This window comes from Schistocerca americana, chromosome 1 (genome assembly GCF_021461395.2).
Source record: "Schistocerca americana isolate TAMUIC-IGC-003095 chromosome 1, iqSchAmer2.1, whole genome shotgun sequence".
NCBI classification, from domain to species: Eukaryota; Metazoa; Arthropoda; class Insecta; order Orthoptera; family Acrididae; genus Schistocerca; species Schistocerca americana.
In genome coordinates, this window is record NC_060119.1 from 1,094,326,915 (window position 1) to 1,094,399,003 (window position 72,089).

Genomic DNA, 72,089 nt, shown 5'->3' on the forward strand with positions numbered 1-72,089 from the left:
TGAAGCTAATATTGTTAACAAAAAATGACAGTAAGGTATATATATATATATATATATATATATATATATACACTCCTGGAAATTGAAATAAGAACGCCGTGAATTCATTGTCCCAGGAAGGGGAAACTTTATTGACACATTCCTGGGGTCAGATACATCACATGATCACACTGACAGAACCACAGGCACCTAGACACAGGCAACAGAGCATGCACAATGTCGGCACTAGTACAGTGTATATCCACCTTTCGCAGCAATGCAGGCTGCTATTCTCCCATGGAGACGATCGTAGAGATGCTGGATGTAGTCCTGTGGAACGGCTTGCCATGCTATTTCCACCTGGCGCCTCAGTTGGACCAGCGTTCGTGCTGGACGTGCAGACCGCGTGAGACGATGCTTCATCCAGTCCCAAACATGCTCAATGGGGGACAGATCCGGAGATCTTGCTGGCCAGGGTAGTTGACTTACACCTTCTAGAGCACGTTGGGTGGCACTGGATACATGCGGACGTGCATTGTCCTGTTGGAACAGCAAGTTCCTTTCCGGTCTAGGAATGGTAGAACGATGGGTTCGATGACGGTTTGGATGTACCGTGCACTATTCAGTGTCCCCTCGACGATCACCAGTGGTGTACGGCCAGTGTAGGAGATCGCTCCCCACACCATGATGCCGGGTGTTGGCCCTGTGTGCCTCGGTCCTATGCAGTCCTGATTGTGGCGCTCACCAGCACGGCGCCAAACACGCATACGACCATCATTGGCACCAAGGCAGAAGCGACTCTCATCGCTGAAGACGACACGTCTCCATTCGCCCCTCCATTCACGCCTGTCGCGACACCACTGGAGGCGGGCTGCACGATGTTGGGGCGTGAGCGGAAGACGGCCTAACGGTGTTCGGGACCGTAGCCCAGCTTCATGGAGACGGTTGCGAATGGTCCTCGCCGATACCCCAGGAGCAACAGTGTCCCTAATTTGCTGGGAAGTGGCGGTGCGGTCCCCTACGGCACTGCGTAGGATCCTACGGTCTTGGCGTGCATCCGTGCGTCGCTGCGGTCCGGTCCCAGCTCGACGGGCACGTGCACCTTCCGCCGACCACTGGCGACAACATCGATGTACTGTGGAGACCTCACGCCCCACGTGTTGAGCAATTCGGCGGCACGTCCACCCGGCCTCCCGCATGCCCACTATACGCCCTCGCTCAAAGTCCGTCAACTGCACATACGGTTCACGTCCACGCTGTCGCGGCATGCTACCAGTGTTAAAGACTTCGATGGAGCTCCGTATGCCACGGCAAACTGGCTGACACTGACGGCGGCGGTGCACAAATGCTGTGCAGCTAGCGCCATTCGACGGCCAACACCGCGGTTCCTGGTGTGTCCGCTGTGCCGTGCGTGTGATCATTGCTTGTACAGCCCTCTCGCAGTGTCCAGAGCAAGTATGGTGGGTCTCACACACCCGTGTCAATGTGTTCTTTTTTCCATTTCCAGGAGTGTATATTGAGAAGCCAACGTCAAAATATACAGATTCTTGAACAGGGGTGACAAGAGGTTCGTGAACTTAGACCATTTATTGTCCGAACCACCCAAAAATATAATACCATATGACATTAGCGAATGAAAATAAACGAAGTAGACTAATATTCGTGCCGAATGATCAGTCACTTCAGATATCACTCGAATGGTAAAAATGGCAGCATTAAGTCTTTGAAGAAGATATTGAAAGTGGGCTTTCCACGACAGTTTACTATCTATCTGAACACCTAGAAACTTGAACTGTTCAGTTTCACTAATCATATGCCCATTCTGTGAAATTAAAACGTCAGGTGTTGTTGAATTGTGTGTTATGAACTATATAAACTGAGTCTTGCTGTGATTTAGAGTTAGTTTATTTTATACAAGGTATGAACGTACGTCATAAACTTCACTACTTGAAACAGAGCCGAGTCAATGTTGCATACAACATCCTCCACTACCAAGCTAGTATCATCAGCAAATAGAAATATTTTAGAGTTACCTGTAATACTAGAGAGCATATTATTTATATAAATAAGGAACAGGAGTGGCCCCAGTTCTGATCCCTGCGGAGCCCCCTATTTGACTGTACCTCACTCATACCACACATCACAGCCCTTCTCAACACTGAATAATGGCCTTTTGCTGTCTGTTGCTAAAGTAGGAGATGAACCAATTGTAAGTTACTCCTCGTATTCCGTAATGGTCCAACTTCTGGAGCAATATTTTGTGATCTACACAATCAAACGCCTTACTTAAATAAAAAAATATGCCTAGCGTTCGACACCTTTTGTTTAACCTATCCAGTACTTCACAGAGAAAAGAGTATATAACATTAACAGTTGTTAAACGACTTCTAAAGCTGAACTTTATATTTGGTAGCAAATTATGTGATATAAAATGATCAACACTGATGGCATAGAAACTGTATATTTGCTAGCAAATTATGTGATACAAAATGATCAACACTGATGGCATAGAAATAGGTCTCAAATTTTCTACATTATCCCTTTCTCCCTTTATATAAAGCGGCCCTACCACTGAGTACCTTAATCGTTCAGGAAACTGACCATTCCTAATGGAAAAATTACAAATACGACTAACGTGTGCAGCACAGTTCTTTAATATTTTGCTAGGCACTCGATCATATCCATGAGAGTCCTTAGTCTTCAGTGATTTAATTATTGACTCAATCTCCCCCTTGTCTCTATCAAGATTCCCTGTCGAAACTAAATTTTTATTTAATTCACCAGCAGTGGTCAAAAACTGATTGTTAAATACTGTACATACATCTGATTTATCAGAAGCAGAAATATTTTTACTATGAACTGACTTTACATCGTCAACCTTGTGCTGCTGACCAGATACTTCCTTCACAATTGAGAAGATGGTTTTAATTTTATCCTCTGAATTAGCTGTTCCATTTGCGTAGTACACCCTCTGTGCCTTCCTAATGACATTTTGAAGCACCTTAAATTACTGTTTGTAATGGGCTACTGTAGTTTGATTGTGACTACTTCTAACATTTTGATATAATTCCCACTTTGTTCTACATGATATCCTTATCGCACTAGTCAGCCACCTAGGCTGCCTTTTACTGCTAGTATCCAGTTTAGAACGCTCTAATGGAAAGTAGCTCTCAAAGAGCATGAGAAATGTGTTAAGAAAGCATTATATTTGTCATCAATGTTATTGTAACTGTAAACATCCTGCCCCTCTTGTTTCTTGACGAGGTTCAAAAAACCTATCACCGTTGGATTAATTTTTCTGCGTAGCTTGTAATGATATGTGATATTTGTTTGAGTACAAAAGCCTATTAGTGTCAAAATTTGTGCATTGCGGTCTCAAAGGCCATTCACCCCTTTACTAACAGAATGCCCATCTAGTACTGAAGCATGAATAAAAATATTTTCTACGACTGTGCTACTGTTCCCCTGCACCCTAGTTGGAAAAAACAGTCTGCATCAGATCATATGAATTTTCGAGATCTACCACCATCCTTTTTCTAGCGCCATCATATACAAAATTAAAACAGAAGTCACCACATATCATTAATTTCTGTTACTTCCTACAAACTGAATCAAGAACCCTCTCCAGCTTGAGTAGTAATTTTCTGAAGTCAGAGTTTGGGGATCTATTAACAACAACAATTAGAAGTTTAGTCTCACAAAATTCAGCTGCCCCTGCAGAACATTCAAATATCTGTTCAGTACAGTGCCGTGATACGTCTATGGACTCATATGGAATACTTTTTTTTTTTTTTACATACATGGCCAGTCCCGAACCCTGCGAGGAACTCCTTGAAAAACAGCCAGCTAGTCTGTATCCTGGTAAAGGCGGTCTCTGAATTGTCAAATTATTTAAGCGGTGCTCCCATATACCAATAATTTCAGAGTCAACATCTATAAGCTGTTCACTAACTTTACCTCCAATACATCTTACATTTTGATGAAATATGCTAATTCCTTTTCTACTTGGAAACATGACGTTCTCTGAAGGTGAGCCCATAGTCAGAGGGAATTCCTTTAAGCAGGTATACCTATGAGTTGACTTCAATCTCAAACAATGTGCAGTTCTAAGACCAACTACTATAAGAATTTTTACATGAGTGACCCCACCACATTCCACTACACTGTCGCCTATAAGCTTTACCAGCATCCCCTTCCCATATCTAACGAGGTGCAGGCCATGCCCTGAGAAACCAGATCTACTTATAGACTCAACTGGCACCATTGCAATGTGACCCATGCTCTCTGCCATCAGTGCCTTCTCCAGCCCCATGTTAATGGGTCTAACAGCTGCGCTAGATGAGGCCGATCATGACAGTTGCACGAGATGCACATTAGTGCCACCAGGTTGAGTAGATATCGTTACCAGGTCACCACCTACATCATACTCCCCGTCCCTATCAAGACTATTCCCTGCTCCACCCACTGTCACTAGCTGATCATCCTTCGTAAAATTCCCGCATAACTCCCCTATTCCGCTAGTCACCTGAGCCAACCCTGCACTAGGCTTCACAATGCTGGTCACCTAGCATTCACTCCCCAACACTACTTGCAACTGCTGGCCCACACCTCTACCGTGTGACCTACCTAGCGGCAGAACCTCCTTCTTTCTGTTAGACTTTGCAGCTGATCTAAGCCTCCCAACTGCTGAGGGCTGCTGAATGTTCCCTACACCTACAGCTACAAGAGGCTCCTTTCCACTTATCTCCGACAGTTGGTCAAATCTATTGCATATACGCAAAGCATAACTGTCTCAATACATCCTCCTCCTAGCTGCCTTCTTTCAAACAGCTAGTTCCCATTCCCCAGCACCCTTCAAAATCCTCAAACTATCTAGTTCCTCCTTTGCGTGTTGTAGCTGCACCTGAAGGGCACAGATATTACGCTCCTGCTCCTGTGTCCACTTATTTCTACTACAGATTCTACACTGCACTGGCTTACCCACTACATTCACACCAATTAAAATACTTTAAACAAATTCCTCACTGCAACCTACTACTCACAAACCTACGACAGAACCCACACTTCTCACTCATGGTAAAATTTTACAGTTACTGAAAAAAACTATACGTTACCTAAGTTCAGTTACACCAGTAGGACTATTTATAGAACTAACAATAGCGGTCTCGAAATTCTCTCTCTATTGACAATGCAATTACTTTTACTAATTAAGTGTAACAAAACTTTTTGACACATTACGCAAGAGAACTGCCGTCTCTACAAGTTAATAAGGCTCGAAAACAGGTAGTGTTCTTCATAAGCAGATGAAAGGCAGCCCATCTAGAAAACGCAGTGGAGGCGTTTTGATGTTGTCCGACAAAATCCGTGTATACGGCGGTCAGACATTTGGAAACGCCTCCATCAACAGTCCTCGAAGTCATGCATAATAGCTTACGTCTTCGTGCCTACAAGGTGCAGTTGCTCCAGACACTAAACCGAACGTAGCCGGCCAGGTTGGCCGTGCGGTCTAACGCACGGCTTTCCGGGCGGGAAGGAGCGCCTGGTCCCCGGCACGAATCCGCCTGGCGGATTTGTGTCGAGGTCCGGTGAACCGGCCTGTCTGTGGATGGTTTTTAGAAGGTTTTCCATCTGCCTCGGCGAATGCGGGCGGGTTCCCCTTATTCCGTCCCAGTTACACTATGTCGGCGATTGCTGCGCAAACAAGTTCTCCACGTACGCGTACAACACCATTACTCTACCACGCAAACATAGGGGTTACACTCGTCTGGTGAGAGACGTTCCCTGGGGGGTCCACCGGTGGCCTAACCGCACAATAACCCTGGGTTCGGTGTGGGGCGGTGGAGGGGTGAAATGGACTGCGGTAGTCGTCGTGGGGATGTGGACCACTGCGGCTGCGGCAGGGAAGGAGCCTCTCCGTCGTTTCTAGGTCCCTGGTTACGATACAATACAATACAATACAAACTGAACGTAAAAATCGCGGTGTGAATAGTTTCTAGTGGACAAGCTTTCCAAGATTGGCACATACAGTAGCTTCGGTAAATATTGGTTTCTCCGATGATTCAGCTTTACACGTTCCCAGCAAACTGAACTGTAATAATACTCACATAAAGGCATCAGATTGTCCTCAAGTTACACGTAAAATAAGACACAATTCCTAGGTCGATTTGTGATACGGACTTAAGCACAGGTGCGTCATTGATTCATTCTTTTTTAGCGAGTCTGCCAACAAAGCTGATGTTTACCTGGACATGCTGCAACTGTTTTCTCTTGCACAGTTGAAACTCCTACAACCTGACTTATTCTGTCAAGATGGGACACCACCCCAACAACCAATATATGTCAGTTGATTTGTGGTTGTAAAGTTTCTGGGAGGTGGATTGGACGAGATGATCCGATTCAATGGCCGCCACGATCACTTGACCTATGGCCACCATACTTCTTTGCAACGGGTTTTGATGAAGGGTCGTCTCTACCGAACATATCTTACTGAGCTGCTTGTGTTTTAACATGTTGCTTCGGAGTTTTTCGAGCGTGCCTGGAAAGAAACTATATGTGGATTGGACGTTATCCATACCACTAGCTGTACACATTTCGACTTGTATGAATGAGGAAACAAACATTATAAGTGGTTACATGTTACAAGACAGTTGTTATCATCTAGTTTATGCTTCAATGCTGAATAAAAATCATCAGAAATGGTGCCCAAAACTCTTGGAGTAAGGAGTCAGCCTCGTTCTGGCAAACGCGTTGTCAAAGAGAGCAGAGGAGCAGACATAGTTTCAGAGCAACCTGTTGTCCTTAGCATGGGAAGCTGCCCTCAAATGCCGAAAGAACTGGCGAGGATCAACGGCATGTGGATGCAGAAGCAATGGAAACCACTGAATCAGAGATACACAACGAGTATTCATGTAATTCAACAAGTATTATTGAGAAAAGACCTCGGACCTCTGGGAGAGGATTCACAGCCCATAACAAACGAAGGTATAACACAACATTCTCATGGACTACCACTTAACATGGTAAGCAGGTTTGTGTGTCTAAGTGATCCACAGATCAATGCTGGCCACAGCTGTGCTGTTGGAAAACCCATCTACGCCAGACTAATCAATATATAAGATACCAGACGAAGAGTGGACCCCGTGGGCCCTTAGCAAAGCCTCACATTGCTTCCAATTATTTTTGTCAGACTTCTTCTCTCTCTTTCCCTGTCAGCTTCTTTTGGAAACTATGGCATTTTCGACCCCGTTGGTACCTGTATTAGATTACGAGGTCCTGAGAGTGTCTTCCATTTTCATCCTCCAATCGTACCCGCCATGGCAGAGTAAGGCTTCCACAGGCGTGGTGAAATCAGCTTTCCTAGGCGAGAAAACTGTAAGATAGAGCCTGTTCCTCGATGTTGTGGTAAGGGGGGGGGAGGGGGGAGGTTACTTCATAAGCTCGGTAACTAATTCTCGTAAAAATATTTATAATCATAAACCGCAAAATAAGCCCGAGACAAAAACCAGAAATCATGGACGACGATGGATGCATTTCCAAATATCAGACTGCCGTATATACGGATTTTGTCGGACGCTATCCGAACGGCTCCATTGCGTTGTTCAGATGGGCTGCCCGTCCTCTGCTGATGAAGAACACTTCCTGTTTCCATAAACTACGTTTCTCGAGCCTGGTCAACTGGTACGGACGGCTATTCCCTTGCGTAATGTGTCAGAAACTTTCGTTGCATTTTGATTTCGAACTTCGTCTTCATGTACCGGGCTACGCACTGAGCACCCTGTGGCGTGCACAATTTTCATAAAAATTCTGACGTCAGGAAAATATGACAAAACTTGTAATTCACTTTGCCACATGCAGAAAACCAGTATTTATACCTCAAACAATTTTACATTATTTTAAATCAGAGTTTGTATAGATAGTTTATGACACCCTTCATTACTGAGCATGCAGCTCTGCTATATAATAACCAACACGTCGAAATACAAGACCTATGAAATCTTAGGAACTGTTTTCGGACACTACCGAACTTAAAGGATTGCAAGAAAACTTCAAGAAAAGTTTGCATGTTCATGAGATTTGTTTTTAAATGTTGCCAAAGTAATCGGGTTACAGAGAGTGATGGAGAATACATAGTTTCAACAAAGTCAAACTATGTTAACTTACGCGAAAGAATGATCAGAATTAAGATATGTAATGCATTCACATATACACTGGGAGACAAAAGTAATTTGCTGTAGTTTCACGTACACAATGTATAAAAGAGCAGTGTACTGGCGTAGCTGTCATTTTAGTTCAGATGATTCATGTGCAAAGTTTTCAGAAGTGATTATGGCCGCACCACACTAATTAACAGTCTTCGAACGCGTAATGGTGGTTGGAGCTAGGCGCATTTCATTTCGGAAATCGTTAGGCAATTCGATATTCCGATATCCATATGTCAAGAGTGTGCCGAGAATACTACATTTCAAGCAATACCTCTCAGCACGGTCAGGGCAGTGGTTGACGGTCTTCACTTAATGACCGAGAGCAGCGGCGTTTGCTTAGATCTGTCAGTGCTGACAAGCAACACTGCGTGATATAACAGCGGAAATCAATGTGGGATGAGAAATTTGGAGTTAATGGGCTGTAGTATCAGAAGACCGTCGCGCGCGCCTTTCCTGACCGCACGACATCGCCAGCAACGCCTTTCCTGGACTCTTGACAAAAACTTGAACAACAGTAGCGTGGTGAGATGAGTCAGGGGTTCGAGTGTGGCGTAGATCCCACGGAGTCATGGACCCAAGTTATCAAAAGGTACTATGCAAGCTGGTGGTGGCTCCACAATGGTGTGGACCACGTTTACATGGAATGGGCTGGATCTTCTGGTCGAACTGAACCTCTAATTGACTGTAAATCGTTATGTTCTGCTATGGAGACCGTTTTCAGGACGGACTTCACGTTCCTATACAACGATGAAATTTATATGGATTGCAATGCGCCGTATCAAAGGGCCAGAATTGTTCTCGAGTTGTTGGAAGAACATTCAGTACAGTTTGAGCTAGTGATTTGGCCATCCAGATCGCCCGACATGAATCCCAACGAAAATTTTCAGGACATCATCGATATAGCAGTTCCTGCACGAAATCCTGTACACGACAATTTCGCAATAATGGATGACTATGGAGGCAACATGTATTTCTGCCAAGGTCTTCCAGATACTTGTTGGATCCACACCTCGTCGAGCTGCTCCACTAAGCTGGACAAAGGGAGGTCCTATACGATATTTGGAGGTATCCCATGGATGTTGACACAACAGTGTATTATACTGCTGGCAAAGTAATAGTGTCTGAAGAGACCTTCAAAAAAAGTGGATGTCAACGTATAGTAGTTTTCTTTGGAGGGTATTGGCGTACAGACGTGACAGAGCTCCAATTGTGAGAATACTGGCGTGAATGCTGCCATTTCCTCAGGGAGTAGGTGCGAGGGTAGTGCCACCAGGGCCAGGTCTTTAGTTACCTTTTTCAGGTAAGCGCACTATAGTAAATCGCTCATCCTGCGTGTCCGTCTAGGTCGAAAGAACGACATAGGGAACACATGTCACTAGAGTCGCCCTCCACTGAAACAATGGTTCAGTTGATTTGATACATCGCATAAATGAGGTAGTAAAGGGGAGGGTTAAACGTAGTGCTGGTATAATTGATAGGGAGAGAAACATTGATGAATGTGTAAGAGACAAAATGGAATCCGACCATCTGTCTGTTTTTTGTTTGTTTCGCTGTTTGATTCACACGTAATCAGAACCGTACATCACTTAGTGTTATACCACACTGTATTTTATATCCTTATATAGTATAGATTGCATTTTACATTTCACAGGTGATAATAATTATTTGATCGCTTAACTTCTGCACTTTTATGTAATTGAAGCAATTAATTTTGATGCAAGTACAACTTGCATGCACTTATGTAATTGAAGCAATTAATTTTGATGCAAGTACAACTTGCATGCACAAGCATGTTCTGCCTGAACAGCATTTCGTCCACCTATAACAGGGCACAGTACAGGTATGTAGATTAGGGTAGAAAACAGACATATTAACTTAATAATCATAATGTTCGCTAACAGTACTATCAACAAACAAGCAATCTCATAACGTATTTCCCGTCAACGCACATTCTCCATAGATCAGCAGCATTTCTACCATATCTTCATGTGTGTACATTATTCTGTACAGTGTAAGTTCCACAACACAACGTTTATTCACAATGTGTACTACCTCCGTGCCGTCACTAGATTACTCTGATGCACGACTACACTGGCAAGCGGTGTACTGCACGCCAAAGCAACAACAAATGGGATGCTCGGAGGGTGGTGGATTACAGGAGTTTGCATGGGTCGCAAATCATAAACAAGGCGAAGTGGTAACTGTGGCCGTAGTGGGAACTACTGACTAGGTAGAGCCAGGCCCTACGCGACAGGCACAATGGGTCATATAACGCGTTAGATAAACCTTATTTTGGGTGTGCAGTATAAATAAGACAACCTGACGGGTGTACACCGATCGGTACTGGTTCATATGTGTACGTAGATACGTAAAACGTGCAAGATGGAAACCATCATGTGCTTATGAGAGATGATGGCAGCAGACCGTTTCGGACCTCATAATAAGTATGGAGGTGTGATTACACACGTCAATCACATCGCGATTACGGGCAGCATGGGGTTCACGCCTGAGCCTCAGGACGTGCGCTAGCATCGCATGTCGGGTGTTTCAAGCGTCAACTTCGCGTCTTAATATCTCGGGATGTAATGGGAATATTGCGATGCAATCAACGCCGTTGTGTATGTGCTTTGTCATGCTATGGATTGCTGAAGAAAAAATATAGGAGGTCCATTTAAAAAAACATAAGTTTGTGTTAAAAAACACATATGCTTTCGTTTTAGAATGTTTCCAAATATGTATATTCATGGGCCCCAGCCCTACATTGATACCGGTGAAAGTCGTTTTCCAATACCTGCTATTGTTCCAGAGATATTTTGGGTGGACAAGATAACTGGGACACCCTGTATAATCTTTATTTTAGCTTTATGTTGAGTAAGTTGGGTTTTCTGGCGCTGTATAATAAATCCGTATTGTTTTCTTTATTTTTAGTGCAACATTCCTCCGCTTCACATTATAAATCAAAAATTTTCGAATAAAACGTGAATAAAACATAGTCAAATTCAGTTTTGCTAAAAAATACAGTTTATCGTTAAGTTACAGACAGGAGGGTAACTAGGTATAGGAAAATTGTTCTGTAGGTTAGCTGGCTCTTTACGTATCGTCACTCAGTTTCTGGACGGTTCATTGCTTCCGGTTTTTAGGGGAATCTAGTGAGTCACTGATGGCATACGTAAAGAAAGCGATCATTATGAGGTGCGCCCGATAGGTATGCAATACAACCAACGTACAGGAAACATGTGTACCTCCTTAACTGACCAAAGTTACTGGGAGAACTACCGTAGTGTGTGTCAGATGTGTGTGAAATCTTATGGGACTTAACTGCCAAGGTCATCAGTCCCTAAGCTTACACACTGCGTAACCTAAATTATTCTAAGGACAAACACACACAATCATGCCCGAGTGAGGACTCGCTGTACAATCCATGACTGCAGCGCCTTAGTCCTCTCGGCTAATCCCGCGCAACTACTGTAGTCTACGCTTACCTACGGTATCCTATGATACTTTTATAAGTCTACAAGTCACTCATCACCTGGCGTTGTAACTAGACTAGCTGTCCCTATCGATTACACGAGGCAGCTGAGCGGCGACGCAGCGAGAGAGCCTATCAAAGACCGCGCCGGCCGGAGCCGCGAGTGCGCTGGAGCGTGCGTGAGGCCCCGAGCCCCCGCGGCCATAAATAACGGCGCCGCGCGCGCCATCGGCAGGAAATGAAGCGGGCGCCGACTTTAACAGAGTGCAGTCATTTCCTATCCAGCCGGCCCGGCCGGCCGTCGCACCGCGGCGCCCAGATGAATATCGGCTCCGCCGGCAATGCGGGCGCGCCAGCTTCTGGCCTCCCCAATCTGCTTCCTCTTCAGTGCCAACTCCGGAGCGCAGCGCGTGCTACCTTCCTTATAGTCGATTCGGCAGGTAATGGTGTGGCGCAATAGCTGTAGGTGTGGCGCTCGTGTTCTTAGAGGGTCTGCCTTCAAACTCTGATCCGGCAGCTGTCGTTGAGTAGTCGCATGTTTGTGTTTCTTGAAGAATATTGTAAAGAATATTGTACTGTTTCTCCTGGGTGGACTTGGGTTTAAAAAAAATGGAAACTAAATGTTACGATAAATTTTATAAATCATCGACTGGTACGCCATAGAAGAAGAGATAGAACTACAATGGACATGTTATTCCATGGACTCTTGTGCTTCTATGCATGAACTATCTTTCCTTTGTCTTTCACTTATCTTACCTGCTTGGATTCGGACCTAAGAGGACGTTCTTGTGTAAAGCTCATCTTGCTGTACCAGCTGATAATGTAAGTTGTACTTAAAACCCGAAAAATATAGGGGTTATTTTGTCAAAAGAATTTGTGTATGTGGTCAGTCACTTGGTAATCTGATACCTGGATTGTCTTAAGTAGGTATGGGCCTTAACAAAGAATTTTCATTGTTAGGCGCCATCTTAGAAAAATCTTTACCATTTTTCTTTTAGCTCATCTATGAGACGTTCCGTCGGTTAGGACAATTGACCTTATTTCAGATCCCACGAGACCGGAGGCAGCTACTAATAATTTAACAATTTTACTTACAGATTTTCTTTATATCACGAGATAACATCCCAGGCAGAAAAGGTCTGATCACAGGATTCCAGTTCCGTTATAAGATTTTATTTGTAGATGCTACTCTTGTTATCTCATATTGGGTAATCGAGACGAAACCCCGATGTTAAGTTACGTATTGCAGTAGGGTGCATCGAACAGACTTGGCAAATATTCTCTGGTTCAATAAGCACACGACTTCTCACGAGCCTGGAATAATATCTGTAGTGTTGGGAAAATAAGAAAAGGAAAATTAATTATCGATGATTACGTAACCATCCTGAGAACTGAGCTAGTTAACTGAGTGCTTATACATGTCGGGCTAAATTAAACAACGTATTACACTGTTAATAATATTTCTACATTAGTTATTTCTCTTTTGTGCTGAGCCATTGCATTAATGTGTGTTTCTTTTTTATATAAGTCACGGCTCATATTCATTCTATTACATTGCACTGATAGCAAAGAAAAGGAGTCACAAATAATTTTTATTTTATTACATGACAATATTACATCATCTCCCAGGCGTGCGTCCTGGATAGTACTACTTCTTCTTCCGATTTTTCAGCTGATCATTAGGGGAAGTGGCAACCAAACGATTATTCACGTTGGTGAGTAGAATGTATGAGTCCGGCGATATAAAGTGCCGTCACACTTGCGAGAAAATATAATCGAGACAATTCCCAAGATTGCAAGAGCCTACGAGCAGGAGATTGATCGCACAACCAGCTTATCAGTTCATGCATCGAAGTAGCTGACGAGAATAACATATAGAGGAATGGAAAAGAAAAGTGAGGCTGTATCAGTTAACGAACAGTTTGGCTTTAGAAAAGAGGGACAGTTGTGACGTGGTGGTTGATAATGAAAGCCAGACTGAAGAAAACTAAAGACACGGTCATAGCATTTGTCGAACCGTAAAAAGCGTCCGACAACAGAAATGATGAAAGGTGTTCGAAATCCTGAGAGAAATAGTGGTAAGCCTTAGGGAGAGACTGGTGATGTATATCATGTAAAAGAGCCAACATAGAAAAATAATAGTGGAACACCAAAAAGGAGGTATACGGATTAAAAGGGGTGTAAGACAGGGATGTAGTCTATCGCTCCTGGTGTTCAATCTGTATACGTCGAAGAAGTAATGACGGACATAAAATATAGGTTCAAGAGTGGGGCGAAAATACAAAATGACCTGATATCAGTTTCAAGATACACTCATGATAATGCTATCCTCAGTGAAAATGAAGAAGAATTACAAGATCTGTTGAAAGGCATGAACAGTGTGGTGAGCATAAATGGTTCATATGGCTCTGAGCACTATGGGACTTAACCTCTGAGGTCATCAGTCCCCTAGAACTTAGAACTACTTAAACCCAACTAACCTAAGGACATCATACACATCCATGCCCGAGGCAGGATTCGAACCTGCAACCGTAGCGGTCGCGCGGTTCCAGACTGTAGCGCATAGAACCGCTCGGCCACACAGGCCGGCGTAGTGAGCATAGTATATGGATTGAGGGTAAACAGAAAAAAAGAAGAAACTACTGAGAAGCAGAAGAAATGAGAACAGCTAGAAATTTAACGTCAGGAATGTTGATTACGGAGATGAAGTTAAAGAATTCTGCTACATAGGCAGGAAAAAAAAAAAAAACAAAAAAAACGCATTACAGACGGGAGAAGGAGAACATAAAATGCAAACTAGCATTTGTAAAGAGGGAACTCCTTGCCAGATGATACCTACTACTCACTTGTTTGACAATGCGTCAGTTTGGATGCGATCTGAAAGCGAATTTGCAAAGAGTGCTCCCCACGTACATATTTGGCTCTCACAGAGATATTGACTTGGATACGTACGAGCTTTTTGTACACTCTTTCCTCTGTTGTTTAACGTAATAAGCTACTACAAGCAATACCTCAAAAATATACGTTTTTCTGGTGTTTTAAAAGTCAGTTTCATGTCTAGAGGAAAGTCGCAACTATTCAGATGCATTCGAAAACACTTGCAAATGCCCGTTGTTACATCAGCACAGCATGTACCTTTGACTTGTGTGTTATTGTGTTTCTGACATGCTAATGTTCCCTCCCACGTTTTATTTCAAGCAACATCACGATGTGACTTTCAGTATTGTAACAAGCATGTACAAGTAATGAGATTACAAGATCCGATGATAACAGTGTAGATCTGTCGAAACAGGTCACAATAATATAAATGATTGCTAGCAATCTTGGCGGTCTTCAAGGATAATACTTCTACTAGCATCAGGCATAGGTCTCAGTTTAGGGAAGAAATTTCTGAGAGTGGTAGTTTGCAGTACAGCATTGTATGGTAGTGAAACATTCATTGTGGGAAAACCGAAACAGAGGAGAATCACAGCATTTAATATGTAGTGGTGAGTGGTACTTAAGAAAGGTAAATAAATTGTTGAAATCAATTTGAAGTAAAGTAGAAATTAGAAAATAAATGAAAAACTTAGTCTAGTTACACACTGGCAAACAGCGGGCAGAGCAGAAGAGGCAATGACCACGAAGTCAGCACGTTCAGGAGAAGCCATCGCCCTCCCCACATACGCGGAAGCTGTCGATTCAGCCGTCAGGGCATTGCCCGACCAGCTCACATGTTTCTCAATTGTCACATGTGATCAAAGGCCCTCGCCTACATTCCAAGAGCCAATGACCGACGTTAAGAAGATTCTTCGAGAAGCTTTTCAACGTGACAGACGAGGCAATGACCGTGAAGTCGTCCACCAGGACAGGAAGGAGACGCCCTCACATCAGCAGTCACCTTTGAGCTGGTGATGGAGATCTGACAGCCGAAGACTGGCAAGCTGGAGTCCGTTGTTCGAGTCCGGGACACTGGCCTTCCCCCGCCGCGCTGCTCCGCTGGCCGACGCACAACACTGTCACACGCGGCCTCATAGAGAAAGGAAACACTGGGACGCCACATCCAAGGTATCACCATCCGGTTCACGACTTCGCTCGCAATAATTAAACGGGCCACCTCGCGATGCGCGTCTCCAGTGAACTGGGCTAGACGGCGACACGAGATACACACGGCCAGGCATAATCAGACGCCGTCGCTCACGCAACAAAAGGCTTCGCAAACGACATAGCTGCCGCTCTCCCAGCCAGAACAATCCAGTAAGGAAACCATTGTACAAATCTTTCAATAAAAGTTATCTTATGTAAAAATGCTGTTTCATTCTACCTCATACCCGAGCCAAGGAAGAACCCACCCTGCCCACATGTTGTTAAGAGAGAAAAAGGAATTTATTTAGTGTTTTTCACCCTGACATAATGCTCTAGAATCAAATGCCCTTTGCAGTAATGCTCATCTTGACAATAGCCTGGCATCAAAAGAGGTTACCCGGTTACAATAGTGCTACAGAAGAACTCTGTAAGTTAGGTAGACTGATAAGGTAACGAATGAACAGGTTCTCTATTGAATTATGGAGGAATGAAATACATGGAAAAAACTGACAAGGAAAAGAAACAGTATGAAGACATCTGCAAAGGCGTCGAATAACTTTCATGGTACTAGATGGAGCTGTAGAGAGTAGAAGCTGTAGAGGAAGACAGAGGCTGGGGTACATCAGCAAATAATTGAGGATGTAGGTTGCAAGTGCTGCACTGAGATGAAAAGTTTGGCACAGGAGAGTAATTCGCTTCGTGCCTCATCAGTCCATTCAGTAGACTGGAAAAAAAGCTTAGAGCAATAGCAATCTTCCAGGTGAGTCGCTGGCAGAGTTAAAATCACTGGACGCAATACTGTGGAGATAGTGCGTCAGAGATAGTAGAGTTGGCCACAAGAGCTTCAGTCAGAGATGAAACTTCACGCATCCAATACTAAGAGGAAGTAGGCGCAGTCCATTGCCTGTAAAAGGTTCGTGAGTCTCATTTTGTGCTCTGAGCCCTGGGTTCTTTAGCAGGTGTTTATTCTGCATGCACTTTGGATTGTTTATACTTATTAATAAATTTATTTTGTTATTCTGAGCTCTGAGTTCTTAGGTCCTTTCTTATTCTGCATGCACCATAGATTCTTTGTAATTATTTATGAATTGAATTCCAATTGCCTAAGAAGTCACGCCAGTAAGACGCCACACAACTTACCATCCCATCAGTTCCTCTTCCACTATATGGATAGAAACAAGGAAAAGAACACACCGACGGAAGATGTAGCATTACCGGAGAAATAAAGAACTGGAATAAAGAAGAACAACAACGAAGTTGTTGTGTGGTAAAAAAAGATTAATAATGGGACTGCATATTTCATTTAAAGCTTTCGCTCTCACGTTCTTGAAAATAACTTGCAGAATTGATAGATTCCGGAAATATGTATTTCAAATGTTGTTATTATTCTTATTAAGAGTTGTGGTACTCTGCTTAAAGCAACAGGCTTAAATATTTCATCTACATTAATCCGGTTCTCCACGCTTTGGTTTGTTGCCTGTTCCGTCGCGGGCTCCTGAATTTGTATACGTGTTCTGCACTTTATGATCTCTGTGTACATTCGCCTATGACGGTAAGGCGACAGCGCAGTTGCCGATCATTGTAGTCCCTACAACATATGCATGGATAATACTGGTCTTCTGCTATACAACAAGGTCACAGTTTGTAGAAATCGACGGAAAGTCATCGAGTAAAACAGAAGTAATATCCAGCATTCCTCAAGGAAGTGTTACAGACCATCTATTGATAGCCGGCCGGTGTGGCCGTGCGGTTCTAGGCGCTTCAGTCTGGAACCGCGTGACCGCTACGGTCGCAGGTTCGAATCCTGCCTCGGGCATGGATGTGTGTGATGTACTTAGGTTAGTTAGGTTTAAGTAGTTCTAAGTTCTGGGGGACTGATGACCACAGATGTTAAGTCCCATAGTGCTCAGAGCCATTTGAACCATTTTTTGAGCCATCTATTGTTCCTGATCTATATTAATGACATAGGAGACAATCTGAGTAGCTGCCTTAGATTTTTTGCAGATGATGCTGTCATTTACGGTCTTGTAAAATCATCAGATGATTAAAACGACTTGCAAAATGATTTAGATAAGATATCTGTATGTGTGAAAAGTGGCAATTGACCCTGAATAAGGAAAAGTGCGAAGTTATTCACATTAGTACTAAAAGAAATCAGCTAAATTTCGATTACGTGATAAGTCACACAAATGTGAAGGCTGTAAATTCAACTAAATACTTAGGGATTACAATTACAAATAACCTAAATCGGAACGATCGCATAGATAATATTGTGGGTAGAGCAAACCAAAGACTGCGATTCATTGGCAGAACACCTAGAAGGTGCAACAGGTCTACTAAAGAGACTGCTTACACCACGCTTGTCCGCGCTATTCTGGAGTACTGCTGTGCGGTGTGCGATCCGCATCAGGTGGGACTGACGGATGCTCGTTTTGTATTATCGCGAAATAGGGGAGATAGTGTCACAGACATGATACGTGAATTGGAGTGGCAATCATTAAAACAAAGGCATTTTTCTTTGCGACGAGATCTTCTCATCAAATTTCAATCACCAGTTTTTTCCTCCGCTTGCGAAAACGTGCTATTGGCACCCACCTGCAGAGGAAGAAATGACCATCACGATAAAATAAGAGAAATCAGTGCTCGCACAGAAAAATTTAAGTGCTCGTTTTTCCCGCGTGCCTTTCGAGAGTGGAACGGTAGAGAGACAGCTTGAAGGTGGTTCATTGAACCCTCTGCCAGGCACTTTATTGTGAATAGCAGAGTAAACACGTAGATGTAGATGGTGTAAGACTGACGCATTAAACTCAGATTATGTTGCAAAACAAGTTTTTGTAACAAAAACAGTGGCGAATAATATGGTGAATCAGAATCCTGAAGAAGACCAACCTATGTATAACATCGCTTACTGAATACTCCATGCAATAGAATACATAAAATATTTTAGGTATTTTCGCAAGTAGAAATCTCTTCGAATCTTTTGTGCAATACTGTAGTAGTGTGTGCATATATTCTATCGAATTTTGATAGCCACAATATGTAATGTCATAACCTCGGAAAAATAATGGTATCTTGTTAGTTACGTGTTCCATTGACCAATAGCACGGAAAATCCGTTCTGATGTGGAACGTGTCAAATGCACAAGAAACGCGCATAGGAAACAAGTTTTTTTCTTTTTTTTTTGTTTACATTATAGTGTTATAATCAAATCTTCCTATTATCTATCCCATTCCCTTAAATGGCGCAAAATGCATATATTATATCTCCAGATTTATTTACTTACATTCAAGAATTCATCTATGGTATAGGAGGAGTTGTCAAGGAGGTATGATTTCAATTTGTTTTTGAAACTATTAGTGCTATTATCTATATGTACACCCATAAACTTAGTATGATCTACCGTGGCTACTGACTTCTTTTGATGTGTTATGTTTATTGAAGGAATTATACTTTTTGCAGCAGAAAATTGGATGTACTGTGGTTTTTCAAAGTTCAGAGCAAGACAATTCGCAGAAAACCTATTAATAACTTTTCCAAAGACCTTATTTGTATCATTTTCTTTCAGACTTTCTTTTATTGTATTAACAATTATGCTTGTATCACCAGCAAACACTGCCAGTTCAGCATCTTGTTTCACATAAAAAGGGAGGTCATTTACATATATCAAGTACAGGAGGGGACCCATGACCGAACCTTGTTGATCACCTAATGTAATTTCACGCCAGTTAGTAGAAGTGGCAAACTTCTTTGAATCACTTGAAGCATATATAGAGACTTTTTGCTTCCTGTTCCGTAGATATGACTTAAACCACTCATATGCTGTCCCATTTATACCATAGAATTGTAATTTCTCTAACATAATGTCATGGTTCCTACAATCAAATGCTTTGGATAAGTCACAGATTATTCCTACTGGTGTCATTATACTATTCAAAGACTCTATTATGTGGACAGTGAAATTGTATGTTGCTGTCACAGTGGAACAGCATTTCTGAAATCCAAACTGTGATTTACTAAGTATCCCATTAATGTTGATGGCTAACCACTCTTGAGTACATTACTTTCTCAAAGATTTTTGAAAATGCTGTAAGCAAGGATGCTGGACGGTAATTATTGACTTCTGTGATTTGCCCCTTTCTGTAGAGAGGCCTGAAAATGGCTTATTTTAACCTGTGTGGAATAGTACCCTGAGTCAGTGATGCATTACATATGTGACTCAAAACATCAACAGTAATTGCTCCACATTGTTTTAATAACTTGTTAGGGTTGTCATCTACTCCATCAGAACATTTATGTTGCAAAGATTTAATAATTTTCTTCATTTCACAGGCGGTTGTTAGATGAAACTTAATCTGACTAAAATATGTCCAAACTGACTCTTCCATGTACTGCATGGCTTTTTCTTTTGAACAATTCTCACCAATATTTTCTCCTACACTTAAGAAGTGATTATTAAATACATTGGCCACCTTTGTACTGTTGGTTAAGATGGTCTCATTCTCTTTAACAGTAATACTACCTACCCCAGTGGTTACTTTTCCTGTCTCCCTTCTAACAACATTCCATATTGATTTGATTTGATTGCTGGAGTTGTCAATTTCTTCTCCAACATACATATTTCTTGTTTCCCTTACAACTTTTCTCAGTATGTTACAATACTTTTTATAGTGTAAAACTACTTCTGGATCCTTACCATAGTTCAATTATTTTATCTTGGCGGTTCGCGCATGCCCGCTCGGACGCGGGAGATTGCTGCATTGCCAGTTGTATGCGCCAAGAGAAGCAGCGCCATAGTATATGGTTAGCAAACTTACATTTAGGGGGGAGCGCGCAGTTTATGAAATAAAGCCACCAGGGCCGCATTAACCCTTTCGCTGCTACAGAGACGTGCTCCCCGCATACTGCGATGTGGGCGATTCTGTCATCATTGCACTGCTCGCTTGTGCAGGCACATGGTGTTTCGACTGCTTTGACACACTTTATCATTCGATTTCACAAAAACTATTTGGCCCAAAAATTTTATTTTTACACATCTTCTTGACTGATACCTTCCCCCCATAAATGACTTAATTTTGTTTCGAAGCTCAACGCAGTTATTGTGCAGCATTAGATGTAGTAAACCATTGCACGAAATTTTGAAGAGTTTGCAGAGGTAAAAGTCCATAGCGTGTACTTTCCATATGGTCGATTTTAGTTGCCACTAGAAATTTCAAAAAATTACATTCAAACGAGTAAAACTCATGAAGTAATACACCTTGATATTGTTTTTAAATAAAGAAAATATTAAGCACCAATCAAGGTTTGAACTCCGAACCGTCTGCTTAGCACTCATACAATTTACTCATTACGCTATCGCAGCTCGTCAGTCAATATATCTCCCAGAGGACTTTAAAATATCACGCAAAATACCGACAAACACTGTTGGTATAATATGAATTACTCAAGTTTCGTCGAAGTACAATAGGAAATAAACAATTACCGCTGTTCTTTATTGCGAAAAAGCGGTTAGTGAGAATGATACAAATACCTTTACTTAGGTAGAAGGCTTATTGCTTGTTTGGTTTAATTAATTAATAGAATATGAAGCAATCGGTATAAAGAATGCTTTTTACAAACTTTCTGTAGAAGAAAGTCTGCTATCAAGACACTGCTTTCGTTCAATTACTTTATTTATGACTGAACGTTTCTAAGACTTATGACACTCGTCTGTGCTCTGCAGTGGAGTCGAGCTGTGGCAACGTCGTTCTCTGTTCATTGGCTGCATGTGTTTTGTGACGTCAGATGCGCAGAACGAACCTAAACTCGGCCGCCATCATAAATGACGCGCACTTTAGTTCTTGCTGCCTCATACAGTTTTCTTTTTCTTTTTGAAGACATTTTAATACCTGTAGTAATCCAAGGTTTCTTCGAAAAGTTTGTGGTGTTACATTTAGTAATTTTCTTTGAAAAATAATGTTCAAAAAGGGATACAAATTTATCATGAAATCTGCTGCGTTTATCATTTGCATTTGGCTCATTATATACATCTTCTGCTTAATGGTTTCTGAAGTGTACACCCTGGTTTTGTAAGTTAATCAGTTGTGCATCTACAGCTACATCTACATGACTACTCTGCAATTCACATTTAATTGCTTGGCAGAGGGTTCATCGAACCACAATCATACTATCTCTCTAACATTCCACTCCCGAAGAGCGCGCGGGAAAAACGAACACCTAAACCTTTCTGTTCGAGCTCTGATTTCTCTTATTTTATTTTGATGGTCATTCCTACCTATGTAGGTTGGGCTCAACTAAATATTTTCGCATTCGGAAGAGAAATTTGGTGACTGAAATTTCGTAAATAGATCTCGCCGCGACGAAACACGTCTTTGCTTTAATGACTTCCATCCCAACTGGCGTATCATATCTGCCACACTCCTCCCCTATTACGTGATAATACAAAACGAGCTGCCCTTTTTTGCACCCTTTCGATGTCCTCCGTCGATCCCACCTGGTAAGGATCCCACACCGCGCAGCAATATTCTGACAGAGGACGAACGACTGTAATGTAAGCTGTCTCTTTAGTGGACTTGTTGCATCTTCTAAGGGTCCTGCCAATGAAACGCAACCTTTGGCTAGCCTTCCCCACAATATTACCTATGTGGCCTTTCCAACTGAAGTTGTTCGTAATTTTAACACCCAGGAACTTAGTTGAATTGACAGCCTTGAGAATTGTACTATTTATCGAGTAATCGAATTCCAACGGATTTCTTTTGGAACTCATGTGGATCACCTCACACTTTTAGTTATTTAGCGTCAACTGCCACCTGCCACACCATACAGCAATCTTTTCTAAATCGCTTTGCAACTGATACTGGTCTTCGGATGACCTTACTAGACGGTAAATTACAGCATCATCTGCGAACAACCTAAGAGAACTGCTCAGATTGTCACCCAGGTCATTTACATAGATCAGGAACACCAGAGGTCCCAGGACGCTTCCCTGGCGAACACCTGATATCACTTCAGTTTTACTCGAAGATTTGCCGTCTATTACTACGAACTGCGACCCTCCTGACAGGAAATCGTGAATCCAGTCGCACAACAGACGATACCCCATAGGCCCGCAGCTTGATTAGAAGTCGCTTGTGAGGAACGGTGCAAAAGCTTTCCGGAAATCCAGAAATACGGAATCAACCCGATATCCCCTGTCGATAGCGGCCATTACTTCGTGCGAATAAAAAGCTAGCTGCGTTGCACAAGAACGATGTTTTCTGAAACCATGCTGATTACGTATCAATAGATCGTTCCCTTCGAGGTGATTCATGATGTTTGAATACAGTACATGCTCCAAAACCCTACTGCAAACCGAAGTCAGTGATGTAGGTCTGTAGTTCGATGGATTACTCCTACTACCCTTCTTAAACACTGGTGCGACCTGCGCAATTTTCCAATCTGTAGGTACAGATCTATCGGTGAGCGAGCGGTTGTATATGATTGCTAAGTAGGGAGCTATTGTATCAGCGCAATCTGAAAGGAACCTAATCGGTATACAATCTGGACCTGAAGACTTGCCCGTATCAAGCGATTTGCTTCGCAGCCCCTAAGATATCTACTTCTAAGAAACTCAAGCTAGCAGCTGTTGGTGTTTCAAATTCTGGAATATTCCATCCCATCATGGTCAGATAAACCATTGACGCACACACAGGCACTCATGCCTGCGGTGACTGGGGTCGCTATGCCGACTTCTGAGGTGACGAGTTGGCGGTCGGGTCTGTCGGTCGGTCAGCTGAGGTTCAGCCCGCGGCGCAGTGGGGCGAGTGGAGCGCATTGCGACTGCGGCTGCGGTAGACCGTACCCCGTCTGCCGGCGCCGGTGGGCGCACCGCTCGGCGGCACGCGATGCCATGTATTCGGAGCACGTGGAGATGCCGGCCAGATTGCCTACCGACTCGGTGCGGTCGAATGCCTTATGTAAGGCGCGGCCGGCCCGCGGTATTGACTGCGGATGAGGAGGCGCGGGAAATCGCTCTGCCGCGGGCGCCGAGCGGCCCTGCCGGCGGGGTCCCCGCGTCACGTCCACCTGCCTCGCCTCGACCTCCGCTGACAGCCGGACAGCCTAAGGCCGTTCTCCGTCCTCTTTCCACGTCTGCTGCAGGCAACCGCTGTCACTGGCTCTTCAGCCCGATTCTAAACCCCGAGGATGGAAGGAAATTAGGAGGCTGCTTTCAGTGCCATTGAAACTGAAATAGTTATTCTTGGAGTCTTCCAGTGCGTTAATACAGCGTGGCGCACGAAATGTGTTACCAATTGTTTCTTTCACAATTTACGACGCACATTAGATATACCGCTGGTATGTCTACAGCAGTACCAGCAGAGCTTGGAAAAACAAATGAGTTACTAAATGACGTGTAATTCACGATACTGCCGCTAGTGACTTCAAAATGGTTCAAATGGCTCTGACAAGGGAACCTCCCCATCGCGCCCCCCTCAGATTTAGATATAAGTTGGCACAGTGGATAGGCCTTGAAAAACTGAATACAGATCAATCGAGAAAACAGGAAGAAGTTGTGTGGAACTATGAAAAAAATTAGTAAAATATACAATGTGCAAGATAGGCAACATCAAGGACAGTGGGAGTCAAGGAGCGCCGTGGTTCCGTGGTTAGCGAGGGTAGCTATTGAACGAGAGGTCCTTGATTCAAGTCTTCCCTCGAGTGAAAAGTTTAATCATTCATTTTCAGTTTATGTGAAAAACTCTTTTGTTTTCATAACTATTTGGGAGTGATTATCACATCCACAAGAAAACCTAAATCGGGCAAGGTAGAAGAATCTTTTTACCCATTCGCTAAGTGTAAAGTTAGGTGAGTTGACAACACATTCCTGTCATGTGACGCACATGCCGTCACCAGTGTCGTACAGAATATATTAGACGTGTTTTCCTGTGGATGGTTCCAATGGTTCAAATGGCTCTGAGCACTATGAGGTCATTAGTCCCCTAGAACATAGAACTAGTTAAACCTAACTAACCTAAGGACATTACAAACATCCATGCCCGAGGCAGGATTCGAACCTGCGACCGTAGCGGTCTTGCCGTTCCAGACTGCAGAGCCTTTAACCGCACGGCCACTTCGGCCGGCTTTCCTGTGGAGGAATCGGTTGACCTATGACCTCGCGATCAAATGTTTTCGGTTCCCATTGGAGAGGCACGTCCTTTCGTCTACTTATCGCATGGTTTTGCGGTGCGGTCGCAAAACACAGACACTAAACTTAGTACAGTGAACAGAGACGTCAATGAACGAATGCATAGATCATAACTTTGCGAAAATAAAGAAAGTAAAATCTTCAGTCGAGGAAGACTTAAACCAAGGACCTCTTGTTCCGTAGCTACTCACGCTAACCACGGGACCACGGCGCTTCTGATCGTTCGTTCTCCTTGATGTTGCCTATCTTGCACATGGACTACTCACTTTGTATATTTCACTAATTTTTTTCATAGTTCTACACAACTTCTTCCTGTTTTCTCGATTGATCTGTGTTCAGTTTTTCAAGGCCTATCCACTGTGCCAACTTATAACTAAATCTGAGGGGGGTGCGATGGGGAGGTTCCCTTGTGAGCGCTATGGGACTTAACATCTAAGGTCATCAGTCCCGTAGAATTTAGAACTACTTAAACCTAACTAACCTAAGGACATCACACAACACCCAGACATAACGAAGCAGAGAAAATCCCTGACCCCGCCGGGAATCGAACCCGGGAACCCCTGGTAGAGACTTCAAAAATGGCTCCGAGCACTATGGGACTTAACATCTGAGGTCATCAGTCCCCTAGAGATGCATTTCATTTACACACCGCTCACAAATATTTATTCTCCATCTTGAATTGTTCAAGTACGAATTATTGATCTGAATACAATAATACTGCACACTTATTTTGAAAACACTGTTAAAGAAATTGAAAGGCTCCATATCACTCATTGCTGATACACATAATTCATTCCAACGTTTCCTCTCTGAATTAAGAAACTTTCTTCCAAACATAGAAGCTTCTATTACTATTTCTCGCAACATAGGTACATTTTCTGAGTTGTGAAAAATATAATCTGGTGATAAACGATAACGTGAAAGAATATAATGGATTTTTTCATTTCTAAAATGCAAAATAATATCCTCTTTCTACAGATCCGGAATATTTAAATCAATTGAAGGGAGAGCATTGTCCAGGTGTCCCATTATTACAAATCTGCTCAATTTGTACAAAGTAGAAACCATTTCGTAGTGCACTTACGAAATATTCGCTAAGTGCAGCTTCGGCGAGGTCAGAGGTAGACGCAGTGTTCAGTAAGTTGTCAGAAGACATGGTTACTAAGACCCTAACATACCCCTTTATGTAGAGCATGCGGCAAATGGCTGTGAACGATTACGCGCCATTTCTTTCTGTCTCCAACCATTTGCTGGTGTGGGTGCTTGCCCAGATAGCCGGTTTGAAAAGCCAACTATCTCAGCACCACAGCCACAGGCGCCATGGCGACCTTCGGACCAGTGGACCCAGCGGGGGGGGGGGGGGGGGAGATCGAGTATATGGTCAACGAATCGACGCACATGTGCGGCCGCACGTGCGTCATGATTCATGTTGACCATGTATGGTCAACCTAACTAACCTAAGGACATCACACACATCCATGCCCGAGGCAGGATTCAAACCTGCGACAGTAGTGGCCCCGCGGTTCCAGACTGAAGCGCCTAGAACCACTCGGCCACTGCGTCCGGCGCTAGACTAGTAAGCAGAGCAATGATCGGCAATTGTGTTACATTTTCATGAATCGAAAAGCCCTGTTGTGACTCAGAGGCGTTTTCGACAACAGTTTAACACACGATGGGTCCCTTGCAAGAAGACCATCCACAGGTTTTGCGATACTTTCTTACAGGAAGGAATAGTATTGGAAGTGAAGCGACCTCGGCCTAAGCCTGTTTGTTCGTCGGAGAATACTGAAGCGGTACGAGTTGCTGTACAGAGAAGTCCCGGGCAATCGTGTAGAAAGGCAGCATTGCAACAGGGAATATCCAGACGCTCCGTTCAACACATTCTTAAAAGAGACCTCCATATGTACCCATACAAGATGACCTGTGCATAGAAGCTCACTGAAGAACACAAGCAGCAGAAGAAAATGGTTCAAATGGCTCTCAACACTATGGGACTTGACCTCTAAGGTAATCAGTCCCCTAGAACTTAGAACTACTAAAACCTAACTTACCTAAGGACAGCACATATATCCATGCCCGAGGCAGGATTTTAACCTGCAACCGTAGCGGTCGCGCGGTTCCAGACTGAACAAGCAGCAGAGACTACTGTTTGCTCAGTGGGCGGAGGATAGGGAACAATCAACAACGTTTGGTTTTCCGGCGAGGCTCGTTTTCATTTAGACGGTGTGGTTAACAAACAAAATGTAAGCTTTTGGGCCACTGAAAACCTGCAAAGCTACTAGTGCTTCATGAACGACAACATTATGCTCCGAGGATTACAGCGTGGGCAGCAATTTCCAGTCACGGACTTATTCGACCCTTTTTCTTTGAAGGAACTGTGAACAGCGAGCGTTATTTAAGCATGCTTCGCAATAGCTTCATTCCACAGCTTCTTCCTACTGCCTTGCCCTTCAACACACTTTGGTTCATGCTAGATGGAGCAAGACCACATCAAACACTGTGTTGGAGTTTTTACACGAGCATTTTGACATGCGGATCATTTCACTCAGATTTCCAGGTCGCATCAATGACGGAAAAAATTGGCCCCCAATAGTCCAGACCTCAATCGATGTGACTTTTTTCTTTGGGGGTACCTAAAGGAAAAAATTTTCTCGAAACGTCTACGTGATTTAATGGAGCTCAGAAAAATTATTCTTCAAGCTTGCAGTGAAATTACGGTAGAGATGTGCCGTGGGGTAATCACTAACTTAAGTGTTCATTTGAAGAAAGTTAGGAAATGAAATGGTGGACATATTGAGCATGTGCTGAGTTAGAACAAATCGCCATTGATGGCTCTTCATTGTAGTATATATTCCTTTCAGATTGTAATGACAATAAAGTTTGTATTCAAAAACAAAATGGTAACACGTTTTGTGCGCCACCCTGTATTTTTTGTGTTAAATGTGTCTTCACACACGCCTGACGTTATTCAGCTTCATGCGAATGAATGTTTCTGACAAGCCTGAGGCTCTTGCTTGGCACGTAGGAGGATTGGAACACTTCTGCAAAGTGATACTTATGCGAATGTATGTTTCTGTCAAGCCTGAGGCTCTTGTTTGAAAAAAAAAAAAAAAAAAAAAAAAAAAAACTTGTAAACTTGTTCAAGTGACAGATCGATCTCTAGATTAGCCCGAGGTCTAGGTTAGGTTGCATTATGACAGTTTGATTGTGAGCTAGTGAAGCAAAACACCATCCCCGAATTTCAACACATTCAATCTCTGCTCCGTCACTCCGCACAGCTGTCAAACGGCGTTACCACCGAAGCGAAAGCGCAACAACGAATGAAAATTCTTTCTTGTGGGGGGTCACATTCGCAGGAATTCACTTTTGATACGTTTAACGAAATTGCAGTACTTGTGTTATTAAGAGCTACGGTCGCAGGTTCGACTCCTGCCTCGGGCATGGATGTGTGTGATGTCTTTAGGTTAGTTAGGTTTAAGTAGTTCTAAGTTCTATGGGACTGATGACCTCAAAAGTTAAGTCCCATAGTTCTCAGAGCCATTTGAACCATTTCTGTTATTAGGAAGTACCTTGCAATGTTCCTTCAGACATGCTTGCTTTTCATGTCCAGAGAAAGACTGCTTCATACTTCTTGACAACAGAAGCACTGCTATTTTGTATTCATTCGCCTTCGACTCTCAACAAATATGTTCCTCGGAGGGAAGTCTACATAACGTACGAGAGCAGGTTGTAACAGATGGACGGTGACATACGGAAATTTTGATCTATCTATGATTCGTGCACAGACAGCGGAAGCGGTACCCCTCCCGTAATGCGCAAAATCTGTGTTCACCTCCCGGCACAAACTTTTACTTTCATTCTTCTAACATGGAGCCGATGGTGGTTTGTAATCGCAATCGCGAGTACATACGCTGTTGGTTTTAGAGTGAACTATCACAGGAAGTTAGCTTCCTCTCCGCCTTGGCGCTAGCGTCGACGTGATAAATAGTGTGCACTCGCCTTGCCGCAATATATAGTTTTTCACACGAGAGCTCTTTGTTATTGTTTAAGGAAAGTGATATTCATGTTTATGGAGAGGGTAGGTAACATCTTACTTCAGCTGATAGAAGAGTACACATCCCACAGGTGCCTGTCGTATCCTATAGAACCGTAGCATGATATACATACTTAACAAAAACTGATGCTTAGCATGAAATTGCCGAAAAGCTGAAAATAGCAAAAGCGGTCGTGAAGGATGTATAGCCTCAGGGACGAGTGTAGTGGGAAGGTATGATTCCAAGTGATTTGTCTCCAAACCGCTGTCATTCCTCCTTGATAAATATTAAGTGACGAAAAGCAGATGTTCAGAGTTTAGTAAATTCATAAGCATATACAAAAAAGTATTTTGCGTTTGTTTAGTTTGATGAGAGCTGTGAAATCAGAGTATTTACTGTGTGAGCCTAACAATATTTTTCCAGCTATTCGAGGCGCTCATTGTCCGATGTGCAATATTGTGCAAATTCAGTTCGTTCTTCAGCAGTGAAATTTTTATATGGGCAGTATTAATTGCTCTTCTGAAGATCCTCTCTAGCGAAGTGATATAACACCCTTCCACCCAAACATATGCAGGTACAGCATAACTAACAATGTGGTGCTCAGTCTTTCAGGTTTCCTTTTTGTTCAGTTTTTTTCGTTTTCCTTGCTATCAGAAAAATGTATGTCATCAAAATAAAAAATTAACGCAGATCAGGGCTCACATCAAGGTATCTAGGTCAATGTTAGAGAGTGCTTACTATTTTACGAAATTTAAATTAAGAACCTGATATGTGAAAACAGTTTCCCGTCAGATAATGGAGAGTTTTGTGCAGCTAACCACCAAACACAAGCTATGAAGTAGCCTGTGAGGCTGCGCTTTCGTATATATTTATATTAAATTACTCATTTTTATTGACTGTATGTCCCTTCCATTTAACTCCATGGCCAACAGCATGCTCGCGCTACAAAGTAAACCAAATTGCATATTTCTGTGCTGAATACAAATTAAGCACCTTTATCCCGACAAGGAATCAGCGCCAAAAAAAAACAAAACAGATCGTATGCCTTCTCTTCCGTTTCCTCCAGTGTAAATGTTTATTCGCCAGTACAAGTCCAATGATGGTGCGCTCAAGCGAAACTCCGCGCACTGCTCGCGAATGCGCACTCGCTTGTTTTCGCTACGGTGTATAGTGATATCACAAGCTCCATTTTTGAAGGGATGAATTGGCCACACCGATGGAGTGACGAGATAGGATCCTGCCAAGACTGCATGCATAGAGCGGATGAAAAACTGACCAAAGTGAGAAGAAGGGAAAAAAAACAAGAAAGTAAGGCGGTTTATCAGTTAACCAGAAGAGCTACGTGAGTTCTGCAACTCCCCTTGGCCTTTGCTTCTGCCCGTTATTGTAGACACACTCTGTTATCAGAGTGTCATTTCGTTGAAGTAACATAATAATGAAATGACTACTATCAAAACATGTCTTGAAGCCACAGTGCACTTAGTTCGCACGGTTAGTTGCCGCTCACATATCTCGCAGATGTTCAAAAATAGAGTTCTTGATTCTAATGCAATACTACATTATTGAAGGATCTAAAAAAATCGAGATGTAGGTGCTAAAGTAAATGTGTAATTTGAACGATGGCTTTTGTGTTGTGTGAGGATGAGTGAGACGCGACTGTGGAGAAAACAATAAAAAAATAGTACGCGATACTTCATGTTACTGCCCTTCTAGCTGGTACTTCCGCTTCTCTGAAGTTCCGTTGATACGATTTGTCGCATAAATAACAAATAATTGAAGAATACTCTAATTTACTTGTAACACGGTCCACAGCCGTGATAGACTTCTTATAGGTCATTAATAATATAATGGGACTCGTTGATGGTTCTTCTTATAGATAGATATATTCTGTTCATCTAAACGTACTCTTCTGTACACTCTGACTTTGGTAGTAGGCAGCAAAGCTCAAGCATTTGGCGTCGTAAGACCCCTAGAAGAAGTTCTGACCTATGTATTGTGCATTATTTTTATTATTCAAGCTTCAAATGAAGCTCTGACAAGCACTAAAGTACTGTATCTTTGGTTATCACCGTTTTAAAATTGAAACCATTAAAAATGGTTAAAATGCCTCTGAGCACTATGGGACTTAACATCTGAGGTCATCAGTCCCCTAGAACTTAGAACTATTTAAACCTAACTACCCTAAAGACATCACACACATTCATGCCCGAGGCAGGATTCGAACCTGCGACCGTAGCGGCCGCGGGGTTCCAGACTAAAGCGCCTAGAACCGCTCAGCCGCACCGGCCGGCTAAACCACTAAGTTCTTGTATAAAATATCACTCGACACTCAGTTTCCCTGTGCTTAATCTGTATGAAACCTACCTCTGAACCCAGACAATTGCCAAATCGGCGTACGAAAAAGTGCTGAAAAGGTCGGGGAGGAGCGTCCAGTGGGGGCGGGGGTGGGGGAAGAGGGGATACACTTTTGGCAACTCACCATGGGGCGCAGAATACACTCGCTACGGATCCGCTTTGGGATGCCTTCCTGTCATCGATAGCTACTATGATGAGCGAAAGAGAGTTCGTTGTGCTGTTGCGCAACGCATTATACATTGTCCAGTGATATTAAAGTGACCACCTCTCCAAAGCTTGAATAACTACCTTTGCAGCGCCGATTGCTGTGGAACGTACAGGAAGAGAGACAGTAACGTTCTAGACGAGAAGGATGTGGAGACATGCTGACTCCAAGATCGTGGCCATCTGTGTGTAGGTTTCCCAGTTGATGGTCCAAGGTGCGAACAGCCCAGTGGACGTGGTCCCACAGACTCTCGATTGAGTTTAAGCCCGGCGAGCTCAGTGCCCAGCGGAGTACAGTAAATTCGTCCTGGTGCACTTTGAACCACGCATCTACACATCTACATCCATACTCCGCGAGCCACCTTACGGTGTGTGGCGGAGGGTACTTGTTGTACCACTATCTGATCCCCCCTTCCCTGTTCCATTCACGAATTGTGCGTGGGAAGAACGACTGCTTGTAAGTCTCCGTATTTGCTCTAATTTCTCGGATCTTTTCGTTGTGATCATTACGCGAGATATATGTGGGCGGTAGTAATATGTTGCCCATCTCTTCCCGGAATGTGCTCTCTCGTAATTTCGATAATAAACCTCTCCGTATTGCGTAACGCCTTTCTTGAAGTGTCCGCCACTGGAGCTTGTTCAGCATCTCCGTAACGCTCTCGCGCTGACTAAATGTCCCCATGACGAATCGCGCTGCTTTTCGCTGGATCATGTCTATCTCTTCTATTAATCCAACCTGGTAAGGGTCCCATACTGATGAGCAATACTCAAGAATCGGACGAACAAGCGTTTTGTAAGCTACTTCTTTCGTCGATGAGTCACATTTTCTTAGAATTCTTCCTATGAATCTCAACCTGGCGCCTGCTTTTCCCACTATTTGTTTTATGTGATCATTCCACTTCAGATCGCTCCGGATAGTAACTCCTAAGTATTTTACGGTCGTTACCGCTTCCAATGATTTACCACATATGGCATAGTCGTACTGGAATGGATTTCTGCCCCTATGTATGCGCATTATATTACATTTATCTACGTTTAGGGAAAGCTGCCAGCTGTCGCACCATGCATTAATCCTCTGCAGGTCCTCCTGGAGTACGTACGAGTCTTCTGATGTTGCTACTTTCTTGTAGACAACCGTGTCATCTGCAAATAGCCTCACGGAGCTACCGATGTTGTCAACTAAGTCATTTATGTATATTGTAAACAATAAAGGTCCTATCACGCTTCCCTGCGGTACTCCCGAAATTACCTCTACATCTGCAGATTTTGAACCATTAAGAATGACATGTTGTGTTCTTTCTTCTAGGAAATCCTGAATCCAATCACAAACCTGGTCCGATATTCCGTAAGCTCGTATTTTTTTCACTAAACGTAAGTGCGGAACCGTATCAAATGCCTTCCTGAAGTCCAGGAATACGGCATCAATCTGCTCGCCAGTGTCTACGGCACTGTGAATTTCTTGGGCAAATAGGGCGAGCTGAGTTTCACATGATCTCTGTTTGCGGAATCCATGTTGGTTATGATGAAGGAGATTTGTATTATCTAAGAACGTCATAATACGAGAACACGTACTATGCGAGCTGTGCGACACGTTGCATTGTTCTGTTGGTAGACGCAATCGTGGCGAGGAAAAACAAACTGCATATATGGATGGACGTGGTCGCCAAGGATGGGTGCATACTTGTGTTTATCCACTGTGCGTTCCGGAATGATGATACCATCCAAAGAATGCCACCTGTTGCCTCTCGGTAGACGTTCATTTATTGCACTGGCGTGCAAATTCCAGCCTTCATCGCCGATGAACAGCAGTCAGCATTGCATTAAACAGGCGCCTGCTGCAGAGGTCCATACGGTGCAACGTTTACTCACTTATCGTTGAGGGGACGCTGTTGATAGCCCCTTGGTTCATCTGGGAACTCAGCTGCCCAACAGTTGTACGTCTATTCGTCCGTACACGTCGCTATAGCCGTCGTTCCCTCATGGTATCCATTGCTTGTGATGAACCACAGCTACTTTGGTGCTGGTTTTGAATAGCGCCATTTTGCCATCCACATTATACGTGAACAGTTCACTGACTTACCTCTTTTGCAAACGCTTCCACTCTTGGTCCGAAAGCCATTGAACATGACGTTTTGGAGGTTACATAAATCGTTGTTTCCTCAGTATGACAACGAATTCAGTATTTGCCGCACCCTCCCCCTCCCCCCACCTGACACTCCTTATGTACCATCCACTGCTAGTGCTCCCACCTGTCCTTTGTGAATGGTCCCTTTACGACGAACCTGCACCTACCTGTGAACATTGTCTCAGCAGATCATCAGTAGGAAAGCCGTGTGAAACCTACTGTACTTCGACGTGAACCAGGCTGCAATTTAAGTCACTAATCTATGTTTCGGGAGAAACACGAAATGAAAGTTTGGATATTTTGTCCACAATATATTCTGAAACTTAGGTGAACAAGTATCACTGCCGAGCCCGTGCTAGTCTAAACACAGTCACTCACAACCCCTTTCACTAACGTTAGCACGTTTATGGTGTTGCATTTCCCGAAAACGTAATAGCTACAAAAATACTGATTGTTTTTGATTGATAATGCTCGCCAAATATTAAGTCTATCGGTACCAAATGCTGTCACAGTTTTTAGCCACCGACCTGCTCAATACGCCACACCGAATGTATGTCTTTTCTCTTCGCAAAATTCACTTAAAAATTCCGAAATTTCTACACGCCCATCGGGATGATTATGCCGTCACTTTACCACACTTCTGATGTATGAAACACTGCAAGATCCGGCAACTTATTTCCATCGGAACTACTACTACTGCACACGTCCGATCTCTTTCATGGCTAGGCTTCGACTTCTCCATAGAACACTGTAAGTCTTCTCTACCAGCAGAGAAAAGGCGCGCGAAGAATATTGCTTTACCATTGGTCAGTTTACCCAACAGCCAATAGCAAAACAACATTCTTCCGCTTCAGTCCGCGCTTTTCATCCATGACCAATCGCAAAATAGTAAACCTCATGATTGCACTTTTTACCTACGTAATTATCTAATATGTTGAAGTTTGGCTTATGCATAAAGTTATTTACTATTGTTATTTATACCTTAATTAACTTTCCCTTTACCATAAACTTACTTTACAAATCTATTCAACAAAAATCCCCTTTGTTCATATCCATACTTCTTCGGAATGTTCCCACACTAAATTCTACTACATAACTCGTTAAACAATTATCTTCATATTAACCTTAAACCACACTCACGCATCATTCATACTGCTAAAACATATTTATAACGTTTTACACACACAAAAAGAAATAATAACACTTTATGAAAACACTAGAACAATTTATGACAAACATTATATTACTTTAGTGCACTCTAGTGGGCACAATCGGAACTAAAATCACAGTCCCCCTATCCACTATTGTCCTCTATCGGCTGATACATAAACTATGTGCGCGTCTACTCTCGCGTCACCATCTGTCACTATCCAGCTCTGAGTCACGTCTCCCTCTTAACTGCCTCCAAGGCAGAATCGTTATACGGCGCTACGCCTCAATGGTTATTGCACGTTGACTTCGAACATGAGCGATGGTAGCGTTAAGTGACAGGGGCGTGTAGGAATGCTTCTCATTATCGAACACGTTAATGTTGCTAAAAGTCGCCCCTCTTGATACCCAATGTTTTGGAGTGTAACTAATACTTCTACGCTGACTGCTTCCAGTTGTAGCCAAGAGGCAGCCACGAGATTATCCTTGCTACCGTATCAGGTGCGAATTACTAGCTTTGGGCACAATACTTGTGTTGTAACTTAAATCCTAAGATTTCAAATTAAAAGCAGTCAAGGTCACGAATTTATTTAATGACTCGTCTCACCCTTTTAGCGCGTCTGATTGTGTACATGTAAGTGGATATGCAAACTGATGATTTACACAATCTGATGATGTCCTATAAGGGTGAAACGCGTCATTGACATGAAATACTTTCGCAACCAAGACTGTTTTTATTCTGAAATTCTTACAAATAATTTGCTGTCGCACCTTCTCACAATGGAGCGAATTAATTATAAAACCTAGGATGTCACAGGTCATCCTCATATAAAGTCAATCGGAGATATTTCTTAAACTGTAAGTCTTTGATATCGGCTGCCACAACCACAAATTTATTACAAGACAGTTCTGTTTTACACCCTGTCTGCATTACCACCACAATCATTTATTTAACACAATCAGATGATTTTGGCGATGTGCAGTTCTCAAGTGCTTACGCGTAATTTCACACTGTCATTCTTTGTGGTGTTGTGCAATGTACGCTTTCCATCCAAATGACCGAGGTATTTTGCGCATAAACACTGGATGACTATATAAAATAACGAAATATGAGTGAACACATGACAATAGCACATATCTGAAACAAGCTGATCATGTGAAATAAAAAAACTGTTACTGCAATACAGCCAAGGTGAAAAATTGAATTTTCTTTCGCGAGTCAGTCCCTCCAGTACCTCTTCATGGTATGCATTTTGATTTACTTATGTACACTAACGGAAAAATAATCACTACACCAAAACATAACTAATGTAGAGTATTGACATTTAAGAAGACATTTGTGTAGTAAATATATTTAAGTGACTGATATTGCATGATCACAGGCAAAAGTAAGCCCGAAATAAGCCATTACATATGTGAAGGACTGGTATATTAATAACCGGTGTCACTACCAGAATGTTGAATGCAGAGGGGCATGGATTGTGCAGATGCCGAGTGTCAGATTGTGGGATGGAGTCACACCCCTGTTGCACTTGCAGAGTCGCATAACGCTGGTTGTGGATGATGCTGGAGTAGTCGTCCTATAATGTTCCATATCTGCTCGATTGGAGACATATATGGATCGAGCAGGCCAAGGCAACATGGCGACGCTCTGTACAGCATGTTGGATTACAACAGCTGTATAAGGGCGAACGTTAGACTGCTGGTAAACACTCTTTAGAATTCTGTTCATGAATGAGAGCACAACAGGTCGGATCACCAGACTGACGTACAAATTTGGAGTCAGGTTGCATGGTGTAGCCAAGAGAGTGTTCCTGCTTTCAAACGCAATCACACCTCAGACCATAAGTCAGGGGCTAAGTTAAAAGCAGTTGTGGAACACCGTGACAGCTAGTGAATTAAAAAATGATGTATGAAAGTTAATCAGTTGTGGAACACCTTGAAAGCTAGAGAATTAAAAATTTATGTATGAAAGTTCATCAAAGATAATGATGATGAACAATAAATAGTTCTTCACAGATCATTTTTACAAGATTGGAGAGCTTATAATGGAGACGAAGAAGGACATCCTATCAGAGCTTTGCACGTGGAAAACATATGATGTACTATACATTCAAGAAACACACAGCTGCCAGGACAAACAAACCACCAATGAATGATATGGACTTGGTGAAGGATTTATTGCACCCACAACTTGATAATGTAGTTTATGTAGAAAGCAGAATCAAGATTTAGTCTATTGATAGCACCCAAGAAGACGACACTGATATATTAGCGGGAAAAATTGAGATCTGCACTGTGACTTCACTCGGGAAACCATTTGCATTCCATACACCGAACAGTCGCACCTCACACATTTTGTAATTCATGATTTTGATTTTAATAGTGACCATAAAACCTGAGGTCTTGAAGTAACCATCACACCTGACGTGAAAGTTGACGAACAAGCGGAGGTAAACTGGTTCAGACTAGTGGACTACGTGAAATTTGTTTCTACATTCGGTACAGAGATTAGCGCCATGGGTACATTCATGACGTAAACGACCTTAAGAAAGGATCTGCACAGACTTTTGCTGTCGGAAACCACTTTCTCAACATTCATTTGACCACGGGAAATCTCTGCATTAGTTTCCTGTGAGATGTAGCTAAATGTAAAACTGCTTTCTCAGAGTATATAATTAGAAAGCGCTGTTTGATCAGTGGCCATTACGACAATGTGTCCAGTGTGTACATCTTGTCACCGAAGATACCTCGAGGCAGTCCGGCACCGCGCCAATCATCACCTATTTCGTCACACGTGAGCCGATGTAGATTCTTGGTGGCGTTGCCGTAGCAGAAGATGCATAAAACGCTAATTGGAAGGTCATAAGAAGGAGTACATATGCGGGAATTTTTCTCTTTTATTTTCAATTTTTATTTTAGTTAAACTACAAATAAACCGAAGCAATGATCGATATAATTGATTCATTAATATTTTCATGAAGGGCATCTAACGAAAGGCAAAAGAAAATTTGAGATTGTAAATAATTTACAGAAAGCTGTTTTAACTAAGGCGTACACGAGAACTTCGTATATAAAATTAAATACCTTACCTCCTCCCATGAACCATGGACCTTGCCGTTGATGGGGAGGCTTGCGTGCCTCAGCGATACAGATGGCCGTACCGTAGGTGCAACCACAACGGAGGGTTATCTGTTGAGACGCCAGACAAACGTGTGGTTCCTGAAGAGGGGCAGCAGCCTTTTCAGTAGTTACAAGGGCAACAGTCTGGATGATTGACTGATCTGGCCTTGTAACAATAACCAAAACGGGCTTGCTGTGCTGGTACTGCGAACGGCTGAAAGCAAGGGGAAACTACGGCCGTAATTTTTCCCTAGGGCATGCAGCTTTACTGTATGATTAAATGATGATGGCGTCCTCTTGGGTAAAATATTCCGGAGGTAAAATAGTCCCCCATTCGGATCTCCGGGTGGGGACTACTCAAGAGGATGTCGTTACCAGGAGAAAGAAAACTGGCGTTCTACGGATCGGAGCGTGGAATGTCACATCCCTTAATCGGGCAGCTAGATTAGAAAATTTAAAAAGGGAAAAGGATAGGTTAAATTTAGATATAGTGGGAATTAGTGAAGTTCGATGGCAGGAGGAACAAGACTTCTGGTCAGGTGACTACAGGGTTATAAACACAAAATCAAATAGGGGTCATGCAGGAGTAGGTTTAATAATGAATAGGAAAATAGGAATGCGGGTAAGCTACTACAAACAGCATAGTGATCGCATTATTGTGGCCAAAATAGATACGAAGTCCACACCTACTGCAGTAGCACAAGTTTATATGCCAACTAGCTCTGCAGATGACGAGTAAATTGAAGAAATGTATGATGAAATAAAAGAAATTATTCAGATAGTGAAGGGTGACGAAAATTTAATAGTCATGGGTGACTGGAATTCGGTAGTAGGAAAAGGGAGAGAAGGAAACGTAGTAGGTGAATATGGATTGGGGCTGAGAAATGAAAGAGGAAGCCGCCTGGTAGAATTTTGCATAGAGCATAACTTAATCATAGCTAACACTTGGTTCAAGAATCATAAAAGAAGGCTGTATACATGGAAGAAGCCTGGAGATACTGACAGGTTTCAGATAGATTATATTATGGTATGACAGAGATTTAGGAACCAGGTTTTAAATCGTAAGACATTTCCAGAGGCAGATGTGGACTCTGACCACAATCTATTGGTTATAAACTGTAGATTAAAACTGAAGAAACTGCAAAAAGGTGGGAATTTAAGGAGATGGGACCTGGATTAACTGAAATAACCAGAGGTTGTACAGAGTTTCGGGCAGAGCATAAGGGAACAATTGATAGGAATGGGGGAAAGAAATACGGTAGAAGAAGAATGGGTAGCTTTGAGGGATGAAGCAGTGAAGGCAGCAGAGGATCAAGTAGGTAAAAAGACGAGGGCTAATAGAAATCCTTGGGTAACAGAAGAAATATCGAATTTAATTGATGAAAGGAGAAAATATAAAAATGCAGTAACTGAAGCAGGCAAAAAGGAATACAAACGTCTCAAAAATGAGATCGACAGGAAGTGCGAAATGGCTAAGCAGGGATGGCTAGAGGACAAATGTAAGGATGTAGAGGCTTACCTCACTAGGGGTAAGATAGATACTGCCTACACGAAAATGAAAGAGACCTTTGGAGATAAGAGAACCACTTGTATGAACGTCAAGAGCTCAGATGGAAACCCAGTTCTAAGCAAAGAAGGGAATTCAGAAAGGTGTGAGGAATATATATGGAGGGTCTATATAAGGGTGATGTACATGAGGACAATATTATGGAAATGGAAGGGAATGTAGATGAAGATGAAATGGGAGGTACGATACTGCGTGAAGAGTTTGACAGAGCACTGAAAGACCTGAGTGAAAACAAGGTCCCCGGAGTAGACAACATTCCGTTGGAACTACTGACGGCCTTGGGAGAGCCAGTCCTGACAAAACTCTACCATGTGGTGAGCAAGATGTATGAAACAGGCGAAATACCCTCAGACTTCAAGAAGAATATAATAATTCCAATCCCAAAGAAAGCAGGTGTTGACAGATGTGAAAATTACCGAACTATCAGTTTAATAAGTCACAGCTGCAAAATATTAACGCGAATTCTTTACAGACGAATGGAAAAACTAGTAGAAGCCGACCTCGGGGAAGGTCAGTTTGGATTCCGTAGAAATGTTGGAACACGTGAGGCAATACCGACCCTATGACTTATCTTAGTAGCTAGGTTAAGGAAGGGCAAATCTACGTTTCTAGCATTTGTAGACTTAGAGAAAGCTTTTGACAATGTTGACTGGAATACTCTCTTTCAAATTCTGAAGTTTGCAGGAGTAAAATACAGGAGAAAAAGCTATTTACAATTTGTACAGAAACCAGATGGCAGTTATAAGAGACGAGGGCATGAAAGAGAAGCAGTGGTTGGGAAGGGAGTGAGACAGGGTTGTAGCCTATCCCCGATGTTATTCAATCTGTATATTGAGCAAGCAGTAAAGGAAACAAATGAAAAATTCGCAGTAGGTATTAAAATCCATGGAGAAGAAATAAAACTTTGAGGTTCGCAGATAACATTGTAATTCTGTCAGAGACAGCAAAGGACTTGGAAGAGCAGTTGAACGGAATGGATAGTGTCTTGAAAGGAGGATATAAGATGAACATCAACAAAAGCAAAATGAGGATAATGGAATGTAGTCGAATTAAGTCAGGTGATGCTGAGGGAATTAGATTAGGAAATGAGACACTTAAAGTAGTTAAGGAGTTTTGCTATTTGGGGAGCAAAATACTGATGACGGTCGAAGTAGAGAGGATATAAAATGGAGACTGGCAGTGGCAAGGAAAGCGTTTCTGAAGAAGAGAAATTTGTTAACATCGAGTATAGATTTAAGTGTCAGGAATTCGTTTCTGAAAGTATTTGTATGGAGTGTAACCATGTATGGAAGTGAAACGTGGACGATAAATAGTTTGGACAAGAAGAGAATAGAAGCTTTCGAAATGTGGTGCTACAGAAGAATGCTGAAGATTAGATGGGTAGATCACATAACTAATGAGGAAGTATTGAATAGGATTGGGGAGAAGAGAAGTTTGTGGCACAACTTGACCAGAAGAAGGGATCGGTTGGTAGGACATGTTCAGAGCCATCAAGGGATCACCAATTTAGTATTGGAGGGCAGCGTGGAGGGTAAAAATCGTAGAGGGAGACCAAGAGATGAATACACTAAGCAGATTCAGAAGGATGTAGGTTGCAGTAGGTACTGGGAGTTGAAGAAGCTTGCACAGGATAGAGTAGCATGGAGAGCTGCATCAAACCAGTCTCAGGACTGAAGACCACAACAACAACAACAACAACCTTTATTATTTTACAGTTGATCATATTCATCGTAAAAACAGCGGATGGCGACTTTCCTTTTGTCTTTCCTTATCATGCCATTCACGAAAATTTTAGTAAACACTATATATTGAACATTATTTCTGTTTATTTGCAGAGCAAGCAACGTAAAAATAAAATTAGAAAATATTCCGCATAGAGCTCATACCCACGACTATGGATTACTGTTGTGTACTCTTTCCGCTGCGCCAACTACTGCCTAACTGCGCTAATATAAACGTCCAAGGCCTCGCTAAACCAGCACAAAAGCAGTGCTGTTTTTAATAAACGGTTGGCCATCTGAGACTCCCACTTCGCTCAGTTTCATTTCTGACAAAGCCTGCGTATGCCATAAATTTGGTCGTGATCGGTGATGACGAGTGGGCGCGGTTTCCCTGTTACACCGTGCATGCAGACACAGCGCACGCATTGTTATTTTGTGGTAAGAAATACTGAATGTTGCCGACCAACTTCATGTGCACATCCGAGCAGTATTCGAAGTTTCAACCGCGGCTGACAGTCACAAAACATTGAAAATCTAGCTGGTATCGGTCGCCTTTGGCCAATAGCATCAGCTATTGACCGCTATTTACAAATGGTTGCTCGTATGAGCCCAATGAGAATGCCACGAAACTGAGCGCTGTCTGTTTGGATGCAATGTGAGGGAGATTTCTCCACGAAAATGTAGCAGACTCTACACGATCAAACAGGCCTCTGGCGGCCATTACGAACAATAGTTCAAACCACTCTGGAGTGTCTGGTGCGACCATCATGGAGAAAAGAAAACCTGGAATGCAGCCCCAGTTAATGACGACAGTTTACCAGCACTCCGGATGTTTTAATGACTCGAACCGCTGTGAGTTGACTTGTTATCTCATTGGGGTGAGTAATGCACCGTCACTTTATAGCCTATATATATAATCGGTAGGTGTGATGTACATGTGCAGACGAACAAACGATCACAGTTTCAGACAAAAATGGTTCAAATGGCTCTGAGCACTATGGGACTTAACTTCTGAGATCATCAGTCCCCCTAGAACTTAAAACTGCTTAAACCTAACTAAGCTAAGGACATCACACGCATCCATGCCCCAGGCAGGATTCGAACCTGCGACCGTAGCGGTCGCGCGGTTCCAGACTGTAGCGCCTAGAACCGCCCGGCCAGCCCGGCCGGCTTTCAGAAAAAAGTTGATGGTTTGTCTCAGAGAAAGATCTTAACAAACTGAGCAAATCAATAGCGAGTTGGTCCATTTCTGGTCCTTACGTAAACAGTTATTCGGCTTGGCATTGAGTGATATAGTTGTTGGATGTCCACCTGGGGAATATCGTGCCAAATTCTGCCCAACTGGCGCGTTAGACCATCAACATACCGAGCAGTTTTGACGATCCTGCAGATAATGCTCCCAGCAATCTTCCTTGCCAAGGTAGTGTTTGGCAAGCACTAAGACAAGCGTTAGAAACTCTGTCTGTATGCAGGCGGGCATTATCTTGCTGGAATGTAATCCCAGGATGGCTTGTCATGAGGGGAAACAAATGGGACTTAGAATATTGACCACCAACCGTTGTGCTGTAAGGGTGCCAGGGACGACAACCAGAGGGATCCTACTATGAAATGAAATGGCAACACAGACCACCAGTCCTGCTTCTCGGGTTGTGTAGAGGACGACAGTAAGGTTGCACCCCACTGCTATCCGGATGTCTCCAGGCAAGTCTGTGTTAGTTATCGTGGCTCAGTTTGAAGCGGGACTCGTCACTGAAGATAATTCTTTGTTAGTCATTGAGATTCCAGGCCGGATCTCTCTTCGGTTGAGAACGTTTGTAGCATCACAGCCAGAGCCCTCCAAACAGCTCAGGATAGTGACTACATAACTCGCCACAGTTTCGCACGACATCCTTAAGAATACGAGGGCTAGTGGAAATCCCTGGGTAACATGAGAGATATCGAATTTAATCGATAAAAGGAGAAAATATGAAAATGGAACAAATGAGTCAGGTGAAAGGGAACACAAACGTCTGTAACGCCGGAAATGCATATCCTCCTATTTCCATCTATTGTACTATTATTTTTTTCCTTGTTTTGTTACCTCAAGATATGACATTTCTGTCTTTATATATTGTAATTGTTTTACTGTTTGTATATATATATATTATTCATTTATGTCGATGTATAATTGGTTTGTTGTGTAAATATTATTTGTATTTTTGCGCTGGGTCTTGCCTAGGGAAAACTGCTATCGAACGATTACATCGATAGGTCGTGTGAAGACTCAAAGTGTGTAGGATCTTTGGTAGTGTTAACTCTGCCGCGTGAAGCGCGGGCAGAGCAGTGAGAGTCTGGCTGGAGTAGCGAGTGGAGCAGGTGTGTTGTGTGACGCTCCCGCGAGTTGCCGCGCTTTCGGGGTTTGGCAGTATGTAATTGCGCTCGACTCGCGATGATAGTTTCTGACATGGTGTCGCGGACGGGAAGCATTAGCTGGCGCACATCAAGAGCCCGTTTCGCCTGGTGACCGTGTCGAGAAGAAGGCGCGCCAACATCCAGCTTCTGCAACAGCGACGGCCGACGATGAGTGACTGTCGCCACCTCCTCGATCGATGGCTTCAAACCTTCAATCTACCAACAAGGAAGACTAAAAGCACGTAAAGTTTCAGAACTGTATGGCAGACCTCAGCTTTTCAAATTGTTCCATTTGCCTCGCAAAATTACAGCAACTTAGCATGAACCTTTGTTGCTCATTGTCCCAATTGCATTGCCAAGAAGGGTCCCTTCCTTTTCCGAAACGAACCCAAGTGTCGTTGAAATTCAAACGCCAGCATAATTCCATTTCACTGCTTTAATTTCAAAGTTCAATTCAAGCATTAACTGGCTACAATACTTAGATTACACAAGCACAAATTAAGAGTGCGAGTTTTGTTACCGTATTTTAGTTACCTGTGACTGCAGCTCAGCTTGGTACGTACTAAATTTTACTATTGTTATTTGTTCAGAATCATTTAATTCAAGTTCAAAGTTAATTCTCTTATTTCTAAATTGCGTAGATTCAAGTAGCTTTTGAAATGATTGTTGAGGTAGTCCAAGACTAACCTTATTTTACTTAATGTCGATGTGCTTCAGAAAGAAAGCTCACTATTAACTTCAGTCACTAAATTAACTTTCGATTTTCCAGTTTTATTAATTCTTTTGCTAAATAAAGTCAGAGTGTAGCGAAATTTATTACTTCTGACAAACTTTCAGTTTTCACACTACACGTGTCAACCTTCAGTTGCCACGCTTCTAGTGTTAATTATATGTGTAATAACCTTTCTTTTTCAGTTACTATAGTAATTGTCCTTAGGACTGGCGACCGTGATTTCCCCCAAATCTCAAATATCTAATTACCGCTAGTTAATTGCTAACGTAACGGCCGCACATTTACTTTCTTTATTAACTTTACCCCTTTTCAAAATTAATTTCCACCAGTTTCATTTGCATTTTTCCTTTCAATTAGATGTAACCCTTTCCTCCCTCTTTACCGACAGGTTAACTTCGGTGACGATTGCTTTTCCAAAATTCCCATTAGGTACACACGGTTTAATTTTTCACTGTCATTATGGTCGATAAGTGAGGGGGAGGTTACACGTGGCGACCTGGTGACAGGACAATCTTCAGATTTGAGGTTGTTCTGGACACGAATTTTGTATGTTGCAAATCTCGTAACAAAGTATTGGTTACGTACAGGGCGTTACGTCAGCGAGAACAAGTAGTGGGAGTAATCCTAATTATATTTGAGATTTGGCATTTATATTGAAAAATATTAAAATGAGTGAAGGCAACAATTGCCAAAATTTGGTAGACTTGGATACGGAACAATCGGTCGAACAGTGGGAAACGCGCACCACGGTACCCATTGTTCAGGGGCAGGCGGCTAGCATGAAAGACGCGACCGCCGAAACGCAACAAAGAGCAGAAATGGAATTCCAAACTTTAGAAATTGTTTCGGAATCGGAAGTGAAAATCGAATCTGAATCCCTTGATGAAGAATACGGGGGGACAATTAAAGAGGAAGCCGCTGCGGAAGTAAAACCGGTAGTTTCCGGGAATTTAACTGATTTATTGAATGTTTTGATTAACGAAATCAAGAGTCAATCGGTCAAGCAAGAAGCTCAGGCTGCCAAGCAAGAAGCTCAGGCTGCCAAGCAAGTAGCTCAGTCTGAAAAAATTGAACGAATGCTAGACAATCAGAACAAAGCTATTAACGTTGTTATCAACAATGTTGGAGTTGTTAACACAAAAGTTGATAAAATCAAAGAAGATATTGTTGTAATTAATAACGAAATCGGTAATCTTAAACAGGAAATGATAGGCGTTCAGGCGGAAATTGCGAGCATAAATACTCGTTTTGATTCCGAAATTAGCAGAATCGAGAAAAGTGTAGGAGACGCAGTTGCTCCGATCATCGAGAATAAGGTGACGGAACAAATTCAATTAGTGAGAAAAGAGGATCATCAGAAGGTGGAAACTTTAAAGGCTTTAGTATCCGAAGTAGATACCAAAGTGACGAAGCAGGCTAATAACTGCGAAGAGAAAAAGAGGGAAGTGGAAACGCTTGCGACAACCACTTGCCAAGTGATTACGAGGGTGTCGGAATTAGAAAGGAAACTTGACGAAAAACAGAGCTATGTGCCAATCTGTGCACATAGTTCGGAGTTGTTGACGAAAGAGGAGCGGTTCGACCCCTTGAAAAAAGGCGGTATACACCCGACGGATTTCATTAAAAATTGTGAAAGAGTTTTACCCAGATCATGGACTAATGAGAGAAAAATTAATGCGGTTATTGATGTGTTGTCTGGTGATGTCAAGCGTTGGGGCTTAAACCTCAACATTACGAACCTGACTTTTGACGAGTTTAAAAATTTGTTTCTGGCTGAATACTGGTCAGAGCAAAAACAGCAAAGTGTCTGGCGCGAATTTGTCGTATCGAGGCCTTTCGATACGAATTCGCGCGGCTCGATGAAGGAGTTTTGTGAGGGCTGGATCCGCAAGTTGGAATATTTGCGTGATCGCCGCACGGAATCCGAAATAGTCTGGGAACTCTACAAGAAGCTTCCAGATGATACAAAACGATACGTAGGAAGCAATTACAGGACAATCAATGATTTCCTGGAAAGAGTTGAGGACGAGGACAACTGGCGCAATAATCGCGACAGTGGTAGAGGCCGTGGTAACAACAACGGGTACCACAGCAACCACAACATCGATAACCATGGGAATAATGCATACCGCAACTTTGGCAGCAATAACAATAATGGTTCGGGCCGTAATGACAATCGGTACAATGCAAATAATAACCGGAATGGCGGAAACCAGTATCATACTAGCATGATACGGGCTGCGCAGAATAGTAATAACGCCAGAGGGTGTGACCAGCCGCCTCAGCAGTATCCGGGGAGCGTATCTGCTGGGACGAGACAGGGAAACCATTAGCCGCGCCGGTGAGGGGCCGACCGGGCGTGGAGAAATTTTGGCGGCCCAATAACAGGAGAAAACCCAGGTGTCGTCGTTATGAAAATTCCGTATGGAATAATCAACGGCGGGAGAGTGTGCCAGTGTTGGGAGAAAGGAGTGCGCCCACAAGTAGTAGATCAGCTGTAGACACGGCAGTAGGGAGTACATTCACTGTCAGTGAGAACAATTTAAGTAGTGTTCCGGAAATCGATTATAAAGTGGCAGCTGTAACACCAACAGCAGAACTAGAGATTGAGTTTAAGAATGATTCGCAAGTGTTGAGAGAAGATCAGATGTCGGATAAAACGTCCGTCATCGAGCGAGGGTATGCAGAGAGGGATGAGGTCTGGTTAAGGCAGTTCGGTCGCTTATACGACGAACTAAGAGATTATAGGGGCCTGTACGGGAGAAGTGTTTATGGGGAGCGCGGGCAGGATTTGCCGCGTCTCGTCCCGCAGGAAGATAGTGATTGTGAAGTGATGGAAAGTTCTGGCCCTAACCGGCAGACTTTACTAGAAATAGTTTATGTTAATGGGGAGCACGAGCAAGATGCGTCGTGTTTCGTCCCGCAAGAGTTGAATGTTGAAGTAGTAACGGAAAGCTCTGGCCCTAACCGGCAGACTTTACCGAAAGTTGTAGTGGTAGAAGTAGCCGACCCATCCGACGCGAACATCCAGTTTAAACGTTGCGAGAGTATTAAGGAGAAAGATTACGAAAATTTTAGTGATAGCCGGACACGATTGGTAGAAAAGCACATAGATTACAGCGTGTATGAGGTTAGAGCTGACATTATACAGTCAGACGGTAGCAGTGTGGGTTGCGCAGATCCAGAGGAAGTAATTTCAGATGCTACTGGGCACATTCCTCCAGGTAGATTGGCAGATGAGATCAATCTGACCAAAGTGGAATCAACGAAGGTGACAATTAGTGAATTGATAGCAAAGCAACACTCACTAGTTGACGAGTTACAGGAAAAAGTTTCGGTATTGGAGGCGAAGCTAGAGACTAAGCCTCAGGACAAACGTGTTGAAATTAAAACTGTAAGTGAACAGAGGCTGAAAAAGCCCCCAGATAAACCGGATTTAGGATCAAAGCCGGATGGTTTTTTCTGGAATGACCTGGATATAGACGAGGATTTACTGTGGGAAAATAAAGAAACAGTCGAGGACAAGTGTAGACAGATAGTAGTGTCTGTTAATATGCACGACCTACAACTAAACGTGTTGATTGACACCGGTGCAGAATTGAGTGCTGTATCTGGGAAAATATTTGTGTTACTGAAAGACAGACCTGGCATCGTAGTTATGCCAGTAACAGGAGTGAAAATTATCGGTGCTACTGGGAAGGCCAGTAAACCGGTCACAAAACAGATTTTTGTCAACTTCGAGATATGTGGGGCACGATTTGAACAAGAGTTTGTCGTCGTGCCAGACTTAACTACGGAAGTAATTATCGGGTTAGATTGGCTATTAAAGTACCGTGCAGTGATTAATTGCGAAAGCAAAACTTTGACATGTACGTCACAAGATAAAGCAATAGTAGTTAGTTTTGACGAGGCAGGAGACGGTGTGCATAGGCAATACCAGCCTATACACATTGTTAACTGGCCGGATGACATTGACGTAGGAATGAATTTGAACTGCCGTAACGTGAGGAATCTCGGCATTGACAAAAGTGTAGAAAGTGAATTGGAAGAGATAATCAAATTCCCTCCACGGATTGACATTAGTATTGGTGTGAAAAAAGATCGTTTGCGAGAAGTAATGAAGCTTAAAGCCGATGCTCGCATACGTCGTCATGACGCTAAAGCGCGTTTTGCTAAGTTTGCAATCGGAGACTTAGTACTTGTAAAAGCTCATGAGAAATCGAGCGAGATAGACAATGAAATCTCTAAATTTAAGTTTGTTTATAATGGACCATATAAAGTCATTGGTATACCTCACACAAATGCTTATTGCTCAGAGTATCCAAGCTCTGGAAAACGATTAGGTATACGGAATATAGTAGACTTGAAATTGTACCAACCTAGGATCGATTAATACCACACAATGGGTAATTTGTACAATATGTAAATATAGAGTGTAAGATTTAAGATTTGCTAGATTGCCATGCTTTTGCCTGACCAAGAGGACATTAAAGAAGTTGTAATTAATAAGTAATTAATTTTGACTAAATGATTTAAGAGAGAGTGATTATTTATCAATTGAAAAATCCAAGCTGCTAGTTTAAGTTTTCAGCTGAGTCACAGTAGATTAAGCAATGCAAATATGATTTTGTAACTAGCTGTGAGATCCCATGAATATGTGTTTTACTAGTCATTGCCGATGTACTTAGACGCTGTTTTAAGTTTCAGGCTTGTACATGTGTGATGATGGACAGTGTTGAGTTATCCACTGTGATAGTGTTTATGGACTCCTTGAGATTACTCGGGAGTGAGTTTTTCCGAAAGAATTCAGTGAAACGGACGTTCTGGAAATGCCGTTACACAGGCGAGTGAGATCAAGCGTGCCGCACAGGCGGGCGCAACAATACTGGCGAGGCGGTGCCGCTGTCGGCTCTTGGGCCGCTGTCGGCATTCTTTGTACTTGCGAGTACGGAAGGCGGAATTGTTTTTCTTCCTGGACAGCTGAAAGAATTCTACTGTCAATATTTATGTTTTTTTCGATCTGATGTGTGTTATTTTCTTGTTTAGCGTTAAATGGACTCCCATGACGAGAATATTAATTATGAAAGGGTTATGTAAAAATGGGTATTCTATGTAATTAATTATTAATTTGCGTATTTTGATCTACCTGTTTTTATGACCATGTACTCTGATTAGTTTTGTAAATAGTATTCCAGTTCTTAATACTGTTGGGAATTTTGACAATTTTAGAATAGCTAAACCATTTTCTATATTTTCTATGAATTTTAAAATGTTGTCGACCTGTTTTATTTTGTGCAAGGTGACAGAGTGGAATAAGATTAGGACTGTCTCCACTCAATTATTATGGTCTAAAAATTGATTTATGCTTAATTAGACGAATGCTAAATTTTGTTGATGGTTTGAGCATATGCATTTCCGCTGTTTCTTTTTTGGGACATTTTCTAAGTCTGTTTACGTTACACGAACATCCTCAGACAATGTGGGGCACGTGTAACGCCGGAAATGCATATCCACCTATTTCCATCTATTGTACTATTATTTTTTTCCTTGTTTTGTTACCTCAAGATATGACATTTCTGTCTTTATATATTGTAATTGTTTTACTGTTTGTATATATATATATTATGCATTTATGTCGATGTATAATTGGTTTGTTGTGTAAATATTATTTGTATTTTTGCGCTGGGTCTTGCCTAGGGAAAACTGCTATCGAACGATTACATCGATAGGTCGTGTGAAGACTCAAAGTGTGTAGAATCTTTGGTAGTGTTAACTCTGCCGCGTGAAGCGCGGGCAGAGCAGTGAGAGTCTGGCTGGAGTAGCGAGTGGAGCAGGTGTGTTGTGTGACGCTCCCGCGAGTTGCCGCGCTTTCGGGGTTTGGCAGTATGTAATTGCGCTCGACTCGCGATGATAGTTTCTGACATGGTGTCGCGGACGGGAAGCATTAGCTGGCGCACATCAAGAGCCCGTTTCGCCTGGTGACCGTGTCGAGAAGAAGGCGCGCCAACATCCAGCTTCTGCAACAGCGACGGCCGACGATGAGTGACTGTCGCCACCTCCTCGAACGACGGCTTCAAACCTTCAATCTACCAACAAGGAAGACTAAAAGCACGTAAAGTTTCAGAACTGTATGGCAGACCTCAGCTTTTCAAATTGTTCCATTTGCCTCGCAAAATTACAGCAACTTAGCATGAACCTTTGTTGCTCATTGTCCCAATTGCATTGCCAAGCAGGGTCCCTTCCTTTTCCGAAACGAATCCGAGTGTCGTTGAAATTCAAACGCCAGCATAATTCCATTTCACTGCTTTAATTTCAAAGTTCAATTCAAGCATTAACTGGCTACAATAGTTAGATTACACAAGCACAAATTAAGAGTGCGAGTTTTGTTACCGTATTTTAGTTACCTGTGACTGCAGCTCAGCTTGGTACATACTAAATTTTACTATTGTTAATTGTTCAGAATCATTTAATTCAAGTTCAAAGTTAATTCTCTTATTTCTAAATTGCGTAGATTCAAGTAGCTTTTGAAATGATTGTTGAGGTAGTCCAAGACTAACCTTATTTTACTTAATGTCGATGTGCTCCAGAAAGAAAGCTGACTATTAACTTCAGTCACTAAATTAACTTTCGATTTTCCAGTTTTATTAATTCTTTTGCTAAATAAAGTCAGAGTGTAGCGAAATTTATTACTTCTGACAAACTTTCAGTTTTCACACTACACGTGTCAACCTTCAGTTGCCACGCTTCTAGTGTTAATTATATGTGTAATAACCTTTCTTTTTCAGTTACTATAGTAATTGTCCTTAGGACTGGCGACCGTGATTTCCCCCAAATCTCAAATATCTAATTACCGCTAGTTAATTGCTAACGTAACGGCCGCACATTTACTTTCTTTATTAACTTTACCCCTTTTCAAAATTAATTTCCACCAGTTTCATTTGCATTTTTCCTTTCAATTAGATGTAACCCTTTCCTCCCTCTTTACCGACAGGTTAACTTCGGTGACGATTGCTTTTCCAAAATTCCCATTAGGTACACACGGTTTAATTTTTCACTGTCATTAAGGTCGATAAGTGAGGGGGAGGTTACACGTCTAAAAAATGAGATGGACTGGAAGTGCAAAATAGCGAAGCAGGAATGGATAGAGTAGAAATATAAAGATGTAGAAGCATATATCACTAAGGGTAAGACCGATGTCTACAGGAAAACGTATGAGGCCTTTATGGAAAAGAGAAGCAGCTATACGAACTTCAAGAGATGGTAAAGGTGGCAGGAGTATATAGAGGGAGATGTACTTGAGGGAAATATTATGGAAATTCAATAGAACGTAGATCAAGATGAGAAGGGAGATATGATGCTGCGTGAAGAATTTGACAAAACACTTTGACAAAGCACTGAAAGACTTAAGTCGAAACCAGACCCTGGGAGTAGACAACATTTCGTTAGAGCTACTGATAGCCTTGAGAGAGTCAGCCATGACAAAACTCTTTGACGTGGTGAGCAAGATTTATGAGACAGATGAAATACCTTCAGACTTAAGAAGAATATAGTAATTCCAATTCTAGAAAAAGTAGGTGCTGACAGGTGTGAAAATTACCGACCTATCAGTTTAATAAATTACGTTTGCAAAGTATTTACAAGAATCCTTTACGGGAGACTTGGAAAACTGGTTGAAGCCGATCTCGGGGAAGATTGGATTCAGGAGAAAGATAAGACGATGCGAAGCATTACTGACCATACGACTTCTTATAGATGATAGTTTAAGGCGAGATAAACCTACGTTAATGGCATTTGTAGACATCACCATAAAAGATCTCAATCTTTGCTCGAATTTTGAAAACTTTGAGACGAGTAAGATTACAAAACAAGTACTTTTTTTACTTATCTTCATTATCTCGTTGTTTTTGTTGTTTCTGGATCAAAATCTTGTTGTGTCTATGAGTACGCTCTTGCTGCTGAAAATTTTGGTTTGACGTTGCGGGTTCTTGAAGACGAAATAACTGATTAAGAGTTGCCTATTGGTATGAATATCTTTTTTATTTTATCCCTTTCTTCTATACCACACTGACTTCAGAGTCTCCGTTCTTGTCACACCCAAATTACATTATTAGAGACAAGATTAGCAAAATACGTGCGTTTCCATCTGGGACATCCCCGCCACTACTTACATTTTGCGGTTCTAACAACATTCCAAAGAGTTTACAAAGCAAAACAGTTTACAAACTTTATTCGCAACAGGGGAATCATCACCAAGTTACAACATTATTTTATAACTGAGTGTGTAAATAAATTTAATAATAAGCGCTAGATTGTGCAATTAATAACGTGAATTTTAAGTACGACACAAATTTTGTGATTTCAAATATTTTTAATATTTTTTAAGTGTTACTACATATCGATTGTAATATATTAATTTCTTTTTATACATGTTTAGCCTGAAATACTACACATCGTATACAATTCTTTTAGTGAAACAGCTGAGATAATTTTAACCTATGCAAGAATCAAAGGGCAGGGGTAAAATACAGAGAGCGAAAGGCTATTTACAATTTGTACAGAAACCATTTGACAGTCATAAGAATCAAGGGGCACGAAAGGGAAGCAGTGGTTGGGAAGGGAGTGAAACAGGGTTGTAGCCTATACCCGATGTTATTCAATCTGTATATCGAGCAAGCAGTAGGAATTAAAATCCTTGGAGAAGAAAAAAAAAATTGAGTGTTAGATGAGTTTTGCTATTTGGGAAGCAAAATAACTAATGACGGCCGAATTACAGAGGATATAAAATGCAGATTGGCAATGGTAAGGAAAGCGTTTCTGAAGAAGAGAAATTTGTTAACATCGAGTATAGATTTAAGTGTGAGTAAGGCCTCTCTGAAAGTATTTGTACGGAGTGTTGCCATGAATAGAAGTGAAACAAGAACGATAAAGAGTTTAGACAACAAGAGAACAGAAGCTTCTGAGATGAGTTGCTACAGAAGAACGCTGAAGATTGGATGGATAGATCACGTAACTAATGGGGCGGCACTAAATATATTTGAGGAAAACAGAAATTTGTGGTACAATCTGAATAAAAGAAGGGATCGGTTGGTCGCACACATTCTGAGGCATCAAGGGAGCACCAATGTAATACTGGGGAGAAGCGTGGGGGCTAAAAATCGTACAGGGAGATCAAGAGATGAATACAGGAAGGAGATTCTGAAGTATGTGGGTTGCAGTAGTTACTTGGAGATGCCGAGTCTTGCACAGGATAGAGTAGGATGGATAGCTGCATCAAACCAGTCTTTGAAATGGAGACAGCAACAACAACCGCAACATCCTTCGGGAAGACTTCCAACAACATTATCAATGACAACCCGAGATCTTCTTGCATACGGGCCAGTGGTGGACCAACGCTTTATTGACTTCCTCGATTTCTGAATCCCTTTCTCTCAAATAAATCATCCACTTCTTCTGAAATCGTAATCATTTGTTTGTCTGTACATGTTTATCACGTCAACTGATTTCCGTCCCATTCGGACAATTCATTCGTAGCCTTATTGTCTTAGAGTGTATAAGGCTAAGTGAAATCAGTGGATGAATTACGTAGAATTAATTATATTGACGAAACCAGAGGGATATAATCTAAGCCGCATATTTTCTTATTGAGTAAAATTCATACACGCTTGAACGGTGCCCTCGCGTACATTACAGATTAAAATAAATAAATACTTAAACATTAATTAATTTATGTAGCCCTAGCAGAGCACCGTATACAGAAACACGTGTGAGTGTAGTTCGCTTAACTGCGCATTATTTCAGAAAATAAACAGCAAGCACAAAAAGTCCGAAAGTATAGTTTCTCGCTATCAGTCACGAGATCATTATTCTATCTGACCACTGCAAAAATATGCAATGGCTCCAACGCAAATGAATATAAATATCGCTTGCAGCAAATAATTAAAATTCACAGCTGCATCTAATCCCGTAGACGAAGTTCATAAATTCGTGAAAACGCAGTCAAATACACAGTCCAGTGAAATGTTGCATTGCGTAGCGCGCGCTCACAAAATTATTCCAGCGAAAAGATAAAGTATGCAAACCGCGTGGCTGCTTGGCCGAATCACCAACAATGATCCACCAAAGAATGACCACCGACAGTTAGAACATCTTGCGTGACCTACAGCTACCCCTTCAATATTTTCTCTGACGTCACACATTACTAACAGCAGAACTTAAATACCGATCACCATCCAGACACATATCAATTTGCACATTTTTTAGATATTACCGTTAAAATTATTGCTTCCATTTTGCGGCGTCTTATTAAAATAACAACTCAATATTAATAAAGTTATTAACGAAATTCACAAAGCATTCCCACATCCGGTTTTACAGCTTGACAAAAGATACGAAAAATTATAAATAAATATGGAAAGTTTGAAGAATGAGTGTCCTCCCGCTCTTTAGTAGGACTAAATTTTATTTGCATATTTTTTCATTAAAACTAGCACCTCCGTGGTGTTTTTTATACGATGCTGTTAATCGTCATTTACATAAGAGATTAAACAAACCATTTTGAAGAGTGAATTATGGCTACTATTCCATTAGGAAGATTAGGTAAGCATTTAGAAGGTCATGCTGCCTTCATACTGTGGTGGATTTAAAAAAAGGTCACTTTTGCGTCAGAACTCTTATTAAACTCGTCTGTAATTCTCTATACACTCGCCTGCTTGTGAAAGCAACTTGTCGTGTTTACTGACATTCTCAGCTTTCATTTTACACTTCATATAATCAGATCGCTCCAGTGGTTCAGTTGTTGTTAAATTTTTAATCTTTCACAACCGTAACTCTCCTAATATTTATTTTAGTAATACGTCTAAAGCCGCAATGAGCTCGTCACATCGCCGTGATTTTTCTGGTTCATTTGGTTTTTCTGTATTACGCCTGTGGTGTCGGCACTGTAATTTCGTTAAAATATTCGTGTTTTGAGCAACTTCTGAATAAAAATTAAAGAAAGAATCAAGTACGTTGTTAAGGACGAGATGGTGCTAAACGATATAATATAACATACATCAGCAGATTTTGGTTTCACAGATGTGCGCTTTCAGACAGCCTTTAATTTGATTATCGATTGGGTTGTAATTGAAAGTGTTTTTTATCTCAGAAAGGTTACTCTTTCATTTTCTCCTCCCCTTGAATTTTAATCCACAGATGTTCAAAGACACTAGCTTTGAGCTATTTAATAAGCGTTTCATCAGATTTATTGAAGGTTGTGTTCATAGGCTTCAATGTCGCTTCACAGATCTGCAAACTTTTTCAACTCAGAAGACAACGTCCATTCGTTTCAGAAGATTTAATTTCATAAAAGCAGAATGGCAGAAATACACAAAAGAAGGCAACCACGTCCTGTGAGACCTCACTTCAGATTTAAGGTACATTGGTTGAAATGGTGAGAAAAGTGTTACGAAAAATAATTTACGGAGATTTCTGTTTACTGTGTGTGTCCGGATCGAAAGAGGATATTATGACAATTATGAAAAGACATATTGCTAATAATAAGAAGGCGCTGTATGCAGTCAGAAATCCGTACAGACGTCTAGCGGTTAATAGAGTACTCCAGTGTCACAGTTTACCATAGGTAATCCGAGGTGCTGCTCAGGTCAAGAGAATAAGCTTACTGGAATTAAATCTCCGTAGAAGACAATAAGATAAGAAATTTGTTTCTTCCCCGGCTCTGCTAGCAGAGAAACAAGGAGAAAAAATAGACAATAAGAACAGACATAATGAGAAGATATTTGATATTGCATTAGAAAGAAAAATAATAACTACAGGGAACGAGATGTATTAGAGTGTTAGGAGTATGGCTCTGGTGCATCGTACCACATCTGCATCACAAAATGAACATCAGTTGGCATCACAGTGGCACAACAAAATGTTACAATTCAATTACTTCAAGGACAGCTGCGAGCCAAACGCTCTGCAACATGCAATCCAATGACTCCAAATCATCGCCATTTTTGACTACAGTAGTGTCAAGCGAAAGCTCACTGGATGGCAGCTTGGAGGTCTATTGTGTTTTCTGATGAAAGCTGGTTCTGCCTCTGTGTCAGTCATCGCTGTGTGTTGTGTTACGACTTCTGCACCACTTGTTAGCAGCAGGCATAGTGGCTGCGCCAAAGACTGAGACGGCGTTAAGTTTTACAATTATTTATTGAACTTTCTTTACAATTTCTCCCTCGTTGTCGCTGCCCAGCCCTGCGGATCCCTCCGTCTGGCTGCTGATGTGTAGCTTCTCCGACAATGCGTGCAACGTGCGCCGCTGATCGCACTCGGGAGCCTCAGGCCACCAGTGCTCCGCTGAAGCCAGGATGCCCTGTGGTTGAGATGAACTCGTCGCCGCTTGGCGCCCCAGCACGGGCACGCCCACGGAGCCGCGTCGCTGTGAGGTCAGCTGCAGACGCCTGCTGCACCGGCGGCTGGGAAACCTTCAGTCGCGATGCCCGCGAGGTCCGGTCACGGACGGACCACGCGCCGTGGGGCCGGGTTGCCCTGAAGTCCGGGCGTCAGTCCCCGCCGGCGCCTGTGACCAAGACCGCGCTGCGGCCGGTCCTGCTGGAAGTCCTCGCTGTAGTTAGTCAGCCATGGTGCCGACCGAACTCGGGCCGACCTCCAGAGCTGAAGTTGACATCTGGCGGCAAACGGATGACTCCTGCGAGCTGGAACAGACTTCTGAAATCGTCACCTACGAAGATTGAACATTCGGACACGGACCACATCCGTCCTCAGATCTGAACTGCTTCCTAATGGCTTCTGTCTTTCGCTGCCTGCGCTCCACTACTTATATCCGGCAGGAGGACGTTTTTTACCCTCGGTGGTAGCTTTTTGTTATTACTCCCTCGGTATATTGCAGCGTAACTTAGCGTTCTGGCCTCACCTCCCCTTACTCAGCACTCTTCAGGCATCGCTCGCCATTCGGTCTGTGTGCATCCTTGCGTCAGCCTGGTGGTAGACTGCTGCTGTCAGGCTATCTGTGCTTGCCTACTCCGCCAACCGGCGGTAGCCGGCGTGCCTCTGTTTTGCCATTCTCCACTGCGTGAAGCAATGCTTACTACATGTAGCCGCAACAGTTGGTTGGGAAGAGGGCAGTTAAGGGCTTGCAACCAACATGTCTGCATGCTACACACGCTGGGCCTATACCTGACGTTGTGGTCTGGGACGCGATTTCGTTTGACAGCAGGAGCACTCTCTTGGTTATCCCACGAATCCTGACTGCAAATTCGAACGTCATTCTGGTGATCCGACCTGTTGTGCAGTCATTCATGAACAGAATTCTAGGGGTGTTTTCCAGCAGGCTAACTTTCGCCCATATACCGCTGTTGTAACCTAACATGCTGTAGAGAGTGTCAACATGTTGCCTTGGACTGCTCTAATCAGATATATCTCCAATCGAGCAGATATGGAACATTATCGGGTGACTACTCCAGCATCATCCACAACCAGCGCTAAGCGTCTCTATGATGGCAGACCAAGTGCAACAGACGTGGAACTCCATCTCACAATCTGACACCCGGCATCTGCACAATGCATGCCCCTTTGTATTCAACATTCTGGCGGTTACACCGGTTATTAATATACCAGCACCTCACATTTCTAATCGCTTATTTCGTGCTTAATTTAACTTGTAATCATGCAACATCAGTCACTTTAATATGTATCCTACACAAATGTATTCTTAAATTTCAGTACTCTACATTAACTATGTTTTGCTGTTGATAATTCCTTCCGTCACTGTACATAAGTAAATCAAAATGCGTACCATGAAGAAGTACTGAAGCGACTGTCTCACTATACAAAATTTCATTTTCCACCCTGGCTGTATTATAGCAGCAATTATTTATTTCATAAGATAAATTTATTTCAGGTATCTACTATTTTCATATGTTTACTCATATTTCGTTATTTCACACTCTCATCCTGTGTTTTTGCACAATGTACCTCGATTATTTAAATGAAAACCGTGCATTGCACAACACCACAAAGAATGACAGTGTAAAATTACGCGTAAGCACCTGAAAACTGGACATCGTCGAAATCATCTGATTGTGTTAAATAAATGTTTATGGTCGTAATGCAGCCAGGATGTACAACTGAATTGTCTTGTCATAAATTTGTGGTTGTGGCAGCCAATATGAAAAACTTATTGTTTAAGAAAATATCTCCGGTCCACTTGATATGACGATGACTTCTGATATCCTAAGGTTTAAAATTTATTCCATTTCATTGTGACAAGGTGCGAAAGTGTTTTTAATTATTTCGGAATAGAAACAGTCTTAGTTACGAAATTATTTAAAATCAATTACTCGACTCGCACTTTTAGGGCAGATTGTGTAGATGTAGTGGATGTGTAACCCAACTGTCATAAAGCCGTACAAAATGGCTCCCTACGGGAGCAGTATGGAAGTAGGCGTCGTATATTCCTAGATCACGCACCTAGTAATCTTTGAACTCTAAAAATAGGCTTTTGTTATAGAACTGGCTTCCACCTCCAAGTCCGCTTCAGGCTTTGTAGCGTCTCCATGACGCTGTCCTGGGGGTCAAACAAAACTTAGACTATTGGTGCCATCTTTCTTTTTATACGTTGAACATCTTCTGACCGCCCTATGTTCAATAAACTTCTAGGACGAGTTGGACGAATATATTCTACCAATCATATACGTTCACGTATTGTATTTTCCCAGTATCTCACCAATGAATCTGCTTTATCTACGATTTAGCCTGTGTCATCATTCTATTTCGGATCCCTGCAAATTCTTTCACCCTTGTATTTGTAGATAAAACTAATTTCAGTTTTGATTAATGGTAATTGTAGTCAGAGGATACTATGTTTTTTCTTTTATAAAACCCTAAGTTGTACATGCCTACACCCACATCTATATTGTGACATTTAATGCAAATTTTCCATCATTGCACCAATTAGAAATTTTGTTATGACTGCGCTTCATTATAAATAACTGTTTCATCAGCAAAAACTCTCTGACTCCTGGACTACTATTAATGCCATATGACAGGTAAAAAAAAAAGTTTTTTTTTTTTTTTTTATTATCAGTCTCGTGACTGGTTTCGATACGGCACACCACGACTTCCTCACCTGCTCTAACTTAGTCACCTGGGAGTAGTACTTAAAACCCACGCCTTCGACTATTTGCTGGATATATTCCAGTATCTGTCTTCCTCTATATTTTTTACCCTCTAAAGCTCTCTCTAGAAACATCGAAATCTTTACAAATGTCCTGTCTTCCTATCCCTTCTGCTTGTCAGTGCTTTCAACGCTTCGATTCTCTTTCGATACCCCGTATGATCGTTGTTTCATTAGCAAGCGTTGCCGAGATGCTGGATTAAACGCTTTCCAGAAGTCAAGGAATACTGCATTCAATAGACTTCCTCGGTCCATGGCGGTGAGGGCGCCGTCTGAAAAGCGCTACCTCGGTTTTACGTCATACGTGGCAGCAAAATCTATGCTGGTTGACAGGTTTGAGTTCATTCTGTTAGCTGTATCCCATTACGTGGAGCTCAGAATGCATTCTAAGATTCTGCAAAAATAGGTGTGAAAGATATTGATACAGTGGTTTTGTGGATCTTATTGCTATCCATCTTTAAAACTGGAGCATACAGTGCTTACTTTCAACCGTTTGTACAATTTTCTGCCTAGGGATCATCGGAATACTGAGGTGAAAAAAGAGGCTGACTCCCAAGCAAATTAAGTACAGAAGCTGATACTGATTCCGTTGCGACCTTGAGATTTGTTCAGTTTTAGAAACTTCAGCCGTTTCTAAATGCTACTGTGCCTAATATTTGCATAAATCTTTCTTGAAGAGGTGCTAGAATTAACTTGGGCTAGTATTTCATTTGTAAGACAACTTTTTCATGCAACGTTTAGCATTTTTCATTTTGCTATGCTGCCATCATAATTAGTTCCCGTGGTATGCAAGAGTGTCTGGTCACTAACATTGGTATGACAGACAGACTTACAGGTGACGGGATTTTATATGGCTTATATGTCAGGTCTTTCGATAAGATTCTGCATTCACAGCTCTTGTGTAGTGATCGCAAATTATAGTAAGTTTCTGTGCAGAGAGTATGCGCCATGGAGAATCTCAACCCAACTCTATTTAGACTGGTATATATACGATTATGAGTGCTTCTGAGAGGGTTTTATTAGGGGAATCGCGAATTCTGTGGTTCTAGAGTCATCGAGGTAGATGAAATGTGGCGATTCGAATATGAACCGCCAGTCTATACAGCTAGTAAACGCAAAAATCGAGTGCTGCACGGGCTAACTGTTTTCCCACCAACAGTGTCTAAAAAGTAGCGCGAGGGGACAAGATATCCTGTTGTTTTTCATACAGAACTATGTTTCTAAAGGTCCAATATCGATATTCCGATACCAAAAGCAGAATCTCCCTATAGTAATCTAATAAACGTCACGACCGCCCTCATTTGGACGTCCCTTGCACTCATCCAAGACGCTGATTTAGTTGGAATATGCAACCATTGTGCTCCTTCGCAAGCTTTCTACTTGAATCATGTAATTCCGTAAGGAATTACCACTTAACGAGTGAACAGAGAAGACCTGTCGTTAAAATTTTCGATAGCTTCCAGTCATTTCTCCTATAGCTATATTTCTCTGCACTGAGTGTCAGATTTTATCATGTAATCTATACATAATGCGTCAGATGAAGATATAAAATCGCAATTCTCGTTTAAAATACAAGACTGATAAAACTTCAGTAATTAACTTCATTAATTTTTAGTGAATTTAATGTTCAGAGGAATATTTTTGCTTTAAATTGAGCGGATTCGTCGTACTCGTGACCACTGGTATTTCTTTTTTTGCCTGTTACTTTACAATATCATTGTTAGAGGAATAAAATCCACGATTTTTTGTGTGGAAAACACGGTTTGGATGTAATATAAAAACGAAGTCTTTTTTTTTTGTGGCGAGTATGATGTGGGTGTAATAGTTATGTATATGTGGCGGAGTTTATTTCCTCTTATCAGTAATTATGAGACTCGTTCACAAGAGGAACTGTGGAATGTTGTTAGCTTTGCACGAGAAGCTGAAAATACTCAAGGTACACATTCGAAAATCTGTAAATTAACAGGAGCTTGGTCGTCAGAGGTTTTGTAGCGTTTACTCAAGAAAGTGGAAGTAAAAATAATTTTATTTCTGCATGTGTATTTAATGATGCTTTGCTCCGAATTCCATTATCTACTGCACTTCTGTGTTCGTTGTAACAATTGCATATCTTTTACGTGTCGTGCGTATGTTGGTGGAACATTTAAGGATTAAAGTTGGGATAATATGATTGCAACTTGGGAAGAACATTCCGCAGCCAGAACAAACAACCATCCACTTCTACGTATTTTTACCAAAAAACTAATTTCTCTTCCCCACCCCAGAGACAATGTGACTGTTGTTTCAGTAGTTAGATAAAATAACAGGATTCGTTACATGTTTTTCTGTCAAAAATTTAAATTAATCATGGCAAGAAAAGACTTTAATTGTTTTAAATTGGAAGGTAAGAACATTTAACGACACTTACTACCCGTTATCGTGGATTAGGTCTAATTCCACTAGCATCTCCAGTGTGTCCTAGAAATTTTACCTTCTTCTTACCATGGGAAGATTTAGTTAACTTTATAGTATCTCCTTTTTTTTTAAATATGTTGATAACTTTCTCCATCAACTCTCTGTGTTCAACCTGGTCTTTGAGATAATGAGCAAATCATCGACATACATTACATTTTCTTGTACAAACTTGTTACCGAAAAGGAGACCTAGTGCCTTCATTAAAACTGATAAAGACACATTGAGACAAAATGGCAAAACTTTTAATTGAAAAGACCGTCTTTCACAGACAAATGCTGTATAAGGCCATTACTGTTGATAAAGGGTCACCTGCGAGTACCCATCCATGAAACCCATGCTACTAATACATCTGGCACCATTTAATACAGGTAACACTTTCTCCTTTGGGAAAGGTCTATCTCTTTGCATTTCCATAATTCGATTTAATGTTCTAGCATCTAAAACTAAGATCACCCTGCCGTTGAGTTTATTCAAAACCAAAAGAGGATTATTAATTCACTATGGGATCTTACAGTGATAACCTGTTCTACGATTCCTTTAATTTCTAACGTAGCTGCTGGCTTAACTGTCGTGGGTATACAACAGGACTTTTTAAAGAATGGTTTATCGTCCTAAACCTTCAGTTTACGTTTATATCCTTCAATGCTTCATGGTTTCTCGGAAAATTTATCTTTACACCAAATTGATAAATCAAGCAATTTTTCCTTTACCTTTGGAGTGATTTGATTATTTTCAATTCAGTTTTGTAGTAAACTGATCACCTCCTGTCTCCTTATATAATGTTGGATCCTGTTTATCCTGTACTATTCGCGAGGTAACCCCTTCATTTACTTGTTCTGACTTCACTTCCCCACAAATAGGATCAAGACTTGACACAATATAGTCTGCATTTTGAAATCTGAAGTGATTCGATGATGAGAAAGCCCACGTAATCCTAATAACAGGAGAATGTTCATATTTGGCACTACCAAAAATTGTGATAAAATCTTAAACTACCTAAAAGGTATGGCAATAATACTTCTTCTCGTACCTCCTTTCCTCTGTTTGAAGTCTAGTAATAATCAACACTGGAAACTGCCCCATCTCTCTCTTGCTTCAGAAAAAAGCTTGATCTGCAACACAAATGTCCGTTCCTGAATCGACAGTAATGTGAACCATTTCCTCGCAGACGTTTCCGAGACCTAATGGTTTCCAGTTATTTAACTTATTCGTTAACGGTTTTTCTTCCGATAAGTCATAGCATAATAAGCTTTCAGCCTGTAAGTTGGTTACCCGGCCGCTGGGGCCGAGCTGTTCTAGGCGCTTCAGTCTGGAACCGAGCTGCTGCTGGTCTTGCAGGTTCGAATCCTGCCTCAGGCATGGATATGTGTGATGTCCGTATGTAGTTAGATTTAAGTCGTTCTAAGTTTTTAACCCTGTGTGAAAAACAAAAGAAAAAGTCCTTTAGAAAGGGACTTAATAACAATGCTATCCTCACACTTCTTGCTACAGACACTCATAATCCTTACGTCTGAGTGCCAACCAAGAGCATTCTCTGCCGTAATTCCAGGTCTCCTATGCTTACAAATTATTGCTGATTACTGGGCTCATGTAGCACTTTGTCTCAACAAGTTACACCGAGAACAGCGACGCAGGCTTAAACTGCATCTGTTTCTTTAGTATACACCCTAAAGTCAGTTAAAGCGCTGACTGAGTTCACCAGTCGAGCCATACAGCCAAACCTCCACTCCAAGAAATTAAACACTTTCAATGTTATCGATGGAAAGGATGTCATAAAGTAGTTCATTTACATGCTGCTGATCGCTGTCAAACGATGTAGCTATTGGTTACTGGCTTTCATCTTGTAGAAAATGTAATGTTATCGGCAGTTGGGACACCATTATAAGCCAGGATGGTAGCTTCTGCCCCAGAATGGCGAGTGTGGGAACTGTGGGTTTCTGTCTACCCGCACTTCAGCGAGTGTGGAGTCAGGAGTGCTCATTCCACTTTAACTTAGTTTATTCTCCATCTGTACATAGTGTGATGTCGGCACCTTGGTAGGGTGTGTGGACAGACAGGCAGTTTGTTTGCTATTTCAGCATAGCTCCCAGTGGTGTGTGTGGCCTGTTGGCGGTGGGTGTGGATACTAGGAAGAGTGGCACCCTTCAGCAGCAGACATATGCCCTGAGCTAAACTCTGAAACCTTGGAGTCACCTGGCATGCTGGTTGAAGACACTGTACATTACGTCATGTCTTTCCAGCATCAGCTTCTGATCGACAGCTAGTGTGATAACTGTTACAAGATCGGCTGTAGGTGTAAGTATTGGAACCAGTCATAGTATAAATTCTGGTGCTGCTAAGGGCTGATGAAATAATATTTACAGTCAATGTGGCCTGCTGTGTTGTGACAGGAGCCTGCCTCCAGTCATGTAATTGACCACAGGACACAGAATTGTCCCACATTATGAGGAAACATAGCCCAACGCTAAAGCAGACTGTAGGATATCAGCGTGCGATGGCAGCAGTATTCTAGTACCTGGCAGAAACATTTCGGAGGCAGCTCGCCAGCACGTCCCTAGCTAGGTTACAAAGTCTGGTCTGTCCCTATTGCTGTAACATTCAAGAAACTTAACGACTTAAGCAGCAGACACCAGTAATGTTCTCTGTACCAAGAAATGTTTTCTTAACAACTTAGAACTCGAAACGTTCTGCGTCGCAGGCTATTTCCACGGTTGGTGGTAGCTGGCACAAGCCGCCGTGCGGCAGTAAGCTGTGCCAGGCTGTTACTGCAGTCAGGTGGCCTATTTATGGCATGCGATGGTATCGTTTTGTCAGTGGTGGGGAACTTTGATTCAGCATAGTTAAAAGCTAATTTTCTCGAAATATTTATAAATTATGTATACAAACATTTTTCTGAAACAGACAAGCCATTTCTGAAAAGTGTATCAAAATCCCTACAGTAGTTCACAAAATTGGACAGAACATACAGATAGAAAAGTACCATGGGGGCTTCCATATTGCCCGCATCTCGTGGTCGTGCGGTAGCGTTCTCGCTTCCCACGCCCGGGTTCCCAGGTTCGATTCCCGGTGGGGTCAGGGATTTTCTCTGCCTCGTGATGGCTGGGTGTTGTGTGCTGTCCTTAGGTTAGTTAGGTTTGAGTAGTTCTAAGTTCTAGGGGACTGACGACAGTAGCAGTTAAGTCCCATAGTGCTCAGAGCCATTTGAACCATTTGAACCAAGCTTCCATATTTGCTATGTACACATAGGTAAATGTTGACTCACACACCAAAGCAAATCCCAAGACTTACCAGGAACTAATTTATTCAGTCATAAAAAAAAAAAAAACATGGGATTCCGCCAGACAAGAACCAGACACACCGCTACACGTAGAATTAACGCTTGCTAGTACTGGAAAGCCTAGTCACTGGCAGTCATTCCTTCCCTCACTATAGGTCCTCCACAACAGCTATCCTTTATCTGACAACACGAGCTGACGACTTTGCATCCTGTCTCTCTGATATCTCCTCAGTTCCGAACGATCTACAGTTTGGTTACTCCATATTACGTACCATTCACGAACGCCATATACCACCGCCCCGTCCCTAGTTCCCAGCTTCCAGTACTTGGACAATATACCATAAACAGAATCACAGGCCCATATCACAGCACATGAAATAAAACAAGTACTTCACAGAAAACACAACACATCTTCTTGTCATGATTGCATTACCTATCGACACCTCAAAGAATGTCCTATCTCCCTTCAAGGCACTCTTACAACTCTTTGTACCACTATCGTCTCGACAGGCTAATATCCTGAACAGTGGAAAACCCCCGAAATTCAACTTTCCCTCAATATGGACAAGTCCCCTACTGATACCTCCCTCTATCACCCCATCTGCCTCACCTCTTTGTTTAGCGAGGTTGTAACACTTTCATGCCGATGTGCTCTTTGACCATTTATTATTGTATATATACTTGCTTTTATCTTTATGTACATTTATATGTACAAGATGTATGAATTTATTTGTTTATTTTGCTGTACAATCAATTATGTATATTATGTAAATATCGCTGAGTATTCGCTGAGGGAATGTTATGGAAACGTTAGGTTTTTGTCAACGAGTAAGTATCGTTGAAGTAGCGGCGTCTCTGGACGCGGGAGGATGTTACGTCGGAGCGCGCGCTACACAGAGAGAGGACTCTGGTGTGAGACTCGGTGAAGTGCGGACGCTTGGATGGCGTGCACTGTACTGGAGGAGTGATTGTTTAGCGGCTCGTGGCAAGTGATGAGCGTGGGCGGGAGAAATATTGGCTGCAGCAACATCAAGAACCCGCCACGCCAATATCATTGCCAATAACTCCCGTGCTCGCTAATTATAATGGAAAGGACCCAGCAGCACTATCGTTGTGAACATCTTCGTCACGGCAAGAATGGACTGAAGTCAGCTTATATTCAACTATTTGTGTAACGGCGTTATTCAGTTTTGTGCTGTTTTGCGAGTGAATAATTGCCGTAGTTTAATCAAAACTGTTTACCCATGATTCTCCTAAAATCATTCACCAAGTAGGTTCCTGTCCTATTCTATTGTTACAATAATCCGAGTACCGTTTATGAAAAATGAAAATTACAGTGCCAGTTAATTTTGCTTATGAACTAAATGATTCAGTTACATTAATGATTTGAACTTAAAGCATTCAGTAATTTCAGTCTCACTAACTTTAAATTTGAACTTTAATCTGAGGCGATCTAATTGTTGTAAATAGTAAATCAACTAATCAAATTAAAATGATTCCTGGCACTATGAACAAAAGCACTAACTAGAATTAATGAGTGAGTGCAAATATCACTGATTACTGTAATTTGTTGTTAGTAAAGTTCTGGTTCACATTTAGACTTGCAGTCGTGCTAAAGTGTAATAATTACCTTTTGATACAGTAATTATCAATTTCTATTTCCCTGTTCAGAAGTCAATAGAGTTTCTTTTAATTATTATTTGCCATTTTCCAAAATTCAAATGAAAATAGTAGACGTTATTGTGAGGTTATGTTTTCAAAATTTCAGCTCTATTAGTTAATGATATTTCGAGTGCAAACTATTTTCCTTCTCGCTTTATTACGTAACTGTTTCAATTGTTTTTGCTAACGTGCGTGCAGCCCTCTGTTGCCGCGCGTGTTCGAGTAATTCTTGACATCGACTGTTCGGCTCATTAATTCACGTACCGAACAGAATTTTTGCCAATTGGGCTGGCGACCGTATTTCGTTTCGCTATAATTATTTCAGTAACTCTTTTTATTCTGTTCCGATACACGTGGTACCCCATCACGTTGACACAGTACATGAATGATAGCACAAACCTTTCGAACAACCGTACTAAATTTTACAGTAATTAAGTAGGCGGAATAAGTTGTCCTAGAAGGCATCTTGTTGTTGACCTCTCCCTCATTTATCGACTTTATATTGAATCTTCGGAACGATAGCCTTTTCAAAATTTTATTCCAATTGTTTAGGCATATGCTTGCACGGTCATATATTTCTGACATTGTCGATAGATGAGAAGGGGGACGTTACAAGGTCTTCGAATCCATCCTCTCCCGAAGCATCCATCAACGCCTGAACCAACCTCTTACACTTCTCATTCATTTGTATAGCTTCCGTCCCATCTTCTCGGATGATAAGCTCCATCGACTCATCAATCTTGCATCCCAGCAGCTCAGCACCAGTGAACCTGCTGTTTCTGTGTCCCTCGACCTAGAGGACCACTACGACCTTGTGTGACAATTCAGTCTCCTTTCCCAACTCCAGACTTACTCACTTCCAGTTAATTATCTCCGCCTTACTTTATCCTTCCTCTCTAATCGCTCATCTTTTGTCACTATTAACAGCACCAGTTCCTGTACCTCCCATACCACTGCAGGTGTACCGCACAGCTGTGTCGTCACTCCTCTCCTTTGTCTCCTCTACACAGCCGGTACGCTCAAACGCCCTCCATCAGTCCACCTCTTTCACTATCCTGACAACACCAGTTTGCTGTCCTACACTCCAAAAATCCTAACACCCTCCAAATACACCTCAGTTTACCTCCTGCTCTAACCAATGGCCTCTCAAGATCAACCTCTCCAAAAACCACACAGTAATTATAGCATAAACCACCTGTACCTTCCGACTTCATGACTTTTACCTTTCTATCTAAGACCGTCTTATCCAGTTAACCAATACACTAAAACATCTTTTACTAACCGTCAACTGGCAGCTAACGTGGAAACCTCATCTACTAACAATCAAACAGAAAGACCACAACAGACTAAAACTAATAAAAATACTAACTCGCCGGACATGTGGATTACACTTCTCCATTGTCCTCCACATCTACAAAATCTTGATCTGGTCGTTCTTTTGCAATGCAAATGTTGCATGGATATCTTCCCAGCTAAGTTCTGTAAGTCTGTCCAAATCCTTGAACATCATGCACTCGACCTCGTTTCCCACATCCGTTGGTTAGCCTCCCCCACAAGGATCCTTTAGCAACTCATTAAATTCCTATCTATCCTCACTCACTTTGAACACCTCGGAAAAACCTACTGGCGAGGTCAGTTCCAATAATGGTATAGTCTTACCCGTCCCCTGCCCCACTTCCAATACCAGCTCGCTGCCACGCGTCTACCGACATATACTACCAATTCTACACCTACACACCCTCCACACACTGTCCCAAAGAAATTTCCACCGTCTCACCATCCCATATCATGAACTCCAATGCCACGGTTACCCATTCTACTGAACCATGTTATATGGTCGATTTTTTATGCTCCCAAAGGTATTCACTGTGCAGTGCGATATACGATAGCTGGATTAATGCTCCAAAGACGAGAGAGGTCAACCAATATTAGTTGGAGACTGGCTCATGGTCAGCGAAGCCGAGCTGCTCTGTGCGCACAACGAGAGAGGAGTGTGGAGTTGGTTTCCAGACTGTGTTAGGATTCTGTATTGGTGCCGATAGTGGGTCCCTGGCGAGTGAAGGAAGACACGTGGATCGATGTTCGCCATCGTGTATATACAAGAGCGGAAGTGGTTGTTGTCTACATTGAACAGAAAAAAATGTCCAAATGTGTGTGAAAGCCGGCCGGAGTGGCCGAGCGCTTCTGTTCGCTTCAGTCTGGAACTGCGCGACCGCTACGGTCACAGGTTCGAATCCTGCCTCGGGCATGGATGTATGTGGTGTCCTTAGGTTAGTTAGGTTTAAGTAGTTGTAAGTTCTAGGGGACCGATGACCTCAGATGCTAAGTCCCATAGTGCTCAAAGCCATTTTTGTGTGTGAAATCTTATAGAACCGAACTGCTAAGGTCATCAGTTCCTAAGCTTACACACTACTTAACCTAAATTATCCAAAGGACAGACACATACACCCACTCAGGGAGGACTCGAACCTCCGCCGGAACCAGCCGCACAGTCCACGACTGTAGCGCCCTGACCGCTCGGCTAATCCCGTGCGGCTCATTGAACAGATATGCAGTGTGTCGGCTTTGGAACTTTTGAGGCATTGAACATTCGAGCACAGGGGTTTATGTTACGCTAAAGGAAACTATCATGCTGATACGCACGGTAGAACTGTGTTAACGATGTTTTTCTGTTCGAATTGTGACAGTATACCGAGAAACCCATAGACCGAACGACTCTTGGGGTAGGTTTTCTCAAAGGACTAGTGTGTACATTTACACAACCTTCAATCTAGTGACATGTTCAAGTACAGCAATGTGACTTGTGTCTTGTGAAGTATTGCTAAAGGCACATTGTTGACACCGAGGCCAGACTGAGGTAGCATGAGTTATTTTGAGAACTGACCGGTCAATGGAATGGGTAACTGGAAATAATTGGTTATTCATATGTACTTCTGATTTAGTTCACTGTGAAACTCATTTGAGCAATTTTCTTCAATTATCTTCTGCAAATAAACATTTTTTTTTAATTTTAAAAGGTTAATATTTTTTATGCGTTTAGGAAAATTTTAGCGTACGAGGTGCTGATGGACATAGTGAGTAAATATGAATACCTTTTGCACTAATAGAGCAAAATTTTGTTAAAAGGTCTTGATCTCGATTACTGATATATATATTTTTGTTAGTATGTTTACGGGAAACTAATTTAAAGTATGAATATGAAATATCTATATATACCACAGCGTGACTGTTCAGCTAATGTTGATTTGTTTTGTTGGTTTACTGAGTGTAATTAAAGTGTTAACGTTTCTCTTGGTTTTCAATAAACCACCAATTCGCTCTACTCCCCACAAATCCGAGTCTTGCTTACCAAGTGTAAATCCACACCACCCATTCATCAGGGATCTGTCTACCATTCTAACATTTCAACCCTACCCCTCTTCTTCCTCTATCCCCTTTTCCCCGTCATATTTTAGCCTTACCGAAACTCCACCTATTCCTCGCTTCTTGTCTACCAATATCTACTCACATCCGATCGACACTACGCACCAGACCACCATCCTTATACCATTACCCTCCTAGCTTTCTCAACGGCCAACATGTTCCCATTTCAACAACGGACTATCTACCCAAGGCCAGGTCCATCCCGTTTTACTGACATTCAAGCGCTTCTTCCCAACATAAGCGTTTTGCTTCCTGCTTGAAGTGTTTTTAAATGTACGTTTAATGGTTTTCGTTTGTTTAACTTTTTAATTGCTGTTGTTTTAATAAAAAGTGAAGAAAGTCATGTCTTACGTATAAAATCTTCCGTAAGCTTCTCCTTCAAAAATTTTGAAATTCATTTGTAGGTCCCTTACGTTCGAGTTTTTCTTCGTCTCTGTTAGTTTATTTGCTTCTTGGCCGAATAGTCGGTTGAATGTATGGCTAACAGCCCATACTGCCGCCCATATGAAGCGAAAGCTGTGAAATAAAGATATTGAAAGAAAATCTGCGTTTCTGTGGGCTGTTCTCCCTGACACGGAGAAGACAATTTTGTATAACATGGTTTATTGTACATATCTGAACACAGAATACATTTCCGTTCTTTGGTATGGACAAAGATACACAGTATGGACAAAGATACACTATGTAGAATAGTATATATACTAAGATGATGTCTGTCCTTTCGGACATGTCCGAAGTAACAGATACCATCGGTGACCATGCAGCTCGTTAGAATGAAATTACAATGAAATGAACACCCTTAGCTGCTTACAGGCGTTGACATACGTCAACGGGGACAGATGAAAATGCGTGCCCCGACCGGGACTCGAACCCGGGATCTCCTGCTTACATGGCAGACACTCCGTCCATCTGAGCTACCGAGGACACAGATACCATCTTAGTACATGCATATAGTTAAGGCTCACCGGCCACTTGACCATCTTCTTCTTCTGTGCGAATGCACAAACAGTGCCCGAACTCTTAGGGGATCGGCAACGCACCGCGAGTAATGAGTATAATACGAATGTAGTTCGTTGAGAATGTGGGTTTCGCGGGAGTCGCACTATCCTCTGTGTCCTCGGTGGCTCAGATGGATAGAGCGTCTGCCATGTACGCAGGAGATCCCGGGTTCGAGTCCCGGTCGGGGCACACTTTTCATCTGTCCCCGTTGACGTATGTCAACGCCTGTAAGCAGCTAAGGGTGTTCATATCATTGTAATTTCATGTAGAATAGTGGTTTTATGTGAGAATTCTCGTGTTTGTGGAGTGAATATGGAAACATTTCCACCTAAAACCATAACAGCTGCGACCGTCGTTATACTGTGGAATCGATCGCCCAATAAACCTCCAAGCTCTGGGGAAGGTTGGAGCGCAAACTGCAGTTTGTGCAATTAGGCACACGAAGTTCGTTCCTTAGGAACTCTAACGGGTGTGATCGACCGCGTAGAAAGTATCGACAGGAGCGGTCGGTCGACATGTGACGTGGCGAAACACGGCTGCCGGCAAACGGCCTCCGCCCAGCGGGCTACATTATGAATGGCGACAGCACGAACCCTGAAAGGTAAATCCTGCTGCGGCCGGCCAGTCACTCTATGGCCAATTGCGCTCCTACGCGTACAGCTCTGGATGCAATCACTGTGAGTTGATTATTTGGCCACTAGGCTTGATATGTTACTTTATTCTTCGTACATCCTATATAACCTACATAATTTATATCAAGTTCTACTACTGAAAGACTTTCTGTGTTTGAAAAGGTAGTTGT

At 42.2% G+C, this 72,089-nt stretch overlaps 1 non-coding gene across 1 annotated transcript; it reads left to right on the forward strand.

Annotated features, from left to right (window-relative positions):
- Positions 1-71,402: 71,402 nt before the first annotated feature.
- Trnat-ugu lies at positions 71,403-71,476 on the forward strand. The gene has a single exon. It is a non-coding gene; the product is annotated as a tRNA-Thr (tRNA).
- The last annotated feature ends 613 nt before the right edge of the window (positions 71,477-72,089 follow it).